Below are 72,089 nucleotides of genomic sequence, written 5' to 3'. Positions count from 1 at the left end.
ATATTATTATTGTTTGGTTGGCTGGATTATTTTGTGACTCCTTAGACTCCTATATATAGAAAGGAGGTTTTGTCATTTGAATCATCGAAGAATTGTTCATTTATGTAATTTAAAGGAGGTTGCCCCCTCGAAGAGGCTGAATTCTAAGGCGTTGATCTATCTTTTCTATATTTTCTTGAGCTGGTTTCATAACAAAAATATTCCCACCTTTGATGAAAAAATTAAGAAGGATAAAAAGGTAGAAGCCTAGCTGCATGGAATGAAGAAATACTTCAGAGTACATGAATACTCCGTAAACACAAAGGCAAGAGTATCAATTTTTAGCTTGAAGGGAAAAGCTAATATATGGTGGAAATACTTGAGAAATGTCAAGGGTATTAGAGATAAAGAGCTTCCATGGTGAAATTTTAATGATATTTCCATGAAAAGTTCTCGCTTGAGAGGTACTATGACTAAAAAATTAAAGAGTTCCACAAGAATAACCTAGGCTAGCTTACCATAGATGAATACAACAACAAATTCTTAGAATTGTTGAGGTATGTATCGTACATCAGAGATGATAAAGTGAATATTGAAAGGTGCCTCAGTGGGTTACCACAAGCTTACCGAGACTAACTATCATATATCATTATTCCCTATATCACTATCATTGCTACCTTAATCATTGTATTCCTATGCCTTAGTTATATCCCTTAATTTCTAATGGCATTTAACTTCATTACTTGTAATTCTATTCTCACTACCTCTGGTATCTTCTCCTGTTGCTTATAAGTTAACATTGTGTCTCTTAGAAAACCTTTCCTCTCCTCCTATACTCTTCCATGGAATATATATTTCTCTAGTGCACACTTTAATGTTGTTTCTCTTATTGTACTCATCCCGGGTCTTCTAACTTTACCATCATCACTCTTTGGATTTACTTTATCTTTCTTTTCTTTCTTGACTATATCCCTAATCTTAGCTCTTCTTGCATCTCTCTCTCTCTCTAATTTTATATTCTTTTAGATCCATAATTTACCTTTTTCGACTTTCCTCATCTCTTCCCCCTTCTTTTCTTATCCCCCTTTGCACAAGAGTTTTATGGTTACATCTTGTCAAGTTCCATACAAATAAAATTTTGTCATTAAACAACATCTTAATACAAAGAAGAATTTTTTAAACTTATCTTCCTCTAGGTATAGGTTTAAATTTTCTTTTTTTCACTATCAAAAGTTCCACTACACTCAATAGAAAATTCTACCACATATCCTTCTTTAACTTTTTCAAACTAGAAATTGATTTTCCTGGTTGATTAATTGTTTATGGTTTTCACCTTGGTGACTACTTCTTGATCCCAAACCATTGGCTCTTGACATGATTAATTGTTTTTTTTTCCTTTTATCCACTCATGCAACATACAAGGAAACTCAACAAAGTAATTTTTATGTATATATGAGGAAATGTTCCTTTTCTTCCATATTTGTAGATAAAATTGACATTTCCTAGTCTCTTGTTATGCAAACTCTTATTCCTTCTCTGATATCCAGTCTTGTATCTCCTTTATGGATGGACTCCACATCATTTCTTCATTCTTGCGTGCATAAACTAACTGTGCAATCTTAATAATAGAACCAATTTGTTGGCACAGGGTTTTGGAAATGAGGTTTGAAAGAATTGACCAACAAATACCCCATAAGAATTGGGATACTCAATATTCATCATATGAATAAGGTATCACAGAGAAACTTATGAGAATTATAGGAACATAGAAAATTAGGGACTCCATGAATTCATATCAGCATTCTAGATCTTCACCATTCACATTAAGCATTCACATCAATCATCCATAAACAATCCATAGTAAGTATTAATCAACAACACATAATATTTCAGAATGAGGAGTCAACAAATAATTCATTTTCTTCATTTAGAAAACTAGATCTAGATCCATACAACACATATAGTTAGCTATAAGCCATTCTTTAATAGTGAATGCTTCTTGAAATTCAAATAAGGGTTTATTACAAAATATAAGCCTATGCTTTAGTAAATTGTTCCAAAATCAAAATATATTTACTTATACTATTGATGGAAAGTCAACTTATTGTCTTAAATAAACCAAAAATATTACATTTAAAAATGGAAAATATAGTTGTCCGCTTGGGGTAGCTCAATTGGCAATGGCCATGGAAATGAATTCTCACCGAACTGAAAGTCTTGGGTTCAAATATTGTGCTACCCCCCTCGCCCCCGATCGGGGTGAGAAGTTGGACATGATGAAAATGTAGTCCTACTAAGCTTACAAAAAAATTAAAATGGAAAATATAGTTAAGAATAACTCCTTTTCCTCACTATATAAATATAGATTCAGATCAAGATGGGTGTAACATACACATAAAGAGAAGATGATGAAAATATGGCCAAATAAGATGAGATGATACCCTCCCTGAATTCAAACAATTCCCATAAACCTTTAGAAATTTGTTGACCTTCTTTGGATAACTTATTTTCCTCTTTGTTCAACTTTCTATAAATGTGAGAAAAATAAATAAAAAGGAATGAATCTTCTATCATCCTTAGTTGATTTCCCAATTTTCAAAGCTTTATGTCTTGAAGTTCAAAGAGTTTTGTCCAACTTTTGGGTTAATCCATAGAAAGATTGTGCTCTCGTTTAGTAACTAATCAAAGCTTTGTGCTCACTCCTAACTTTTTCATAGTTTTTTCACTTCTTGTTACCACACCTAAAGTTTTTATTGGCTTTAGATTCAAGAATAAATTTCGGTTTGTATTTTTATTGGCATTATCACCCCTATCCAATTACCAACTATATGCTTTGTGTACCTTGACTCAATTTATAAGTATAGTGACATGCTTAATTTCATTTTAATATTAGAAAAAATGATCTTTGGATGGGATACCAAAATGCCTAGTTTATGTAGCTAAAATAACTTGCTTCTAAAATGTATTTTTGTGGTGAAGTCCTTTGGAAAATCAAGTTCGGGGATGTAATATTCAAGGGGGCTAGATTTCTTAATGCAAATGCAATAGTTTTTTACGACACCCATTTTTTATTTATTTATTGTGGATTACTTGAAATTTGGTATCACATTTTTGTATTAAGCACACTAGTATACCAAAGGCATTTGGTAGGAACATGAAAGTGTTGTCATTGATGTATGTTTCAGTGTTGTAGATTATTGTTGTTGGTTGGAACTGATGTCAACTTGGTTGCTTGGGTTGCAAGTGAGTTGGTTATGGATGTGTATGTGTGGCTGCAAGTGGCTTGTGTATGGATGATGTGTAGATCGTCCTATGTCATGATCCTCATGATCATGTTGTTATTCAGTTAGATGATGGTGTGTTGCACTAGATTGGAGGCCTTCCCATGACAGTGATTTTATTGATCATTTTGATGCATATAGGTCTTGCTGGATGCTACAGGAGTTAGAGTCAAGTAGTCTTGTTGATTAGGTATCCACAGTCTCCATGTCTTGCATTAGGTCTCGCATGTTGACGATGTTATACTCTGGGCTTGCATAGGATCTACATGTGTAATTGGATGCTTGATATGGTTGTATATGTGTTGGTGGATGTATTACATGTTTTGGAGTTACATATTTATGGGATATATGTGTTAGAGAAGTTTGATGGATCAGATGTTTGGTGGGGTTATTGGTTGGCATCCTAGTCAACCTAGTTTGACTGATGATGATGTTGGTGATATTTTAGTGACTTGATGAAGTGTTGTAGAGGTGCCAAAGACTTCCAGAGGTCCTACAAATTCTTTCTAAGCTCTGAAAGAAGTTTGAGCCATTTTTTAGCAGAGTTGACTGATTTTTGACCATCCGTAGCCCCAGTCGCATACATGTTGAGTCACGGGAGAGACTAAAAAACTCCTGTCACATGGAGCCATGATTTGGGGAGTGATCAATGAGTTCCATTTGCATGGAGGATATGTTCTAGGAGCAGTTGAGGTTTTTCATGGGAATTTCTCTACATTCCTCGTGCTGCTCATCTAATTTTGATGTTGTGGCAATGTTCTTGGTCATAACTTTTCTACATATGGCCAGAAAAGGTAATGGATCCTCTAGATGCTGATCAAGGTTGAAGATATGAAAAGGCTAGTGGAGTTAGTGGTTGATTTGGTCAAGAATCCTATCTCAACCAAATCTGAAGCATGCGAAAATAATTGTTGAGTGATCCATAACCTATAAAATTGACAAAGTTAATCAACAAAGAAAATTGATAAATAGAGGAAGGTATTGAGTTCGTTTGGTTGGCTATTGTGAGAGTGTGAGAACATGCTATTGTAGGGTCATTGTGAGTGAGTAGAGATTGTTGAATATACTCACATTGTGTTGCAAAGAGTATATGTGTGAAAAATTCAGATTTTATGTGTTGTAGATTGGAGAAGAATTAGTAGCATGTGGTGTGTGAGAGTAGTGTTTTGGTGTGGGTAGAAGTGAAAAATTTCCCTCATTTGGGTCAATTTTTTGATTGAGATTTTATGTGCAGAATGATGGAGCTATTGGGTTGCTCATGTTGAGTGAATTGAGAACCCAGTTTGAAAATATATGAAACGTGGTTCGTATAGAGGAAGTGAAGGAGTAGAGGCTTCACAATAAATAATGATTTTGCGAATTCAGTATTAGGAAGAGTTTCTCCATCCAATAGGAGTTGGATAGTGCAATGGTAGTAGGGCAAGGATCGTTGGTTGTGAGAGCTTCCAGCGGATATATTTTTATAGGTTCGTGAGAGAAGCAAATTTCTGAATTGATAGATGCCAACATACTGTAGAGGAATCCAAGTCTTCTATCTTATGGGTGTAAGCTAATCCATGTAGGTTTTGTTCAACAGAATAATAAAATAATTGAGCAGTGCAACAATAGTAGGGTGGTGTTCTCTCGAAAGGGTTTCCACTAGAAATACTTGTGTTCTTATGTGTGCATGCTTGTGTTGATATTTCATATGGTTATTTCTCATGGTTATTTTGTTTTGAGTTTATTATTGCATATAGGTTTTGATGAGTTAATGTTGTGAATGTGCATGGATATTTGAGGTTGTGGAAAATATTTAAATTTGGTAAAAAGGCCATCACTGTTGATTCACTCCACCCCTCTCAGTAGTGAATACATTTCCAACAATTTTTATCAAAGCTACTTCTCTTCAGTGAAGCTTGGCCGCTTGAATAGTAGATCGTGGATCATGTCTAGAAGAAAGAAGAGAATGCCTCAAAAGGAAAATAATTTGAAGAAGGAAGAAAAACAATCCATTGCAATAGAAGCTGCCAATTATGAAATCTTAGCCAAATCAGATGTGTCATGAGGTAATATTTTAAAGGAATTTTTGAATTATGATTTTGATGATTCTATTGAGTCACTTAGTGAAGATAAGAAGGATATTTTTATTGTTAAGGCTGAATATGAATCGACAATGGTTGTGATCAAATAATTAGTTGCTCAAGTGGAAAAACTAACATCTCCATGTAGATATTGTTAGCGCTTGAATTTGGCCTCAGGCTGAAAAAGACAAAATCCAAGGCAACATCAAACCACTTAGCCTCGTAGCTAGCCCTACGGGGACAGGAGAGGGCTCTCTCCGGGTCTATCTCGGAAAAAGGTCTTCAAAGGTCGGAGATGACCAATAAAGAACACTGATTTTAGGCTAGTAAATGGATAGGGGAAGTTTGATTTTAAATTTTTAGAGTTTTGTTGGAAAACTGAGCACAGCAATTTTGGGTGCGGGGATGAGACACAGTTTTTGCAGAGGTCTTTTTGGGGAAAGGTAGGAGATTGTCTTGATGCCTTTGAATTAAGTGAATGGATAGGAATGAACAGTGATGAGCTAAAGAGAGCAAGAAACCTTCGAGAATTCTCCTTAGACAGATGAAAACATAGATATTAAGCAAACTTAAAGGCAGAGCATAGAAACCATGAATTCTACCTTAACACTTCATTTACTTAATGTGCAGAAAAGAGGAGTAGGAAAATGATACACATAACAAACTTACAAGTACATGAGAGAAACACACCATCAACACAAATAACCACAGGAATCCCAAATAGTGTTGCAAAACCCTGGTCTTTCCTTTGCCAAAATTGCAGAGATACAAAGAGTAATACAATATAAGCTTATCCCTCAAGAGTCCAACCTCTCCAACCATGAAAATGATTTAGAAAATACATAATATAGACCATTCCAACCCATTCCCTTGCCTCTAGGGGTCGAGCTCATCATCCTAGGAGCTGTTTCAACCAATTCTAAACTGAGCACTACAATCTAGGCAATCAAAACAACTTGCCTCTATAAGCTAGAAAACCAATTCATTCATTAATTTTTTGCCATTTTATGAATGAATCTTCTAGAATAGGTAAAAAAGGTGTCATTTCAACATGAAATTACATTAATTACATCAAAGAGGATGAAAAATCCCACCAAAAGTCAAAACTAGTCAATGCTGCGTTTTCCTGAGCTGAAGGTGCAAAACTGGCAAATTTTCCCAACGCGTAGCGCACCTTTCAGGCCACTTTTGAGGCACTTCCCAGCATCCAAATGAGGCACAAGTGGGCTTGTTGGAAAGGTATGGATGTCTACTCTCCAGCGCAAGTTGAATTTCTCAATTTGGTGACCATTTGATCCTTCAAAATTGCAATCTCCCAAGACTGCTTCCTGTGTGTCCAAAACGTGGCAGAAGGTCATTTTTTGCTTGTTTTTTGACCTTTTGTGGGCTCAAATCTCCATGAAACTTCTTGGCAGTGGCTGAGCAAGTGTATTTTGTCATGACAAATCCAAAAATGTTGAGTTTTTGTGAAATGGACCTCCCCAACTTAAGGGTAGCGCACGACGCGCTACGCGTTGAGGGCAAAAACCTGTTTTTTATATAAAAATTTCAAAATTGACAAAATTTTCCCCAATTTTTTTGAAATTTGGGCTGAAGGTGCCTCATCAAGTGACATGCTCAGCCAAAGAGGCTTCGGCCAAGATTCGGATTCTATCCTCCCTTTTCGACATTTTAGTGCCCTCCCAGTGCATGCAATTCTGTTGTAGAGTCATTGTCTTGGTCATATGATGTATTGGTGCCCGCCTCCATGGTATTGAAAGTCTATGCCAAGTGTATGTCAGATTTGTTGAAAATGAGGAATGAAGGCTTGATGTCTTTGTCTTCAAGTGCCAAATATGCCAAAGGGAAACGAGGAAGAATACAACCTTGGTAACACACTGTTTTCAAACCCTACAACACTTTTTATATTGGCAAAAGGAGTGCTTCAAACTTGGATATCCACGGCAAACTTTTCATGAACCCATTACATTTATCTTTCAAAAGCCAAGCACAAGTGGTGGATGTGAGCCTACCTGGAATTTGCTTGAGAGAAAAGAGGATTTGGTAGCTTGCTGGCAGTTTATTGGGCGAAAAACCCAACGCGTAGCGCGCCTTTCCCAACGCGTAGCGCCCCTCTGACGCGTAGCGCACGTGCAAAATAACACTGAGAAAAGCTTCCTGACGCGTAGCGCGCCCTCAGCAACATAGTGCATTTTGCAGGAGGCTTTTGGAGGCCTTCCCGGTGTCAAAATTGGGCGCAGGATAGCTCGTTGGAAAGGTATTTGAGTCTACCTTCAAACCCAACTATAATTTTTCAATTTGGAGTTCATTTTCCTTGTCAAAAATCAAATCTCCAAAGACTGGTCAAAATGTGCCAAATGAGGCTGCCTCAAGGTAGAGTGTTGTTGCAGTCAACTTTTGAATGCCTTACTCAACTCCAAATTGAGCTCATTATAGCTCATTGGAAAGATATTTGTGTCTAGTTATCATTTTACTCATCAAGAAAGTCATTTGGCCAACCACGCTAGGAGAAAACTTGATTTTCCCAAGGTCACGTCAGAGGTGCATTCGATTCTCCAGAGGCGATTGTATTTTTGACATTTCTCTAAAACCATGACATCTGTGTAAAAAGTGAGGGAGGTTTTTCTTCTTTGGCATGTTGTGGACAAAAACCTCTCTCCGTTTTCCAAATTCATCTTTTATTTCTCTGAAACATCTTTTGAGTGAAACTTATCCCGATGTGTGGAACAAGGGATTTTGTCGAAATGAAGCAAAATGAAGGGGATAAGAGGCTTCTAAATTCTTGGGGAAATATTTGGAAGTAGGGAGGGATGTTAGGAAGTAGGGGAAAGTGGAATCTTGGAGATTGAGTGAGGGGAAGGGGTCCAAAAGGGCAAAACATAGGCCCAACCTAGAAAATTGCCAAGTTGTAGGAAGAAACTAGGGTTTGTGAAAAAAGGAGGAATTTGGGGGATCTCAGAGATGGGAAGTGTTTGATAAGGTACATAAAGGATAAGGGAAGGTGTATGAACATTTGGATACAAGTTTTTCTAATGATTTAACCATCCAAGAGAAATTGCCTTCAAAACCCTAGGAGAGGGAAATGAACTTACCTAGGCGCAACTGAAGCATGAACAAGGTGTAAAATGACTCATTAGACACTGACATGATAATGAAAACCCTATGAATGATGATAGACTTAGCAGACTGATGACATGGACCAACATTTTGAAAAATTTAGAAGGAGTGAAAGCAAACCCTAGACCTAATGCCTAGTGACCAAATTTTGCTTGAAGACTCACTGAAATGACAAAATTTGACCTTGACACTCTGAGACCACTTTGTAAGAGCATATTTGATCACTGTAGGAAGGCTGGAAAGACTGAAACTAACAGATATCATAAGAAATTATTACAAATTTGTGATGAGAAGGAGAAAAATCTCAAGGTGGAGCTCACCACCTTGAGAACCCAACTGGATGATTAAAAAAGAAATGAAGAAGTAATGTGCAACAAGAAAAAGGTAAAGAAAGATAATGTTGAGGCACTCAAAAATATAGCAAATAAATTGAGAAAGAAATTGAAGAGAAAGACCAACATCTTGAAAAAATTAAGAACAACATAGCATAGAGAAAATCTAGTTGTAACCTTCAAAGTGGAGATGCAAGTTCGGCTGTAGGAAAGATTAACAAAATATATTCAAAGATGCCTACAATGAAATTTTTGAGCAGCCATGACAATGTTGGAGAAAATATGCAGCAATTTCATCAGCAGCAAAGAAGAGATTCAAAAGGAGGTTCTATGCCAAGAAAATCATTCACTTCTAGAGTTGATAATAGTAGAATTAAAAGGAGAAATCAGAATTCATTTGCTCCTTTGATGAACGAGATTGAGTTTTTTAATTGCCATCAGTTTCGAACAGATAGAAACCTTTTGTAGGAGAAAATTTGACACGTCCATGCCATAGTTTGGACAACAAAGAATGAGATCTTCCTTAAGGTATACAAATTTGTTTAATGTTTTATGTTATGCTTTTAACCTTTTTGGCCATAAGGGCATAGATAACAAGTCTAGTATGAGAAGTTGGAAATCTAGCATAGAACAAAAGAGTAGATCTCTTGGCTTCTTAACTTGGTCATGTAGAATGTTATATGTGTCACAACTTTGGACACATGGCCAAGAATTTCCTGATGCCTAAATTCATGAGACCATCAATACAAAAGAAAGGACCAAAAAGACATGCACAACAAAGGAACCGACCAGGAGCTTGTCGAGTACTGAAGAAGGTATGTTTTATTGATTATTTTGTCATCTTTTCTTTAGAACTCGTAACCTCTTTGCATCATGAACTAGGTAGATAATAAGAAATCATAACAAAATATATAGGATTTATATGCAACACAAAAACGCTAATAATTTCTATTTCTTATGCAGGAAAAGGGAAAAACGAAAGATTGCCCTTCCAAAGAAAAAGACAGGGCCAAGTTAACTGTTGTCCCTTTGGCGGGGAACCATATGAAAACAAGGCGATCTAAATTAAAACATATCAGCCAAGGAAAGGAAAAGGAGATATTGACTCGGCGCAAGAAAACAAACAGATAACTCGAAATTATCAGTTTGGCGAATCCCTCAGGATCCTTTGATCCTGAGGGATCGCTGCCTTAACTATTTTTGCATCCTTGATATCTCAGCTTTAGTTGTTATAAAAAGGGGCAACACTGCTAGCCCGGGCAACGATATGCTGTTATTTTTTCTATGTATTTGAAACTTTGATCATTGACTCTTGTTGAGAAGTGATTCGCTGTAACTCTGTTTTAATGCTTTAATATAAATCTAGTTGCTGTTCCGTCTTTGATCCTGGAGTAATTTCAAGCAGTGTGTCCCTGGAGGCTAAGGGCCCGGCCCTGGTGGAACACTTGCTCCTGTATCATTATCTTTAGTTCATGCATGGTTTTCATTATCAGCTTTGTTCGGTAATCTGATGTGTTTTGTTATTTTACATCACGACTCTGTTATATTTGATTCATGTTCGACTGAGTAATATCGTTCTCTGTGACAGGAATGTCGGATTGTTCATTCTGACTCTCTAACGCATTGTTGTTCCTTTAATCATTAATATAACATTGTCGGTCTTTATAGAATGCTATTGTTGTTCAATTACAGAGTACCCATGTTGTAACAGTCATAAATTGGTATTACTGTATTCATCTATAGATTACATTTAATTGCGATTGCTGATTCAACTGATATTGTTGTTCCATTACGAATTACAATCATTATTCTTTATAACTAAGATTGATATTTGTAGTATCGAAATTAGATTACTGTTTTTCTCAATACTAAGGTGTGCCGTGTGTGTTATTTATCTTAGTTTATTGTGCATTTACATTTGGTTCCAAGTGCTGTTCTATATTTCATTACTAATCAGTTGTCGTTCTATTTCCGTGTGCTGTCCGATTTATTCCTAGAGTAAAGATTGCTATCTGATTTCTGTAGGATACGATTGCTGCACTTATTCCTATAGATTAAAGTGTTGCTGTTTATAAGAATCAGTTGCTGTTACATTTTCTAGTTGTTGTTCCATTTCTTAGTTGCTGTTCCATTTCCTAGTTGTTGTTCCATTTCCTGTTATTTGCGTTCTCATTGCTTTGGTGTGTAGAACGATCTGAAACTGTAGTGGGCATTGACATTTGTTGTCTAGTTACCAGATTGATGATTTTTTCCTTGATTATCTTTAATTACATCAGTTTACAGAGGGATGAGTTACTGTTACTGGACCCTTGACTGATAAACCACTTAGTTTTCCGAATGCATGATTTAGGCTTTAAAGTGCTTTGCTGTAAGTAGATCTTGTTTTAAGCATCTGTTTACTCTTGTATTCTGAGCATTATACTACTAGCATTACTCTGGAAAATGACAGCCTCAAACTGAGTACACTCTTTGAAATACCAAATCGTTCCTGGATTGACAAGTTAATGTGAGGTAATTAGAGGTGAAAAAGACCATTTTTATGGCTCGACATTTTGGCACCGTTGTCGGGGAAGATTCTAGCCATTTGTCTCTTTTCAGAGTAGTGTAAGATCATGTTAGGAAAGGATTGGGTTTTAAAAACGGAAGGTAAGAACCTGCGTGTGGAGTATGTAATAGCCCTGCTCCCCTGCCCACTTTCCTGCAGATTTGTTGCTATTCTATTTGGGTAGAACCTAACAGTTGATTTGTGTGCATAACAAGCAAAAAAAGCCTGAAAAGAACCCTAAACCTCTACCCAAGCCTGATAAAGCTAAGGGGCCAATGACCCTTTGCTGATCAACCTTTATAGACGAAATCCTTAAGAAAGCAGAATCTCAGACTTCAGTTGGACCTAGAAAAGTTACTTCTAGATAGCCTACTAGTTCCCTTCAGGCCACAGGATCACCGTCTGTAGCCTTTGCTGATGTGCATAGTCAGATCGAAGAGCAATATTTTCAAGAAATTGAAAATTCTAGCCCAAAATCATTACAAGAAGGGAACCTTAGCAACCTCTGTGAAGGAAGAGGAGAAATCGGAGAGACTGAAGAACCAAGATCTCCCCTTAGGGTAATTCAGCCATTAAGCAGTCCAGATAAGGGAAGTGATGCAAAAATCATTTATAACGAAATTCAAGAACTTGAATCCCCCCAGACGTTAGGCACTCTCATTATCCCAGATAAAGGAAGTGTTGTCAAGACCATTCCCCCTCGACAACCTAGGAATACCCTCCTAGATATTCGAGAAGGTTATTGGCATATATTTGACCAAATGGCCCAAAACCAGCCAAACACCCAATCCTTTACACTGCAATACCCCATTGTGGATACTGCAGCTAATGCACCTATGAAAGTAATTCCTCTTCAGCACATCCCTACTTTCCATGGCCTTACATCAGAAGATCCAGATGCATTCCTGTTTGAATTTGATGTGTTGTGTAGAGGATATGACTATACCACCGATCCCCAGAAATTGAAATTATTTCCCTCTACATTAAAAGGGGCTGCTTTAAGACGGTTTATGGGATTGGGTGGTGGTGTTATAAATAATTGGGATCAAATGAAAGAATCTTTTCTAAAAAAATATCAGGACTATTGCAGGTCTAGAGAGTTAAAAGATGAAATATTTTAGATGTTAGCTAGACCAAATGAAACATTAGAAGAGTATGTTGAACGTTTCTAGTATAATCTTCAAAGATCTCCTTATGCATCATTACCCTTACCTGATAATGTGTTAAAAACAACATTAATTAGGGGAATGAAGGAACAATGGATTGAAACACTGAATGTTATGGGAAAAGGAGATATTTATCAGGAAAATTTTGCTTACATTATTAATTTATGTATCCGGAGCTCGAGAGGCAGCACAAGACTAAAGCCAACAAAACATGATCGGTTTGTAAGAGATAATAGAATTTCGGCAGAAGGAGTAACTCGTGCAGAAATTGGAAATTTATTAGAAAATTTTAAAACAGACATATTAGGGACAATGACAACACAACTTGATATTATGCAGGCCAAACAAAAGCAAGCAGAGGCAAAACAGAATTTGGAAATCTTCTGTCCCCGATGCAAAAAGAAACATAGCCATAAGGAGTGTCCATTAGATGCAGTCCAAGTTTGCGCCATCTATACAAAAGACCATTCTACAGAGAGCTTCCCATCACTTCCTGGATTGAAAGCAGTATACAAGGAAGCAAAAGAAGAACTAGAACCAGTGTATCTACTCAATCAGCGCCGTCAACGGCAGCCACGACAATCAGGTATGTTTTCAGACCCAGCTTCTTCTTTTCAGCCTCCACAATATCATGCTCAACAATATAATACAATGTGGAAAAATCAACCTCCCTTCCCGAATTGGTCACATCAATCATTTCCTTCATCATCTCCATGTCCAAATCAAGCAAACCAACCCAATTGGCCAAATTTTCCCTATACCCCATCATATTGGAAAAACAACGTATATCCAGCATAATGGACCCCTCCTACCTCACAGAGTCAAACCTGGTAGACAAACTGGCAAAGACCGATGAATCAACCAATAGGAACCATCTCGCTCCCTCAACCTACACTGCCAGCCTTACAACAAAACCCTCAGTCTAATTTAAGACTGCAAATCCCAACCCAACCCAACCCTAATCCAAATAACAGACCGGTCCAATCTATTCAAATAGTGGAAACACCAGAAATAGGAACCGATCTAAGGGAGTGTAATGACCTTCAATTAAGATCTAGCCATATCATCGAAACAAAGGGAGATAAAACAACTCAAGTTGAAAATTAGTTACCTACAGAACAACCGCTACAAGAAGAGGACGTGACCAGACAACAAATTCATGACCCAACAACCACATCCTCTCCCCCATTCCCAGAGCGGTTAATTATATCTCGACCTATACAACACCCTAATTTTAAGTCTTCAAATTATGTTAGATGGTAAGCAACATCCTTTTTGATTCCCCATTGATTTTTGAAAATGTTTACTAGTTTATCCCATGAATTAATGGAATTATCTTGAAGTTGTCTGAACTATATTCTAACCTTTCCTTCAAGTGATTGAATAAAATGTCTTTTGTAGACATCTTCATGCTCAATATTCATGTTATTAGCAAAATCTAGGAACACAACTAAGTGGTCTTCAACAAATGGCCCTGTCCCTCCATTAAATCTAGGCAAATGTTTTAAATAACCATAAGGAAAAGCATGAAGGTGGGATGGTGGTGGAAGGACTAAGGCTGCATAACGTGCTACCATAATTGGTTGAATACCATCTATTTGATGTTTTGATGGAGTTGTCTTCTTAGGAGAAACAACTTTACTAGAAGAAGGGGGTAATGAAGGTTTGGGTTTTTGGAAGAATTGAGGATTAATACCTAACTTCTGAATTTTAGGTAAAACCTTTTTAGTATCATGAAAAGTTATAGGATTAGTATAAATACTAAGTTCCTCTTCAGATTTAGTAGAAGTGGATGGATACATATCTACCAAATAAGCTTTAAAATCAAGTGGTTTAAACTCAAAAAAACAAAGTTTAGGATCTTCTTCATTGTCAGAAGGTTCCAAATGGGAATAAGGAATTTCAAAAGACTCAAGATGATGAACTAAAAGTACAGTTTGATATCTAATCCTCTATAAAAGATATGATAATTTAGTAGGTATTGGAGTTGACTGCAAAGGGTCATATTGTGAAGGTACTTAAGATAAAACAGAGGCAAAAGCAACAATAGAGGCTTCTAACCTACGTCTAATGGGTGCAATTATAACTAATCTCTCCGGATCTGATAAAGGAGAGAGAATCTCTGAATTTGACTGAGATCTGGTACGTCTGCGTGAAGCCAAATTTGATATATAGAGTCTTCAGGTGAATGATTTTAGACTTTTGACCTCTTATTCACCGTTAAGTGGCAAGTACAATTGTTTTCCCTGGGAAAAATTTCTATCTTCGTTCCTCGACAACAACGCCAATTTGATGTTGTCCTTTGTAGACAGTTCTAGGATGAGGAACTGTGCCAAAGCATCTAAAGTAAGGTTTTTAATTTTAAATGGATGACCAATGATTTAAACTTTAAAACAGATTTAAATCCAAAGTATTTCTGAGAAAAGAGAAGGGACAATTCTTCACTCTTAATAGAATTAAGCTTTAAAATGTTTTGGAAAGAAAAATTTAAGAAGATATATAAATGCTTAAACATTCATATTGAATATCCAATTTGTTATATATAGAATATGCATATAGAAGTTTTCTATAGCCAAACAATACATGTGCAAGAGATGACAGAAGGAAACAATTAAAATATACAGAGGAATTAACTAAGTCAAACAATTTCTGTTAATTAATCTCTTTTAGTAATGATAATTTTGCAGGGGATTTTAGAGAGATTGACATTCAATCTATTCTTACCCAGAATTCTATGTTACATTGAACATGAGCAGAGAAAATAAAAGATGGAAACATAATTGAATAGCCAGAAGAACTCACAGAGATACACAAGCTACTGAGAATGAATCCAAAATCCTTATATTAGCTTCAGAAATAGCTTAGAAAATTACAAGCATGTTATTGGTTGATCACAAGGGTTCAACCTTTTCTCCTTTCAATTACAAAATCCTTATAAAGTTTGACTCCAAATATCTCGACTTGAAGAAAAAATTATTACACAATAAAATATCATCCAAACTGATTTAGATATTTACAAAAATAGCACTGAAACATAACAAGTCTGAACTGATTTGAACACTCTACACAAATTTCGAGGGTTGTTGTTTGATGATTGTAGCTAGAAATACTCTTTTCTTTTCACTGCTCCTTTTGATATGCTGTCTGCTCCTTCTTATCTTCTCTCTCCTCCTACTTATCCGTTGTCTGCTCCTGAAATTTAGCATTCTGTTCTACTCGATGAGTTCACATAATTTATCCCATCTATTTTCATCAGGGATAGAAAAATTTAACAAATTTCTGTATGACTCACCAACTTCAGTATATTTTTCAAAAGTAGGCCTAATTAGAAACAAATTCTTAATTTCATGTTGAATGAGCGAATCATAACTTAAACCTTCGATGAAAGCTTTTCCAACTATAATTCCACCTATTTTTTCAAACTTAGCCTTGTCCACTACTATCTCATGTAACATGTGCTTATAATATTCAAGTGGAATCAATTTTCCACATATACCTTGTAAAACTGGGAGTCCTTTTCGATGAAAAACATTGAATTTTCTATGAATTTTCTTGGTTTGAGCTTCTAAGTTCTGACACTTATTTTCAAGATGTAGCATCAAATTTCTCTTTGTCAGAACTTTTCTTACTTCTATAGTTTGTACAATTAATGATTCTTTCTCATAAACTTATAATTGCTTGGTTAACTTAAAATTCTTTTGAATCTAAGCTAAATATGCATTATCAATTTTGATTTTGTTTTGTTCCAATTTTTGTAACATTGATAACAATATTTCATTCTCTTTATTTCTTATAGGTAAGTCTCCTAGGGCCTTTACTAATTTATCAGAAGAATTTGCAATGGGTGACTCTATTCTTTCCGTTGAAGTTCCTGCCTCTATTTTCTATGTAGATGTACCTATGGCTACTAGCTACTCCTTTTATATCAAGAGTATTTCCATGTTAGCTTCCATCTTTTGAATTTTGGCATTTTGTTCGACTATCAACTTGAACATATTTTCGTTTTCCTTTTCTAGTTGACCTACTTCGTTAGCTTGTGGATGCTTTGTAGTAGGAAGTTTAAGGTGCTTCCTCAATGGTTGAATGTCAACATTTTTAATATTTATCATCTCTTCTGTTGCTTTGATATCACTAAGATCATATCCCAGTTTGATCACCAAATCTTCAAGTGCTTTGATTCTGGCATCTTTAGCTAAGGATGACATCCTCTCTATTTTTAACTGTGTGTGAATGTTATTCAAGGAAGCTTGCAACTTAGAGATTTCCATGGCTGAAATTGTCAATGTAGAATATATCATTTCACCTGCTTTCTTATGAAGGTCAATTTGATCAATTGTATGAATTTTCTTAGTATCAAAAGAAAGTATGGATGTTTTATAATATTCTGCACTTTTAGGTATTGGAAACTTAGGTTCTAAGAAGGCTAATTGAAAATTTCCCTTTTCAGTATCAAGTGCAGACAAAAGTCTATGTTGGGTAGTCAAAGAATGTCTCCAAAATTTTGTATAAGTAGAGGCCATTAATGCTTCATTCTTCCTTTTTATTTCTCTATATCTAGCAAAAATATTTTGGTGTACTGTAGCTTGAGAGATAGATGACACAGGATAATCTGTTATGATCTCTTTAATTTGTGGAAAGGAAGTAGTAGGAAATCTTGACAACACTACTATAGTCTTCTCAATAAGTTGTATAATTCTTCTGATTTCAGATGAAATCCTTGGTATTACATCACTGCTAAGAAAACATGAGGACATACATATGCAAAAACTGGTTTACAAAGTCACTGAAGGAATACTCTTATGTGTTCTTCCTTACCAAGGAAGTCCAATGAATAACAGATTGAGGCTTTCCTTATGCATCCAACTTCTGCAATGGGAATTTAAACTAGAAAAATGAAATAAAATAAAATATACAAGAATTGATTGATGTCTGAATGAAGCTTCAACAAAAAACTTTATAAATTGATCATTAATAATATTTGACAGAAACTAATTGTAATTAAAAATCAATGAAGGCTTATTACCCACAGAGAAAACTGAAAAAAATTCTCGTGTCACTTCATTTGCCCACTGATCGGTAGGATAACCTAACAAAAATGTGACCATGGAAATAACCTGCATTGACATTTCTAGAAAAATTGTAGTGGAATAGGGTGGATTAGTTCTAGGAAATTCAAAATTTTTACTTAGGAATGACTCAAAAATACAAGCTCGCTAGGGAATTTAAGTTTATGGTAGATATCCATGAGGGAATCAATAGAAAAGGGGTGCATAGGAGCTTGGAAATGGATTTGTAGTGCTTTTCATATGGATTCAAGTGTGATGGCAAATAAAACTTCATTTTTTTGGGCAATTACAACCCTTTGACTTGGAAGATACCTGAGATGGCACTAGGTGACAAATTTTGGGAAGGGATGAGTTTGGTGAAAGACAAATTGGGGCAAGAAATACCCCTAGATATTAATTCATCACTAAAATCTTGAAATATTTGGTTTTCTCAGTTGTGGAGTTCATATAGATCGAACTCGCACTGGGTCTCTGAGATTTTATATTGGGTATCAACTAGAGGGAGCTCGTCTATGTTTGGTAATGTAGGGCTTTCTACGAATGCTTTAGATTTTCCTTTTTTAGAAGAAATTTTAAACAACAAATTACCAGTTAGGGTGGAGAATTACCAAGCTATTGATAATCACTAAAATTTTGGGTCGTGCTTGTGCTGCTGAAAGGAGGAATGGTGAAAAATGAGTATGCAGGGTAATGAGATTTTTTAAAAGAGGAGATTTAAATGTATTAGAAGTTTATAACCATTTTGGCGTGTCTAATTAATAAAAATAGATGTTGGTGGGAAGTGTTTAATTATTTAACGATCATATAGTTGTTTGGAAGGAGAGAATAATAGAAAGGAAAGTGGTAGTGTATAAGCAGGAGTGGGAGTGAAGGGGCGAAGGAAACATGGTTTGTGGGGGGTGGGGGTAGGCGGTTAATGGTATTGATGGGGGGGGGGGGGGGGGTCCTGAACTTCATGTGGGGATGCCATGTATGGTTAGGTGGTATTCAAGAATCATCTTTTGGGACCCCCCCCCCCCCCCCCCCCCCCCCCCCCCTCACCCCTTCGTCGTTGATCTTGTTGGGGATGATATCGTCCATTGATTGTTGCACACTATTTAAATGTTGTTGAGGGGCAGCCAAATCAAACACATTTTTTTACTTAAAACTACAAATAATTAAATTGTAAGGCGACATTTAAGATGGCATGCCTTTTGGTATTTTGCTTTATTTATTATTTTATTTATAATCCATTTTATTCAATTTTTTTCTCTCTTTTTTATTTTTTTCTTCTTTTTTGAACATAAAAGGAAAAGTATAACTTATTGCTAGAATAAAAATAAGTTACAACATACGATATTAGGTTTGAATCTAAAATATAAATTACAACAATATATATTTCACTTCTATTCAACCAATGACACAAGGTGGCCTAATAAAGTAAACACTAAACAATTGTACTTCAATGGGATAACGTTTCCAACCCTCAGGGCAAGGCCTCCCAACATAAAACATATTTTAAGATTGCTTGTTCAATAAATTTATTAAATATATAAATCTACCCAATTTGCTTCTATATATTTTTCAAAATTTGAATTATGGTTTGATTTTGATATCATCCCCTTCTCCAATGTATTACCTTCTTCTTCAACACATCATATGACTAGAGCTCCATTTTTTCCACCAATAAGTCTTTAGTATAGCCAACTAATCTAGTTATCAATGCCTTTATAACTCCAACTAATTTCCCAACAAGATATGATTTCCACTAAACAAAGACATTATTACAATGATTATTACAACAAATGAGGATTATCCTAGACCCAATATAGCTAAAACCTTAGCCACAAAGGTGTACCCCTAAATCCAATAACTGCTTTGGTACCATTGAATCTGAGTTTTAAAGAGAATATAAAATTGATACACTTATCTTCGTTAGAAATATTAATATAAAAAAATAACTTATTAACCAAATTATTCTAATTACATTCCTCTACGTGTAGTACTTGGAACCATAATGAACCATTAGGCATTGTTTATCAAAATATTTTCCATCTTGAGCTTTCATAGCTTAATACTTTTCTCATTAAGTATCTTGATCTCCATTTTCAAATTGCTTTCCATTCTTCTTCAACACAAGGATAGCCATCACAAATATCCCATTAAAACAAGTGTTATCACAAACCCAATATAATCAAACTTTTAGCCATAAAGGCATCCCCCTAAAGCTAATAACTGTTAGAAAATCAGAAAGGCAGAAATATTTTCTTATATTAACAATTACTTGTGATATTCTTATATTCTTATTATCTTTATTTATGTTCTTCTCATCAAACAATCATCAAATCAAAAGCATTAAGATCAATGACACAAGAAGTAGGCACTTAGTTAGGGCTAAAATCCCTATGAAGGGGAAAACCCAATCAAACTCTTGCACTAGTAGATTCACATCAAATTGAGACAATCCAAGACCTTATACCAGAGAAAACGACTTCCCTCATTCCAACAAGTCAGCCTTCGAAGATCATTAACCAAACTTCAACAGTCTCTTCTGGTCAAACAACTTCAACTGAACTATAACAAAATTTCGTCTCTACCGCGCATAAGAAATTTCAACCCTCCTGCAACAACCCAAAAACTCACTTGTGTGGCAGAAAAGAGAGAAATTCAACTTCTACTTGGTTGATAAAAGTATCCTTGTTCTTCCTTAGGGTTTTCTTCTTCTCCTTATGTATTTCACTCTTCCCTTTCTTGTCCATCTATTGCATATCAAAACTTCTTATCTTAGCTTCCAAACGAGGCTGAGCAACTACCAATATATAGTCCTTTTGAGTAGTTGAATTCTCCTGATCAGGTCGACTTGTATTCTTTGAGGCCGACTTGGTGGAGGAGTATTATTTGACTCTATTTACATCAAAATAAATTTCTTTCTTGATAAACAAAGCCCAAGAAGGGTCTATTACATGATGACAAGGAATATGACTCATGACATAAACCTTAGAAGCCTATAATGGAGGTTTTATACCTAGAAAAGAAATAAAAGAGCATGAAACCCATGATTCAAAATAATTTTCTTTTATAAGTAAATTTTTCCTTTCTTTCTGTTGACAAATACATTTAATTATGACTCAATACAATTATGAAGACCGACACTAGTTACATTCTTCAACACTCCCTCTTAACTAGGGAGGTATTCATAATTACATATATACATAGGTACACGGAATATCTCAAAATGATGTGCTCTATGAAGAGTCCCAACACACGCAATTCTACAAATTAGATACTTGACCCAGGTATCTAATCGGGTGGGCTAAGGTGTGTTCAAAGATTTAACCACTCAAGGTACCATCATTCTTTAGCTCTAACACCAACCCATGGATCTAGGTGTGTATCCAAAGTAAGAGATTCAAGACCAATGCCATTCTCCCTACTTCAGAATCTAGACATCATCATAGGCTATCTAGATGTCCTACCAAGCATCTTGTCACCCCAATATGCTTCATCTCTCCTTATCAACTAAATCAAATGTATCCACTAGTCCAAGCATTCTTCAAAAAAAATGTTAAACCTACTAAAGGAGAGATCCTGCAAAATCACAACACCAATTAGTAATAAAATCTCAACTATATACAAGTAAGCACAAACCTTCAGGGTCCTCAATAATTCTGATGTCGCTTAGGTTTCATCAAAATATTTCTTCATTAACTTCTTCAATAGTACCAAACAAAACCTTAGTACTTTTAACTCAATCAATTCTTTTGTTTGAAACTTTATCCATTTTTAGTACTTTAATTCATTCTTTCTACCAAGGTATTCACTATAATTGTCATGATTATTCCCTCCCTCTTAATTTGGGAGATATACACTTTCTTTATATCCAAGCTCCCTCTCAACTTAGTGAGATCAATAACTTCAGAGAGACTTCAACTTTTTAAATCTTAATTTCTTCAGGAACATCTTTCTTTCTTATGGCAACAAGGTCATCAATACATTATTCTTGCGGCTTCCTTTATCTATCATCATCATCATTATTATAAAATCATCTTTAATTATGAATATATTCAACATCTCTAAGATTATGTACCTATAAATCTTCAACAACAAGTACTACCAAGCACAAGTATATAGAAACATGAATTTAACTATATCAAAATCATGTCATTATAAAGGAAGCATCAAAACAATCAAGATTTAGACATCAAATACCTAAATTTAGTTAGCTTCATAGTCAACAAGGGTTACAATTTTTACATACTAGATTTAAACAATTTGCTAGGGTTTTGTTAAAGTTTTATATATCAACAACTAAATCAAGTCAACAATAATTACATCTAGGGATTCAATATTATGCCCTAGATTTTATGTCAAATTCTACTAGGGTTTTGTAAAATAACCTAGATTTCATTAATAAAAAACTAAATCATGAATATCAACAATGAAGATAGCATTCTAGCATTTCATATCTATGGTTTCATTAATATTTTCTTATATCAATCTCTTACTAAGATTTTATCCTAAACCCTAGATATAAACATCAAACTCAAAAATTAGATATACAACAAATTTGGATGAGGGTAGGGTTTCAATTATATAGAAGCACAAAGTTCCATTTATAAGGTTTTATATTGACTATTTCAAGGGTTTTTTCATAAAACCTAATTCACCAAACACTAAAAATTTAGGGTTTTATCATATAACCTAGAAATAAAAAATAAACCCTAAAATGTTGGGGTTCCATAGCTTCAAAAATACCTAAAAATCAAGAGATTAGGATTTCATCATAGGTTCAAACCCTAAGAGGACTAGGGTTTCATCATTATTGTTAACATACCCTAAACACCAAAAGGTTAGGGTTTTATAGCAACCCTAAGGTTAGGGTTTTTATCATAGCAAAATGACAAGAGATAGTATGATAAGTGCAGATTCAATCAAGTGATTTATCACCTTAACAAAACTATTTATGATTCAAAACCCTATACATAAGAGAGTTATTAATATAAAGAAAATTCCAAATGAGAATGATCATACCATTTTGTATGAATAAAAACTTGCAACAAATCTTGTACTCTAAGACATACGTTGAGTTGTTATTTTAAAAAACCTTGTAGGGTATCATTTTATTTGAAGAGCTTCTTTCATGATTCAAGTATTTCCTTTGAAGTTTCCTCCATAGCCTTAGTGTATTCTACAAGATTTCATATCAAAGAAAATACAAAGAAAGGATTATGGGTATGCAATATAAACAAATCTCGATAGGAGGAAGAAATCAAACATGAAAGCTGAAACATAGAACAATATACTTCTCTTTTGATAAAATGATGAAGATTCCCTCTTAGTCCAATCTTTCTGAGGGATACCTACAACTTATTAAAAGCAATTTAAGAATTTCTAACAAGACATATTAGATTTATGAACTCTAGGAATAAAAATATAAAAGAAAACTTTACAAAGCTTAAAACAATAATCTAGAAGGAATTACAAGGAAAGACTTAATAATATAAGTCTTTGACTTCAAATTCTTCAGTTTTGTTCTTCTTAGGTGGAGCTTCTTTAACAATTGTTGCATGTTCCCTTTCTCTTTTTTGTTCTTGTTCCTAGGATTTTCAGGACATTGATTCTTATAATGTCCCATCTTATGAAAATGATAATATTCTACTTTAGGTAGGTCAATATTCTTCTTTGGCCTTTTAAAATTCTTATTTCCTCCCTTTTTCTTGTAATGAGAAAAATATGCATTTGAAGTTTTGTTTTAATCTTCTTCCTTCTTATTACTTGTTAATGAGATGCAAAGTTCTTTCTTGATTGCATGCATTCCACATTTCTTCAAATGATGGTGTCTCTTTTTGAACTATTAATTCCTAATGCAAAGGATCTCCATGGTTTTGGTAGATCTAGTAGAGAAACAATCACAAGTGCTTTATCTGAAATGATTTCATCAATATCTTGGAGCTCATCTCTTATTTTGGAGATTCTCACAAAATATGAAGATACAATGTCATCTTTTGTCATGTTTATTGTTCCTAGTTCATTTTAAGACTAGCAATTTGTCCAATGTTCTTGATAGTGAATAGTTTGGAGAGAGTTGCATACATTCCTTTTGTCATTCCTATATTGGATATATAGGGGATTAGGTTGTATTTTACTCCATATGCAATTAGATGCATAGCTAAGATGTCTATGCCCTTATATTTTTCCTTTCCAGCATCATCTATAGGTTCCTTTAGCTTTCCTTGAACATCTTATTATACTTTGTGTTTTGCAAGGATGAGATCCATCCTCTTCTTCCATGCTTTATAGTTTGTGGCCTATTATGGCTTATTTTTTGTGTTCATTGAAGTTGCCATAGATTTTATAGATGTAGATTCTTCCCTTTAATAAGCCTTCTACTTATGATCTTGTCTTGAAACCTTTCATTGATCCGTCCTTTTTTTAATAGACCTTCAAGCTGCCTGCTTCTTTCCTCCTTCACCTTAGCTCTAATACCATGTTAGAAAATCAGAAAGAAAAAAAAAATCTTATATTATTATTAACTTTCTTTATGTTCTTCTCATCAAGAAATGATTAAATCAAAAGAATGAAGAAAATGCCACCAAAAGTAGGCACTCATCCAAGGATAAAACCCGTATGAAGGGGAAAGCCCAGTCAAACTCTTCCACTAGTAGATTCAAATCAAATTGAGAAATCCAAGACCTTATATCAGACCAAAAGACTTCCCTCACTCTACCAAGTCAGCCTTCCAAGATGATTAACCAAACTTAAGTAGTCTCTTTTAGTCAAACAACTTCAACCTAGCTACAACACAAAATTTCATCCCTCCAGCTTCCATAATTTCGGCCATACAGTAGATCTGAAATTTTGGCCCCCTTGCAGGAACCCAAAAACTTGCACATGTTGTGGAAAAGAGAGAAATTTAGCTTCTACTTGTGTGATAGAAGTCTCCTTCTTCTTCAATAGGTTTTTATTCTTCTACTTGGGTATTTGTCTCTTCTTTTTCTTCTCCATCTATTGCAGATATTCAAACTTTCTTGTCTTATCTTCCAAATGAGAGTGAGTAGCTACCCATATATAGTCCTTCTGAGTGGTCGAATTCTCTTAATGAGGCCGACTTGTCTTATTTGAGGCCAACTTGGTGGAGGAGGCTTATTTTTCTCTATTTACATCAAAATAAATTTCTTTCTTGATAAACAAAGCCCAGGAAGGGTCTAATACACGATGACAAGGATTAAGACTTATGACATAAACCCTAGAAGCCTACAATGGAGGCTTTAGACCTAGAAGATAAATAAAAGATCATGAAATCAATTCTTCAAAATAATTCTCTTTTATAAGTAAGTATTTATTTTCTTTCTTTTGACAAATACATTTCATTATGAATCAATACAATTATGAAGGCCGACACTAGTTACATTCTTCAACAATAAATTCTCTGATACCAAATTTAAGTTTTAAACTTTTTACAATAATGCAATGCACACAGTTATTCTTAATAAATAGAAAGAGAAACAATATGAATCACATATATTACATATATATTTTCCTTGGAAAGCCAAATCAAGAAACCAACAAACTATTATGAGTGACACCTTTAGTTTTTATCATCAATTAACTTCATTATTTACAATACAATATATAAGGTCTTGTGGCATCCAAAACCCCTAATCTATTGAATCAGATTAGATTACAACATTTATTCCTTAATTAGAATTATAAAACCATGGGTTGAAACATCATGTGCCACAAAACTGCCAAAATAAAATGTTGTGTGCTAGAAACCTCCAAAAATGGATGCAAAACCCAACCAAATTTGGGGGCTTCCACCTCCCCCAGTTGTAACATCCCTTGTTTTGGCGCCTACTTTTTGCAATGTTAAATGTGACTACAACAACAATGTGTGGTTAAATGGCTGGTTGAAGCTTTGAATTAATTTTTTTCTATTTATTATTTAAAATTATTAATATAACTAAATGAAGGGACAATTTATGGATCCTAAGTTTGAGGGAGATTGTTTTCCTTCTTGCAGATTTTGAAAAACCATGCCCAACTGAATTAAATGTTGCATCCTCTTACAATAGAGAGAAGGCATTACCTGATATATTTTTTAAATGTGATGCACTTGGGGATGAAATTAGTCGTTGAAATTAGTCATTTATTAGACCATATTGGAAGTGGTGGAAGGGCAGAACAATGCCCATTTTGCTTCTTCCTTCATAGATTGAAGAGACATCCCCAAGGCAACCCTTTAGGAAACAACATCAAATATCCAAGGTGAGGATCTCTCTAACACATGAAGAGGTGTACAGAAAGATAAAAATTACACACACAATGGAGGGACGTGGTACTTTCTCACTCTCTCACTTGCACTGGCTATCTTAGGCTTCCATATTTTCATTTGGCTAGTTTTTCTCCCCGTTTCGATATCCATTCTTGGAATTGATCATTAGACATGTGAGGGAATTGGTTCTCCTTTTCTTTCTGGTAGTGGTGCGTGGGAACCCTCATTTTTCCTAGAGGATAGAAGGCTTCATAATTGGTTCTGGACAATGTGGAGCTATGGAGCATAACATGGATGACTGAATAGCATTGGAGTTGAGATTGAGCTTGTTATTTGTGACGTTGAGCTTATGCTATGTGGCATTGAGCCTATACTTTGTGACCTTGAGCATATACTTTGTGACTTGGGGTGTTAATACGTGTGACTGTGTTTGAGACCAATAAAATCTTTGTCTAAACTTGTGTGGTTAGTGTGAATCTCAGTGAATGAATGAACCACTAAGTGCTTGTTGTCTGGCTGATGAACCATTTAGATTTTCTGTTTTGCTAATGAACCACTTAGTTTTTGTTGTTTGGATGATGAACCACTTAGTGCTTGATGTTTGGTTGATGAACCAATTAGTGCTTGTTGTTTGGATGATGAACCACTAAGTGGTTGATAAACCACCTAAATAGTTGGATCCAATTGCCTCAAACTGAGAAAAATATCTCTATGGGTTTGGGTGAAGCCATGTGATTTGGAAGTCATAGAGTAAGTGAGTCAGTTTGGTGCTTACTAATAGATAATAGTTGATGAACCACGTGGATAGTGGAATTCATCTCTTGAGTGTTTGGCCAAGCCATTGGTGTGAAATTTTCCTTGTACAAGAATTCCCTCAAGCTCTAGATGTAGCTTGGGCATGGTCAACTGTAAGAGAGGTTGCAGTGTAGTTGGACTATGGTTGGGTGGAGAGTGGAAGTCCCTCCTTCATTTTCCAACTATACTAACATATTCAGATAAGTATAATGGTTTATGGATTACATAAATATTTGTTGTTATTCACTGATGCATGGTTCTGTATGCTTCATAAACGAATGCTTAAAATCACTATATATTCATGGTTGATAACTTCTTTATATGTCTATGGTTATATGATTTTTTTTGCATTGTTAAATTTTTTGCTAAACTTAGGCTTTGCAAGATATTTTGTATATTGTGATTTCAATGAATCTATAGCTAGTACTAATGATTACATAATTAAGAAATGATGAGATAAATATGTGGTTTGTGCATATTCATATTAAAGATATGACTAAGATATGTAAATAGCTTAATATCATGAGATTCATGCCATTTAAAAACATGGTTTGTAGCCCTCTTATGTAATCATGTAAACTTGTATGTCTCGTTGAAAATGAATCATGGATCCCTACCTCACTGAAGAAGTTAACTAACCTACAATAGATAACAAAGTTGATTTTCCTTACATATTTCACCTTGTACAATGTTGAATATGGTGAAACTGGTGTTTGGAGCCATGTATTTATCTTATTTAGTTCTAGTGTAATTTGGGACTTGCTAATGCCCCCTTTATCTTCTTCTATACATGGCATAATACCTTCAAGAGTCAAGCTCAAGCCTTGGCCTTAATCTTCAAAAAAATCGTGTTAAGGAAATTTACCTTTTCCTAAAGAAATTCCTCAATTTCTTCATTATTTCGTCCTTTCCCATGCCTTGGTGCTTCTACAAGAAATCCAATGATACATGCATCTGATGGTGGCAAGGGCCATCACCTATGTGAGAAGGCCTTATACCGTCCATGCTAGATCTCCTTTATTCAATGTGACTCACATATAGTGAATCCGGGCATCCGATGGTCGTAAGAACAATCACCTATGTGCATAGGATAGATCCCATTCAGTATGGACCCCCCTATTTAATGTGGCCCACATCTACTAGTCTGAGCATACGGTGGTGCAAGGGCCATCATGTATGTGAGTAGGCAAGATACAATCTAGGCTAAATTAATTATAAGTGGAGTTAGATTTGGTGACTCGACAAGGAAAAGAGGGTGAACACCCTTATGAAGGCTGTATGAGCATTTTGTCAGATTACCTTGGCACATGACTTAGATCCAGATATCCAGGGGTTGGTAAGTTCTAATACATCAGTGAAATTATGGATTGAATGCGATCTAGATATAACAATGAAGTGCCATAAAACAACATGGGGGAGGACCTGGTGGGCCACGTGGTTGAGTTGACAGTGTAGTGCCATGATGACTTTACAGGGAATACATGAATTCCATGTAGGAAACCGTTAATGATGTGGACCCCCATTATGTTGATGTGGAAGTTCAATGTGGGTCAGTCAATGACCATGTGGATGCCACATGGTAACACCATGATGACATGGACCCCACACTACATTAACGTGGAAGTTCCATGTGGGATAGATAATGACCGAATGGATACCACATGGCATCACAATTTTGACATGGCCTAGTGTTATTGGATAAACTTTAGAAGGGCATAAATTTCAATCTGGGAGTCAGATTGAGATAAAATTTATATTGCTAGAAATATCTCAACGAGTTGAACGCGATGGTGGAATTATTTTTTTGAGATTTCAAGACTTTGAAAAAATAGTATTTTGTAATCCCATCTTCGTAACAGACCATGGAGTTGAGGTTAAAGAAATAGGTAACACCTCCCATAGCCTGATAAAGGAAAAGGGGGTGGGAGGGAGTGTTATAGAGTGGTATCAAAGCTTAGGTTCAACACTAGAACTAAAGAGGCTTACGAAAAAAATTAGTATAACAATTTAATTATTGCATATGTTAATTTCACTTAGGTTTTATAGATGATGTGGTTTGAAACCTTGATAGAATGATTACATTTATTTTTATTTTATGTGATTGACACTGGTTTTGATCTTGTGAACAACTTTACATCAACATGCATATGGATAAAAGGCCAAGGTAACGAATTCATATATTCACACCATATTTAAATAACAAGGGTGTGTGTATGTGATAGCATATAATAAGACACAAATTCCAGCCAAAAATAGAAGAATGGGAAGTAGAATGGAGAAATACACCATAGAGGTATCTCAACATAATATGGAAGAGGAATCAATTGGGAAGAGGTTGGAGGAGAATTCCCTTGATTGCATAGATACTCTAAGGAGATTGAAAGCTAAAGTGAGGAGTTATAAGGAAAAAAATGAAAATATAGTTAGAGACCAAGAAAAGAAAGTGGACGTGAATGCAATGATTTTACAGATATTATCATATTTGCAAAGGAAAAAGCAACATGAGCTTGGTGCTAGATATTTAGGAAAACAAAAATCCAAGAAAATTCCTTTGGAATTATGGAAACATGGATTGGAGGTTAATATGGTGGAAGGTATAAAGTCAAAGAAAATAGATAGACCGGAAAGTGAAGACACAGTGAGGGGAAAATACCCACTTAACACTCCAAAAAGAGAATCAAGTAGCCATGGCCAATTGTCTAGTGTTGCAACCAGAAGAAATCATTGACAAAGGGGGAGTGAGAAAAACTTAATGCTGAAGGAGTTTAAGAAGAAAAATTGTTGGGTCCCTATAATACTAGTGATTACCCCATTACTATTGTAGTTATACCCCTTATTAATATTGTTGTGCCCCTATTGCCCCCATATTGTTATTATTGTGCCCCATAGAATCCCTCTATTGTTATTTTTGTGGCTTTATATTATTATTGTTAGGTCGGCTGGATTATTTTGTGACTCCTTAGACTCCTATGTATAGAAATGAGGTTTTGTCATTTGAATCATCGAAGAATTGTTCATTTATGTAATTTAAAGGAGGTTCCCCCCTTGAATAGGCTTTATTCTAAGGCGTTGATATACATTTTCTATCTTTTATTGAGCTGGTTTCATAAAATTTGGTATCAGAGCTTTGGATTCTAGGGTTTCGCTGCTCCAAACAGGTCATCGTGGAATTTTCGCTATAACTTTTTTTCTGTGACATTTCAGAAGTCGCAAAAAAAACCCATTTGAGAATAAATCGTGCTTAACCTTAGGTTCGAATTTCAGAGATTTTTGCATGATATTTGTGGAGATATGATCTGAGGAAGTTGGTCTTTTTGCAGACTCTTGAATTACATTCAAAACAGGTGACCTGGGGAAAATCATCATAACTTTCTCTCTGGGGATCGGATTGAAATTTCATAAGAAGGTACAGAAAGAGGATAGACTGTAGTTTCTTGTATGCATTTTTCAGATCCATAGGTCGAAACAGTGACTCGTGGCACGTCGTACAAGTTCGCTCTACTGAACTAGTCTATAATCAAGTCACTGTGGGAGATTTCGCATAACTCTTCCTTGGAGAATCCAATTTGGGTCAGACTTGTGGCATTGGAAATAGGACGCAGAAGGCTACTACAGGTCATAATTTCAGAATTGGAGGATCTGGAATTACAGAGATACATCAGATTCAATATCAGGCTTCTACAAAGTGAAAAAAGGTGTGTAGTTTTTTTTTTAAATTTTTGTGTAAGCTGGGTTTGAAGGAATTCAAAGGGCATAGTAAAGAATTATTATCGGTAACTGATGCCCCGAGGAAAGAAAATGCAAACACCTAGTAAGGAACCTGAAAGCTCTAGCATGACTCATGAAGAAGAGGAAGAAATGCTACATGATATATCAAAATTACAAGAACAAGTGCAACAAATGTCACGCTCACAAAAGCTAACAGAAGCTAAGATAAATGGCATGGAATCTAAGATAAAGGGCGTGGAAGCTAAGATGGATGATTGGAAGATAGATTTGAAGACAGACATGGAAGAATTGAAGATAGATTTGAACACAAACTTGAAGACAGGCATGACAGATATGAAGACAGATTTGACAAATTTTCTACAAGAAATACTTACTAATGGTGAAAAGGTAGTAAAGGAAACTCATGATGCGAACAAAAGAAATGTTAATCATGATTCCATAGACTCTAATGTTGGATCGAAGACCCACCATATTCCAAAAATCGATATGAGGAAGTTTGATGGCAAGGATCCCGCAACATGGATATTACAGATGGAGCAATTTTTCGATCTCAATAATGTGCAAAACACACAAAAGGTACGTATGGCAACTTTATATTTGGAACCAAATCAGTTTGTATGGTATCAATGGCTTTGCTCTCGTAAACAATTTATCACTTGGGCAATTTTTACGGAAGAATTGATAGCACATTATGAGGATACAAAAAGCAACACTTTTTTTAGCCAATTGATAAGTCTCAAACAAAAGGGTTCAATAATGGAGCACATTGAGGAGTTCCAAAAATTGAACATAAGGGTAAAAGATATTCCAGAGGAGCATAGGATTGATGTGTTCATAGGGTCTTTAAAGGATAATATCCAACATGATGTTCGCCTTTGGGAACCTGATTCATTAGAGAAGGCATTCAGGTTAGCAAGAAAAATGGAAAGCAAAATTATGGCAACCAGGAAGCATACCACTCACAACTATAAAGACGGAAGTGTTGTTGCCCATAGTCTTCCACAACCTATAAGGTTGACACCACAACAATTGGAAAAAAAAGAGCAAAAGGGCTTTGTTACAGTTGTGATAGCAAATACACTAAAGGTCATAAGTGTGCTGAGAAGAAATTATTCTACATAGATTGTGAAGAGGAAGAAGAAAAGGAGCAAGAAAGGTCAAAAGAAGAGGATATACTCCAGGACCATATCTTGTAATGCATTGGCGGGAATTACCACTCCTCAAACCATCAAGATAGAAGGACAAATCAAGAAGAAAAAGGTAATAGTGTTGATTGATTCAGGAAGCACCCACAATTTTATTCATTGTAAGGTAGCAAAAGAATTGAATTGCTTCCTATATCCAGCACCAGAGTGTCAAGTGATGATTGCAAATGGAGGAACAATAAATTTCTCTGGAAAGTGCCATAATATCAAGCTATCCATGGGAGAATATGTATTGACTAGCCCAATGCTTTCCATTCCAATGGGAGGTGCTGATGTTGTACTAGGAGTCCAATGGCTACAATCCTTGGGTACAATAGCTTTTAATTTTCAAGAACTTTTCATCAAATTTTCTATGGAAGGAAAGGAAGTTGAATTAAGGGGTATTGCAGGGAAACCAGGAAAGATAATCAGCTCTAATGGTATGACAAAGCTTCTAAAAAAGGAGCAAAGAGGTGTAATTGCACAATTATGTTCGCTAGATGTTTCCACATTGGAATCATCTATTTCTCCAGATCTCCAAAAAGTCCTGGACAATCATTCCAAGGTATTTGAGACTCCCAAAGGTCTCCCACCTATGCGTGATCATGATCATGCTATTCATCTGATTCCAGGAAGTGTTCCTCCAAACATCAGGCCGTACAGATATCCCTATGTCCAAAAGAGTGAAATTGAACGTATGGTTGCAGAAATGCTAGAGGCTGGTATAATTCAACCGAGTCAAAGTTCTTTCTCTGCTCCAGTAGTATTGGTGCACAAGAAGGATGGATCATGGCGCATGTGTCCGGATTATAGGGAGCTCAACAAGCTCACTATTAAAGATAAGTTCCCCATTCCTGTCATTGATGAATTACTGGATGAATTGCATGGATCAATTTACTTCACCAAGTTGGATCTTCGTTCAGGATATCATCAAATCAGAATGAAGATTGAAGACATTCCGAAAACAACATTTAGAACTCATGAGGGTCATTATGAATTTTTGGTCATGCCTTTTGGCCTTACCAATGCACCTTCAACATTTCAAGGTTTGATGAATTCAATTTTCAAACCATTCCTTAGAAAATTTGTGTTAGTATTTTTTGATGATATACTAATCTACAACAAGTCTTGGAAGGATCATGTTGAACATGTTGACAGGGTGCTACAACTATTGGAGGAGAAACAATTATATGCAAAAAGATCCAAATGTTTCTTTGGAGTCCAGGAGGTGGAATATTTGGGTCATATTGTATCTCATGAAGGAGTTAAGGTAGACCCTAGCAAAATTAAAGCCATTAAGGAATGGAAAATCCCCACATCCATAAAGCATCTGCGAGGATTTCTTGGGTTGACAGGGTATTATCGCAAGTTTGTTAAGAATTATGGGAGAATAGCAGCACCTCTAACAACATTATTGAAGAAAGATGCATTTTCATGGACTCTGGAAGCAACAAAGGCCTTTGAACATCTTAAAGAGGCAATGTGCCAAGCACCGGTCTTAGCTACACCGGACTTCACAAAAACCTTTATTGTGGAATGTGATGCTTCAGGAAATGGAATTGGTGCTGTTCTAATGCAAGATGAAAGACCCATTGCTTTTGAAAGTCGTCCAATCAAGGGAAAGTTTTTAAGCAAAGCTATTTATGAGAAGGAAATGTTGGCAATACTCCATGCACTTAAGAAATGGCGACCCTACCTAATGGGAAGACACTTCAAGGTAAAAACAGATCATGATAGCCTTAAATACTTTTTAGAACAAAGATTATCCTCTGAAGAGCAACAAAAGTGGGTCACAAAGATGTTGGGTTATGACTTTGAAATCATCTACAAAAAAGGGAAGCAAAATGTGGTGGCAGATGCACTCTCAAGAAAGGATGAGGATGTGGAAGCATTGTTGTGTGCCATTTCTATTATCCAACCAGATTGGATAAACGAAGCAAGGGAGGAATGGAAGAATGACGAAGAAGTGTGGGCACTTATTCGAAAGCTACAACAAGATTCCAGTACGTCTGATACATTTAGCTGGAAAAATGATTCGTTATGGTACAAAGATCGCTTATACCTCTGTAAGAATTCCCAGCTAAAACAAAAGATTCTTATGGAATTGCACACTTCTCCCTTAGGAGGGCACTCAGGATTTTTAAAAACTTACCACAGGGTTAAGAAGGAATTTTTTTGGGATGGCCTTAAATCAGATATTCAAAAGTTTGTGGCGGAATGTTTGGTTTGCCAACAAAATAAAGTTGAAACAATTAAGACACCGGGTCTATTACAACCTTTATCCATTCCAAGCCAACGTTGGGAGGAGGTTTCAATGGATTTTATCACAGGTTTACCCAAGTCTGAGGGAAAGAGTGTCATCATGGTGGTAGTTGACAGACTTACCAAGTATGCACACTTTTGTGCATTATCACATCCATTTAAAGCCAGTACAGTTTCTACTGCATTTATGGAAACAATTCAAAAGCTACATGGAAACCCAAAGATTATTGTAAGTGACAGAGATCCCATTTTCACTGGAAATTTTTGGACAGAATTATTTTCTTGTCTTGGTACTCAGTTAGCTCATAGCTCATCTTATCATCCTCAATCTGATGGGCAAACTGAGATAGTAAACAAATGTTTGGAAGGATATCTTCGTTGCTTTGTATCTGATAAACAGACACAATGGGTCAAATGGTTGCCTCTGGCTGAATGGTGGTATAACACTTCCTTCCATACAGCAAAAAAATGACCCCATTTATGGCACTTTATGGGTATCAACCACCATCCATCACATCATATTTAAGAGAAAATTCTAAGGTTCAGGCAGTGGAACATCACATCGAACATCAACAACAAGTCCTCCAACTCTTAAAGGATAACCTCGTGTTGGCACAAAATAGAATGAAACAACAGGCAGATCAACATCGCAGTGAAAGAAGTTTTGATGTAGGTGATTGGGTATTCCTACGGCTACAACCATATAAGCAAATGTCCCTCAAGCAAGCTAAGAAGGATAATAAATTATCACCAAAGTATTATGGTCCGTACAAGGTGTTGCAAAAGATTGGTACTATGGCATACAAATTGGAGCTTCCTGCAGCTCTCGATTGCACCCAGTTTTCCATGTTTCATGTTTAAAGAAGGTTATAGGCGACAAGCTCCCAGTTCAAACAATATTGCCAGAACTTGATGAGGAAGGAAAAATTATATTGGAACCGGAAGCATTCATAGAAACAAGAACTCGACAGCTACGAAATCAATCAATTTCAGAGTATCTTATCAAGTGGAAGAACTTATCTGCTGAAGATTCCACATGGGAGGATGAGAATTTTATGCAGAAGTATCCAGAACTACTCAAGCATTGAGGACAACACTTTTTTGAAGGAGAGGGGCATGTTGGGTCCCTATAATACTAGTGATTACCCCATTACTATTGTAGTTATACCCCTTATTAATATTGTTGTGCCCCTATTGCCCCCATATTGTTATTACTGTGCCCCATAGAATCCCTCTATTGTTATTTTTGTGGCTTTATATTATTATTGTTTGGTTGGCTGGATTATTTTGTGACTCCTTAGACTCCTATATATAGAAAGGAGGTTTTGTCATTTGAATCATCGAAGAATTGTTCATTTATGTAATTTAAAGGAGGTTGCCCCCTCGAAGAGGCTGAATTCTAAGGCGTTGATCTATCTTTTCTATCTTTTCTTGAGCTGGTTTCATAACAAAAATATTCCCACCTTTGATGAAAAAATTAAGAAGGATAAAGAGGTAGAAGCCTAGCTGCATGGAATGAAGAAATACTTCAGAGTACATGAATACTCCGTAAACACAAAGGCAAGAGTATCAATTTTTAGCTTGAAGGGAAAAGCTAATATATGGTGGAAATACTTGAGAAATGTCAAGGGTATTAGAGATAAAGAGCTTCCATGGTGAAATTTTAATGATATTTCCATGAAAAGTTCTCGCTTGAGAGGTACTATGACTAAAAAATTAAAGAGTTCCACAAGAATAACCTAGGCTAGCTTACCATAGATGAATACAACAACAAATTCTTAGAATTGTTGAGGTATGTATCGTACATCAGAGATGATAAAGTGAATATTGAAAGGTGCCTCAGTGGGTTACCACAAGCTTATCGAGACTAACTATCATATATCATTATTCCCTATATCACTATCATTGCTAACTTAATCATTGTATTCCTATGCCTTAGTTATATCCCTTAATTTCTAATGGCATTTAACTTCATTACTTGTAATTCTATTCTCACTACCTCTGGTATCTTCTCCTGTTGCTTATAAGTTAACATTGTGTCTCTTAGAAAACCTTTCCTCTCCTCCTATACTCTTCCATGGAATATATATTTCTCTAGTGCACACTTTAATGTTGTTTCTCTTATTGTACTCATCCCGGGTCTTCTAACTTTACCATCATCACTCTTTGGATTTACTTTATCTTTCTTTTCTTTCTTGACTATATCCCTAATCTTAGCTCTTCTTGCATCTCTCTCTCTCTCTAATTTTATATTCTTTTAGATCCATAATTTACCTTTTTCGACTTTCCTCATCTCTTCCCCCTTCTTTTCTTATCCCCCTTTGCACAAGAGTTTTATGGTTACATCTTGTCAAGTTCCATACAAATAAAATTTTGTCATTAAACAACATCTTAATACAAAGAAGAATTTTTTAAACTTATCTTCCTCTAGGTATAGGTTTAAATTTTCTTTTTTTCACTATCAAAAGTTCCACTACATTCAATAGAAAATTCTACCACATATCCTTCTTTAACTTTTTCAAACTAGAAATTGATTTTCCTGGTTGATTAATTGTTTATGGTTTTCACCTTGGTGACTACTTCTTGATCCCAAACCATTGGCTCTTGACATGATTAATTGTTTTTTTTTCCTTTTATCCACTCATGCAACATACAAGGAAACTCAACAAAGTAATTTTTATGTATATATGAGGAAATGTTCCTTTTCTTCCATATTTGTAGATAAAATTGACATTTCCTAGTCTCTTGTTATGCAAACTCTTATTCCTTCTCTGATATCCAGTCTTGTATCTCCTTTATGGATGGACTCCACATCATTTCTTCATTCTTGCGTGCATAAACTAATTGTGCAATCTTAATAATAGAACCAATTTGTTGGCACAGGGTTTTGGAAATGAGGTTTGAAAGAATTGACCAACAAATACCCCATAAGAATTGGGATACTCAATATTCATCATATGAATAAGGTATCACAGAGAAACTTATGAGAATTATAGGAACATAGAAAATTAGGGACTCCATGAATTCATATCATCATTCTAGATCTTCACCATTCACATTAAGCATTCACATCAATCATCCATAAACAATCCATAGTAAGTATTAATCAACAACACATAATATTTCAGAATGAGGAGTCAACAAATAATTCATTTTCTTCATTTAGAAAACCAGATCTAGATCCATACAACACATATAGTTAGCTATAAGCCATTCTTTAATAGTGAATGCTTCTTGAAATTCAAATAAGGGTTTATTACAAAATATAAGCCTATGCTTTAGTAAATTGTTCCAAAATCAAAATATATTTACTTATACTATCGATGGAAAGTCAACTTATTGTCTTAAATAAACCAAAAATATTACATTTAAAAATGGAAAATATAGTTGTCCGCTTGGGGTAGCTCAATTGGCAATGGCCATGGAAATGAATTCTCACTGAACCGAAAGTCTTGGGTTCAAATATTGTGCTACCCCCCTCGCCCCCGATCGGGGTGAGAAGTTGGACATGATGAAGATGTAGTCCTACTAAGCTTACAAAAAAATTAAAATGGAAAATATAGTTAAGAATAACTCCTTTTCCTCACTATATAAATATAGATTCAGATCAAGATGGGTGTAACATACACATAAAGAGAAGATGATGAAAATATGGCCAAATAAGATGAGATGATACCCTCCCTGAATTCAAACAATTCCCATAAACCTTTAGAAATTTGTTGACCTTCTTTGGATAACTTATTTTCCTCTTTGTTCAACTTTCTATAAATGTGAGAAAAATAAATAAAAAGGAATGAATCTTCTATCATCCTTAGTTGATTTCCCAATTTTCAAAGCTTTATGTCTTGAAGTTCAAAGAGTGTTGTCCAACTTTTGGGTTAATCCATAGAAAGAATGTGCTCTCGTTTAGTAACTAATCAAAGCTTTGTGCTCACTCCTAACTTTTTCATAGTTTTTTCACTTCTTGTTACCACACCTAAAGTTTTTATTGGCTTTAGATTCAAGAATAAATTTCGGTTTGTATTTTTATTGGCATTATCACCCCTATCCAATTACCAACTATATGCTTTGTGTACCTTGACTCAATTTATAAGTATAGTGACATGCTTAATTTCATTTTAATATTAGAAAAAATGATCTTTGGATGGGATACCAAAATGCCTAGTTTATGTAGCTAAAATAACTTGCTTCTAAAATGTATTTTTGTGGTGAAGTCCTTTGGAAAATCAAGTTCGGGGATGTAATATTCAAGGGGGCTAGATTTCTTAATGCAAATGCAATAGTTTTTTACGACACCCATTTTTTATTTATTTATTGTGGATTACTTGAAATTTGGTATCACATTTTTGTATTAAGCACACTAGTATACCAAAGGCATTTGGTAGGAACATGAAAGTGTTGTCATTGATGTATGTTTCAGTGTTGTAGATTATTGTTGTTGGTTGGAACTGATGTCAACTTGGTTGCTTGGGTTGCAAGTGAGTTGGTTATGGATGTGTATGTGTGGCTGCAAGTGGCTTGTGTATGGATGATGTGTAGATCGTCCTATGTCATGATCCTCATGATCATGTTGTTATTCAGTTAGATGATGGTGTGTTGCACTAGATTGGAGGCCTTCCCATGACAGTGATTTTATTGATCATTTTGATGCATATAGGTCTTGCTGGCTGCTACAGGAGTTAGAGTCAAGTAGTCTTGTTGATTAGGTATCCACAGTCTCCATGTCTTGCATTAGGTCTCGCATGTTGATGATGTTATACTCTGGGCTTGCATAGGATCTACATGTGTAATTGGATGCTTGATATGGTTGTATATGTGTTGGTGGATGTATTACATGTTTTGGAGTTACATATTTATGGGATATATGTGTTAGAGAAGTTTGATGGATCAGATGTTTGGTGGGGTTATTGGTTGGCATCCTAGTCAACCTAGTTTGACTGATGATGATGTTGGTGATATTTTAGTGACTTGATGAAGTGTTGTAGAGGTGCCAAAGACTTCCAGAGGTCCTACAAATTCTTTCTAAGCTCTGAAAGAAGTTTGAGCCATTTTTTAGCAGAGTTGACTGATTTTTGACCATCTATAGCCCCAGTCGCATACATGTTGAGTCACGGGAGAGACTAAAAAACTCCTGTCACATGGAACCATGATTTGGGGAGTGATCAACGAGTTCCATTTGCATGGAGGATATGTTCTAGGAGCAGTTGAGGTTTTTCATGGGAATTTCTCTACATTCCTCGTGCTGCTCATCTAATTTTGATGTTGTGGCAATGTTCTTGGTCATAACTTTTCTACATATGGCCAGAAAAGGTAATGGATCCTCTAGATGCTGATCAAGGTTGAAGATATGAAAAGGCTAGTGGAGTTAGTGGTTGATTTGGTCAAGAATCCTATCTCAACCAAATCTGAAGCATGCGAAAATAATTGTTGAGTGATCCATAACCTATAAAATTGACAAAGTTAATCAACAAAGAAAATTGATAAATAGAGGAAGGTATTGAGTTCGTTTGGTTGGCTATTGTGAGAGTGTGAGAACATGCTATTGTAGGGTCATTGTGAGTGAGTAGAGATTGTTGAATATACTCACATTGTGTTGCAAAGAGTATATGTGTGAAAAATTCAGATTTTATGTGTTGTAGATTGGAGAAGAATTAGTAGCATGTGGTGTGTGAGAGTAGTGTTTTGGTGTGGGTAGAAGTGAAAAATTTCCCTCATTTGGGTCAATTTTTTGATTGAGATTTTATGTGCAGAATGATGGAGCTATTGGGTTGCTCATGTTGAGTGAATTGAGAACCCATTTTGAAAATATATGAAACGTGGTTCATATAGAGGAAGTGAAGGAGTAGAGGCTTCACAATAAATAATGATTTTGCGAATTCAGTATTAGGAAGAGTTTCTCCATCCAATAGGAGTTGGATAGTGCAATGGTAGTAGGGCAAGGATCGTTGGTTGTGAGAGCTTCAAGCGGATATATTTTTATAGGTTCGTGAGAGAAGAAAATTTCTGAATTGATAGATGCCAACATACTGTAGAGGAATCCAAGTCTTCTATCTTATGGGTGTAAGCTAATCCATGTAGGTTTTGTTCAACAGAATAATAAAATAATTGAGCAGTGCAACAATAGTAGGGTGGTGTTCTCTCGAAAGGGTTTCCACTAGAAATACTTGTGTTCTTATGTGTGCATGCTTGTGTTGATATTTCATATGGTTATTTCTCATGGTTATTTTGTTTTGAGTTTATTATTGCACATAGGTTTTGATGAGTTAATGTTGTGAATGTGCATGGATATTTGAGGTTGTGGAAAATATTTAAATTTGGTAAAAAGGCCATCACTGTTGATTCACTCCACCCCTCTCAGTAGTGAATACATTTCCAAATTTTTTTATCAAAGCTACTTCTCTTCAGTGAAGCTTGGCCGCTTGAATAGTAGATCGTGGATCATGTCTAGAAGAAAGAAGAGAATGCCTCAAAAGGAAAAGAATTTGAAGAAGGAAGAAAAACAATCCATTGCAATAGAAGCTGCCAATTATGAAATCTTAGCCAAATCATATGTGTCATGAGGTAATATTTTAAAGGAATTTTTGAATTATGATTTTGATGATTCTATTGAGTCACTTAGTGAAGATAAGAAGGATATTTTTATTGTTAAGGCTGAATATGAATCGACAATGGTTGTGATCGAATAATTAGTTGCTCAAGTGGAAAAACTAACATCTCCATGTAGATATTGTTAGCGCTTGAATTTGGCCTCAGGCTGAAAAAGACAAAATCCAAGGCAACATCAAACCACTTAGCCTCGTAGCTAGCCCTACGGGGACAGGAGAGGGCTCTCTCCGGGTCTATCTCGGCAAAAGGTCTTCAAAGGGCGGAGATGACCAATAAAGAACACTGATTTTAGGCTAGTAAATGGATAGGGAAAGTTTGATTTTAAATTTTTAGAGTTTTGTTTGAAAACTGAGCACAACAATTTTGGGTGCGGGGATGAGACACAGTTTTTGCAGAGGTCTTTTTGGGGAAAGGTAGGAGATTGTCTTGATGCCTTTTAATTAAGTGAATGGATAGGAATGACCGGTGAGGAGCTAAAGAGAGCAAGAAACCTTCGAGAATTCTCCTTAGACAGATGAAAACATAGATATTAAGCAAACTTAAAGGCAGAGCATAGAAACCATGAATTCTACCTTAACACTTCATTTACTTAATGTGCAGAAAAGAGGAGTAGGAAAATGATACACATAACAAACTTACAAGTACATGAGAGAAACACACCATCAACACAAATAACCACAGGAATCCCAAATAGTGCTGCAAAACCCTGGTCTTTCCTTTGCCAAAATTGCAGAGATACAAAGAGTAATACAGTATAAGCTTATCCCTCAAGAGTCCAACCTCTCCAACCATGAAAATGATTTAGAAAATACATAATATAGACCATTCCAACCCATTCCCTTGCCTCTAGGGGTCGAGCTCATCATCCTAGGAGCTGTTTCAACCAATTCTAAACTGAGCACTACAATCTAGGCAATCAAAACAACTTACCTCTATAAGCTAGAAAACCAATTCATTCATTAATTTTTTGCCATTTTATGAATGAATCTTCTAGAATAGGTAAAAAAAAGTGCCATTTCAACATGAAATTACATTAATTACATCAAAGAGGATGAAAAATCCCACCAAAAGTCAAAACTAGTCAATGCTGCGTTTTCCTGAGCTGAAGGTGCAAAACTGGCAAATTTTCCCAACGCGTAGCGCACCTTTCAGGCCACTTTTGAGGCACTTCCCGGCATCCAAATGAGGCACAAGTGGGCTTGTTGGAAAGGTATGGATGTCTACTCTCCAGGGCAAGTTGAATATCTCAATTTGGTGGCCATTTGATCCTCCAAAATTGCAATCTCCCAAGACTGCTTCCTGTGTGTCCAAAAAGTGGCAGAAGGTCATTTTTTGCTTGTTTTTTGACCTTTTGGGGGCTCAAATCTCCATGAAACTTCTTGGCAGTGGCTGAGCAAGTGTATTTTGTCATGAAAAATCCAAAAATGCTGAGTTTTTGTGAAATGGACCTCCCCAACTTAAGGGTAGCGCGCGGCGCGCTACGCGTTGAGGGCAAAAACCTGTTTTTTATATAAAAATTTCAAAATTGACAAAATTTTCCCCAAATTTTTTGAAATTTGGGCTGAAGGTGCCTCATCAAGTGACATGCTCAGCCAAAGAGGCTTCGGCCAAGATTCGGAGTCTATCCTCCCTTTTCGACATTTTAGTGCCCTCCCAGTGCATGCAATTCTGTTGTAGAGTCGTTGTCTTGGTCATATGATGTATTGGTGCCCGCCTCCATGGTATTGAAAGTCTATGCCAAGTGTATGTCAGATTTGTTGAAAATGAGGAATGAAGGCTTGATGTCTTTGTCTTCAAATGCCAAATATGCCAAAGGGAAACGAGGAAGAATACAACCTTGGTAACACACTGTTTTCAAACCCTACAACACTTTTTATATTGGCAAAAGGAGTGCTTCAAACTTGGATATCCACGGCAAACTTTTCATGAACCCATTACATTTATCTTTCAAAAGCCAAGCACAAGTGGTGGATGTGAGCCTACCTGGAATTTGCTTGAGAGAAAAGAGGATTTGGTAGCTTGCTGGCAGTTTATTGGGCGAAAAACCCAACGCGTAGCGCACCTTGCCCAACGTGTAGCGCCCCTCTGACATGTAGCGCACGTGCAAAATAACACTGAGAAAAGCTTCCTGACGCGTAGCGCGCCCTTAGCAACATAATGCATATTGCAAGAGGATTTTGGAGACCTTCCCCATGTTACAATTGGGCGCAGGATAGCTCGTTGGAAAGGTCTTTGAGTCTACCTTCAAACCCAACTATAATTTTTCAATTTGGAGTTCATTTTCCTTGTCAAAAATCAAATCTCCAAAGACTGGTCAAAATGTGCCAAATGAGGCTGCCTCAAGGTAGAGTGTTGTTGCAGTCAACTTTTGAATTCCTTACTCAACTCCAAATTGAGCTCATTATAGCTCATTGGAAAGCACTTTGGGTCTAGTTATCATTTTACTCATCAAGAAAGTCATTTGGCCAACCACGCTAGGAGAAAACTTGATTTTCCCAAGGTCACGTCAAAGGTGCATTCGATTCTCCAGAGGCGATTGTATTTTTGACATTTCTCTAAAACGATGACATATGTGTAAAAAGTGAGGGAGGTTTTTCTTCTTTGGCATGTTTTGGACAAAAACCTCTCTCAGTTTTCCAAAATTCATCTTTTATTTCTCTGAAACATCTTTTGAGTGAAACTTATCCCGATGTGTGGAACAAGGGATTTTGTCGAAATGAAGCAAAATGAAGGGGATAAGAGGCTTCTAAATTCTTGGGGAAATATTTGGAAGTAGGTAGGGATGTTAGGAAGTAGGGGAAAGTGGAATCTTGGAGATCGAGTGAGGGGAAGGGGTCCAAAAGGGCAAAACATAGGCCCAACCTAGAAAATTGCCAAGTTGTAGCAAGAAACTAGGGTTTGTGAAAAAAGGAGGAATTTGGGGGATCTCAGAGATGGGAAGTGTTTGATAAGGTACATAAAGGATAAGGGAAGGTGTATGAACATTTGGATACAAGTTTTTCTAATGATTTGACCATCCAAGAGAAATTGCCTTCAAAACCCTAGGAGAGGGAAATGAACTTACCTAGGCGCAACTGAAGCATGAACAAGGTGTAAAATGACTCATTAGACACTGACATGATAATGAAAACCCTATGAATGATGATAGACTCAGCAGACTGATGACATGGACCAACATTTGGAAAAATTTAGAAGGAGTGAAAGCAAACCCTAGACCTAATGCCTAGTGACCAAATTTTGCTTGAAGACTCACTGAAATGACAAAATTTGACCTTGACACTCTGAGACCACTTTGTAAGAGCATATTTGATCACTGGAGGAAGGCTGGAAAGACTGAAACTAACAGATATCATAAGAAATTATTACAAATTTGTGATGAGAAGGAGAAAAATCTCAAGGTGGAGCTCACCACCTTGAGAACCCAACTAGAGGATTAAAAAAGAAATGAAGTAATGTGCAACAAGAAAAAGGTAAAGAAAGATAATGTTGAGGCACTCAAAAATATAGCAGATAAATTGAGAAAGAAATTGAAGAGAAAGACCAACATCTTGAAAAAATTAAGAGCAACATAGCATAGAGAAAATCTAGTTGTAACCTTCAAAGTGGAGATGCAAGTTCGGCTGTAGGAAAGATTAACAAAATATATTCAAAGATGCCTACAATGAAATTTTTGAGCAGCCATGACAATGTTGGAGAAAATATGCAGCAATTTCATTAGCAGCAAAGAAGAGATTCAAAAGGAGGTTCTATGCCAAGAAAATCATTCACTTCTAGAGTTGATAATAGTAGAATTAAAAGGAGAAATCAGAATTCATTTGCTCCTTTGATGAACGAGATTGAGTTTTTTAATTGCCATCAGTTTCGAATAGATAGAATCCTTTTGTAGGAGAAAATTTGACACGTCCATGCCACAGTTTGGACAACAAAGAATGAGATCTTCCTTAAGGTATACAAATTTGTTTAATGTTTTATGTTATGCTTTTAACCTTTTTGGCCATAAGGGCATAGATAACAAGTCTAGTATGAGAAGTTGGAAATCTAGCATAGAACAAAAGAGTAGATCTCTTGGCTTCTTAACTTGGTCATGTAGAATGTTATATGTGTCACAACTTTGGACACATGGCCAAGAATTTCCTGATGCCTAAATTCATGAGACCATCAATACAAAAGAAAGGACCAAAAAGACATGCACAACAAAGGAACCGACCAGGAGCTTGTCGAGTACTGAAGAAGGTATGTTTTATTGATTATTTTGTCATCTTTTCTTTAGAACTCGTAACCTCTTTGCATCATGAACTAGGTAGATAATAAGAAATCATAACAAAATATATAGGATTTATATGCAACACAAAAACACTAATAATTTCTATTTCTTATGCAGGAAAAGGGAAAAACGAAAGATTGCCGTTCCAAAGAAAAAGACAGGGCCAAGTTAACTGTTGTCCCTTTGGCGGGGAACCATATGAAAACAAGGCGATCTAAATTAAAACATATCAGCCAAGGAAAGGAAAAGGAGATATCGACTCGGCGCAAGAAAACAAACAGATAACTGGGAATTAACAGTTTGGCGAATCCCTCAGGATCCTTTGATCCTGAGGGATCGCTGCCTTAACTATTTTTGCATCCTTGATATCTCCGCTTTAGTTGTTATAAAAAGGGGCAACACTGCTAGCCCGGGCAACGATATGCTGTTATTTTTTCTATGTATTTGAAACTTTGATCATTGACTCTTGTTGAGAAGTGATTCGCTGTAACTCTGTTTTAATGCTTTAATATAAATCTAGTTGCTGTTCCGTTTTTTATCCTGGAGTAATTTCAAGCAGTGTGTCCCTGGAGGCTAAGGGCCCGGCCCTGGTGGAACACTTGCTCCTGTATCATTATCTTTAGTTCATGCATGGTTTTCATTATCAGCTTTGTTCGGTAATCTGATGTGTTTTGTCATTTTACATCATGACTCTGTTATTTTTTATTCATGTTCGACTGAGTAATATCGTTCTCTGTGACAGGAATGTCGGATTGTTCATTCCGACTCTCTAACGCATTGTTGTTCCTTTAATCATTAATATAACATTTTCGGTCTTTATATAATGCTATTGTTGTTCAATTACAGAGTACCCATGTTGTAACAGTCATAAATTGGTATTACTGTATTCATCTATAGATTACATTTAATTGCGATTGCTGATTCAACTGATATTGTTGTTCCATTACGAATTACAATCATTATTCTTTATAACTAAGATTGATATTTGTAGTACCGAAATCAGATTACTGTTTTTCTCAATACTAAGGTGTGCCGTGTGTGTTATTTATCTTAGTTTATTGTGCATTTACATTTGGTTCCAAGTGCCGTTCTATATTTCGTTACTAATAAGTTGTCGTTCTATTTCCGTGTGCTGTCCGATTTATTCCTAGAGTAAAGATTGCTATCTGATTTCTGTAGGATACGATTGCTGCACTTATTCCTATAGATTAAAGTGTTGCTGTTTATAAGAATCAGTTGCTGTTACATTTTCTAGTTGTTGTTCCATTTCTTAGTTGCTGTTCCATTTCCTAGTTGTTGTTCCATTTCCTGTTATTTGCGTTCTCATTGCTTTGGTGTGTAGAACGATCTGAAACTGTAGTGGGCATTGACATTTGTTGTCTAGTTCCCAGATTGATGATTTGTTCCTTGATTATCTTTAATTACATCAGTTTACAGAGGGATGAGTTACTGTTACTGGACCCTTGACTGATAAACCACTTAGTTTTCCGAATGCATGATTTAGGCTTTAAAGTGCTTTGCTGTAAGTAGATCTTGTTTTAAGCATCTGTTTACTCTTGTTTTCTGAGCATTATACTACTAGCATTACTCTGGAAAATGACAGCCTCAAACTGAGTACACTCTTTGAAATACCAAATCGTTCCTGGATTGACAAGTTAATGTGAGGTAATTAGAGGTGAAAAAGACCATTTTTATGGCTCGACATTTTGGCACCGTTGCCGGGGAAGATTCTAGCCATTTGTCTCTTTTCAGAGTAGTGTAAGATCATGTTAGGAAAGGATTGGGTTTTAAAAACGGAAGGTAAGAACCTGCGTGTGGAGTATGTAATAGCCCTGCTCCCCTGCCCACTTTCCTGCAGATTTGTTGCTATTCTATTTGGGTAGAACCTAACAGTTGATTTGTGTGCATGACTAAGCAAAAAAAGCCTGAAAAGAACCCTAAACCTCTACCCAAGCCTGATAAAGCTAAGGGGCCAATGACCCTTTGCTGATCAACCTTTATAGACGAAATCCTTAAGAAAGCAGAATCTCAGACTTCAGTTGGACCTAGAAAAGTTACTTCTAGATAGCCTACTAGTTCCCTTCAGGCCACAGGATCACCGTCTGTAGCCTTTGTTGAGGTGCATAGTCAGATCAAAGAGCAATATTTTCAAGAAATTGAAAATTCTAGCCCAAAATCATTACAAGAAGGGAACCTTAGCAACCTCTGTGAAGGAAGAGGAGAAATCGGAGAGACTGAAGAACCAAGATCTCCCCTTAGGGTAATTCAGCCATTAAGCAGTCCAGATAAGGGAAGTGATGCAAAAATCATTTATAACGAAATTCAAGAACTTGAATCCCCCCAGACGTTAGGCACTCTCATTATCCCAGATAAAGGAAGTGTTGTCAAGACCATTCCCATTAGAGCCATTCCCCCTCGACAACCTAGGAATACCCTCCTAGATATTCGAGAAGGTTATTGGCATATATTTGACCAAATGGCCCAAAACCAGCCAAACACCCAATCCTTTACACTGCAATACCCCATTGTGGATACTGCAGCTAATGCACCTATGAAAGCAATTCCTCTTCAGCACATCCCTACTTTCCATGGCCTTACATCAGAAGATCCAGATGCATTCCTGTTTGAATTTGATGTGTTGTGTAGAGGATATGACTATACCACCGATCCCCAGAAATTGAAATTATTTCCCTCTACATTAAAAGGGGCTGCTTTAAGATGGTTTATGGGATTGGGTGGTGGTGTTATAAATAACTGGGATCAAATGAAAGAATCTTTTTTAAAAAAATATCAGGACTATTGCAGGTCCAGAGAGTTAAAAGATGAAATATTTTAGATGTTAGCTAGACCAAATGAAACATTAGAAGAGTATGTTGAACGTTTCTAGTATAATCTTCAAAGATCTCCTTATGCATCATTACCCTTACCTGATAATGTGTTAAAAACAACATTAATTAGGGGAATGAAGGAACAATGGATTGAAACACTGAATGTTATGGGAAAAGGAGATATTTATCAAGAAAATTTTGCTTACATTATTAATTTATGTATCCGGAGCTCGAGAGGCAGCACAAGACTAAAGCCAACAAAACATGATCGGTTTGTAAGAGATAATAGAATTTCGGCAGAAGGAGTAACTCGTGCAGAAATTGGAAATTTATTAGAAAATTTTAAAACAGACATATTAGGGACAATGACAACACAACTTGATATTATGCAGGCCAAACAAAAGCAAGCAGAGGCAAAACAGAATTTGGAAATCTTCTGTCCCCGATGCAAAAAGAAACATATCCATAAGGAGTGTCCATTAGATGCAGTCCAAGTTTGCGCCATCTATACAAAAGACCATTCTACAGAGAGCTTCCCATCACTTCCTGGATTGAAAGCAGTATACAAGGAAGCAAAAGAAGAACTAGAACCAGTGTATCTACTCAATCAGCGCCGTCAACGGCAGCCACGACAATCAGGTATGTTTTCAGACCCAGCTTCTTCTTTTCAGCCTCCACAATATCATGCTCAACAATATAATACAATGTGGAAAAATCAACCTCCCTTCCCGAATTGGTCACATCAATCATTTCCTCCATCATCTCCATGTCCAAATCAAGCAAACCAATCCAATTGGCCAAATTTTCCCTATACCCCATCATATTGGCAAAACAACGTATATCCAGCATAATGGACCCCTCCTACCTCACAGAGTCAAACTTGGTAGACAAACTGGCAAAGACCGATGAATCAACCAATAGGAACCATCTCGCTCCCTCAACCTACACTGCCAGCCTTACAACAAAAGCCTCAGTCTAATTTAAGACCGCAAATCCCAACCCAACCCAACCCTAATCCAAATAACAGACCGATCCAATCTATTCAAATAGTGGAAACACCAGAAATAGGAACCGATCTAAGGGAGTGTAATGACCTTCAATTAAGATCTAGCCATATCATCGAAACAAAGGGAGATAAAAATACTCAAGTTGAAAATTAGTTACCTACAGAACAACCGCTACAAGAAGAGGACGTGACCAGACAACAAATTCATGACCCAACAACCACATCCTCTCCCCCATTCCCAGAGCGGTTAATTATATCTCGACCTATACAACACCCTAATTTTGATATTCTAGGAGAACTAAAAAATCTGTACATAAAAATCCCATTCCTCCAAGCCATTCAAAACATCCCCATATATGCAAGGACTATCAAAGAATTATGTATAAAGAAACCAAGGATGAATATAACAAATAACCCAAAAGTCCAAGTTGTTGGCACTCTATCTGACTTATTATCAAGAAAAAAAACACTTGTTAAATACGAAGACCCATGAAATCCAATAGTAACCATACAAATCTATGGTCAAACCTTCTCAAATGCCTTAGTTGATCTAGGAGCTGCAATTAATATCTTAACAACCACCACTTGCCAAAAATTGGGCATTACATTAGTAGAACTGACCTCTACTTTACTAGAACTGGCTGACTGATTTGTGGTTAGGCCAGAAGGCACACTACATGATGTCATGGTATCCGTTGACTCCTGGGAGTATCCGGCCGATTTTCTGATAATAAACCCCAAAAACCGACTTGATGGACATCCATTGATTTTAGGCAGACCTTGGCTTGCAACTGCCAATGCTTATATTGGCTGCTGACAAGGCAATATGACCATAACTAGAGGGGCAGATATCAAGAACCTAGCTTTATATCCTCTAGCGCAACCAAGTGTCACAATAATAAAAACTAACAAGAATCTTGTATCATACCTCACCGAAAATATTAGATCTCCATTAACCATAGAAGAGGCCCTTGATTTCAAAGACCAAACAGAAGATGATGCCATTAATAATTTTATTAGCCAAGCTGAACCCAGATCCCACATACAATGTCACATGATAGAAGCAGCATTTGATAATGAATTAGAAGAAGATCCTCTTAAAGATACACACGATCAAACAATACCTACTACCTCTGTTTCAAATAGTAAAATTGTAGAAATTGAGCCAGGAAAGACTTTAAACATTAATGCCAACCTGACTTCTGAGCAAGAAAAGAAGCTCATCCAACTATTGAGGAAATATAAAGGAGCATTTGCATGGGACTACCCTGATATGAAAGGAATTGATCCCCAGTTATGTACACACCACATTTACATAGAAAGGGATGCGAGACCTGTTCGCCAACCACAAAGGAGACTTAATCCTCATCTAAAAGATGTTGTAAAAGCTGAACTTCAAAAACTTTTAGATGTCAACTTCATCTACCCTATCTCCAATAGTAAATGGGTCTCTCCACTTGTTGTGGTACCAAAGAAGAATGGAAAGTGGAGGATTTGTGTAGATTATAGAGAGCTAAATAAAGCAACACAAAAATACCACTTTCCCCTTCCATTCATTGACCAAGTATTAGACACTTTGGCAGGGAAGAAATTCTTTTCTTTCTTAGACGACTTCAATGGATACAATCAAATTCAGATTGCCTCTGAAGACCAAGACAAAACCACTTTTACTTGTCCTTGGGGAACATTTGCTTATAGAGTTCTGCTTTTTGGCTTATGCAATGCTCCTGCCACATTTCAAAGGGCTGTCCTCAGCATCTTTTCAGACTTAATAAATGAAGGGCTCGAAGTATACATGGATGAATTTACACCATACAGAGATGATTTTGACCCAGCATTAGACACACTGGAAAAATTCCTGCAGTGCTGCATTGCCACCAGGCTTTGTTTGAGCCATGAAAAATGTTATATGATGATGACTGAAGGACTTATTCTAGGCCATTATATCTCAGCAGCTGGCATACAGGTAGACCCAACCAAAATTCAAATAATTTTGCTAATTCCCACTCCTACCACTCAAACAAAGGTACGCAGTTTTCTTGGATTTTCTGGTTATTATAGAAGGTTTATAGAACATTTTTCGCATATTGCTACACCTCTATATGCATTGACAGGTAATGTTGACTTTCTTTAGACAGAAAAATGTGATCATGATTTTCAGGATCTAAAGAAGCTTGTGTCCACAGCCCCAGTTCTTCGAGGACCAAATTGGGACCTGCCATTCCAAATTTCATCAAATTCCTCAGATACAACTATTGGAGCAGTCCTTGGGCAGGAAGAAGATAAAAAACCATATGCAATTTATTATATTAGCAAGAATTTATCCCCTGCTAAATTGAATTATACTATTACTGAAAAGGAATTTCTAGCTGTAATACATGCTGTCAATAAGTTCAGGCATTACATTACTGGATATCCTGTTATCTTGTATACAGATCACTCTACCATAAAATATTTAGCAAATAAACCAATCACAAATGGTAGAATAACTAGATGGCTGATTTTATTGCAGGAATTTGATATTACAATCAAGGACAGACCTGGAAAAGAAAATCATGTAGCTGAATTTCTCTCGCGAATGCAAAAACCAGTGGACGTAGCAGCAGTTGAAGATCAATTTCCAGATGAGCATTTGTTTGCTGTCACTGTTAAAACACCCTGGTATGCTGATGTCTTAGCAGTAGGTAAATTACCAAAACATCTAACCCCCAATGAACAAAAGCAGATTGTCCAGCGAAGTGCTTGATTTTATTGGATTGGAGGCTACCTGTTCCATACAGGGGTAGATATGCACATCGGGAGATGTGTCTGCAAGGATGAAATTTTTGACATTCTGAAAGCTTGTCATGACGGACCATGTGGCGGACATTTTGCCGATCGCAGAATTAGACGTCAAGGTCCTGCAAGCAGGGTATTATTGGCCCACGATCTTCAAAGATGCAAAAAAGTTCGTTCAAGCCTATGACAGTTGCCAGAGAGCAGGACACCCTGGTCAGTTCGATGAAATGCCCCTGAACCCACAACTAATTATTGAACCATTCGAAGGATAGGCCTTCGATTTCATTGGATCAATTAACCCATCCTCGAACCAGAAAACATATATTTTAGTAGCAACAGAATATGTCACCAAATGGGTTGAAGCAGAGGCATTGCCAAGAGCTACAGAGGATTCTGTCATATAGTTCCTATTCCATATATTCGTGCAATATGGGCTTCCAAGAGATATAATTATAGACAGTGGACCACAGTTTGCTGGTAAAAAGATTGCTACAACACTAAAAAACTATCATATCCAGCACAAAATCACCACTCCATACCACCCACAGGCAAATGGTCAAGTAGAAAGCAACAACAAAATAATAGAAGCAATCTTAACAAAAACCATTGCGTCACATAGACATGATTGGGTTGCAAGACTACCAGAAGCCTTGTGGGCTTATAAAACAACATGGAGAAGCACTACTAGCTATTCACCTTACCAATTGGTGTTTGGAAAGCAACCCATCTTTCCTATAGAATTCAAAATCCAAACACTGCGAACATCACAAGAAGTCGGCTTAGATCTAAACGAGGCACAGATTAATAGATTACATTAGATCAATGAGTTGGATAAAATCAGGCTCTCTGCCCTCCAACACATTGTATTGATCCAATAGTAGCAAGCTAAATGGCATGATGCTCTCATTAAAATTAAAGTCTTCCATGAGGGAGATTGGGTGCTATTATACGATTCCAGGTCTTAAGATTTTCCCGGGGCACTTCAGACTTGCTGGCTGGGGCCATATGAAATCCATAAGGTACATGATAATGGCACCCTTACTCTAGTCACTATTGATGGATCTGGACATACCTTTAAAGTAAATGGCCACCGAGTTCGATTATACTGCAAACCACTTACTCGAGAATCCTTCTACTAGCAACTCCGCGAAGATTCCAATATGCAAATTTTACAGGAGGAAGAGAAATCTTCCTCACCTGTGATTCATTAAGTGATTCACCTGTTTTTACACTTTGTACATAATTTCTTTGTTTTGTTAAATCAAACTTTGTACATATTATTGTATTTGCACTTTGTTGTTCCTTTTCGAAGCAGCAACAATTCCATCATTTTTGTTGTTCCTTTTTTTTTTCAAAAGAACAACACTTGCATTTTTTTCTGCTGTTCCTTTTTTAGAGGAAACGACATTGTCATTTTTTGCTATTCCTTTTCTAAAGGGACAACATTTGTGTGCACTTTTTTTGTTTCTATTGTTCCTTTTGCAAAGGGACAACATTTTTGTTTTGCTGTTCCTTTTTCAAAGGAACAACACCTTTTGTTTCAGCCGTTCCTTTTTCACTTTCATTTTGCTGTTCCTTTTGCAAAGGAACGACACTTTTGATTTTTTCTGTTCCTTTTCCAAAGGAATGACATTTGAGTTTTCTGCTATTCCTTTTCCAAAGGAACAACACTTTTCATTTTTGTTGTTCCTTTTTCAAAGGAACGACATTTGCGTTTTTGTTGTTGCTTTTTGCGGTGGTCTCTGGAGAGAAGACCATGTTGTGGCATCAAAGGCTTGGACATATTGGAGAGAAGGGCCTCTGAATACTTCATGGTAAAGGTATGAGTAATAGCTCTCTAGATTTTGATTTCTGTAAAAATTTTGTATATGGGAAGCAAAATCGAGTGAGTTTCCCCTCTGGTGGTAAAAGGGCGAAACAGATATTAGAACTTGTGCACAGTGATGTGTTTGGACTTGTGAAGGTTCCATCATTGGGTAAGTCTGTGTACTATGTATCATTTATAGATGACTTCACAAGGAATACATGGATATATTTCCTTAAGAAGAAATATGAAGTCTTAGACATGTTTAAAGAATTTAAGGCTCTGGTGGAAAACCAAACAGAGAAGAAGATAAAGGTGTTGAGGATAGATAATAGTGGAGAACTTTGCAGTAAGGAATTTGAAGAATTCTGTAAGAAGTGTGGTATAGCACGGTAAAAGACTACTCCATATACACCTCAAAAAAATGGAGTTGCAGAAAGAATGAACAAGACATTGATGGAAAGGGAAATAAGCATGCTCAGTGGTGTCGGGTTAGGATAGGAATTCTGGGTAGAGGCGGTGGAGACTGCATGTTACCTGGTCAACAGCTCACCTTTGTCAGCATTGGAGGATGAGACTCCACAAGAGGTATGGAATGGTAAGAGACCCTCTCTTTCACATCTTAGGGTATTTGGATGTGATGCATATGTACATGTTCCAAAGGAGAAAAGAGCCAAGTTGGATAGTAAATCTGAAAAGTGCATCTTTATTGGGTATAAATATGGTTTAAAGGGTTATAAGCTTTGGAACTCAGTAACAAGGAAGGTTGTGTATAGCTGAGATGTGGTGTTTAGAGAGGTGAAAGATGTTATTAAACATGAAGTCCAACCAAAGGAACCTGAGAAGATAGAGTTTGAGCTTAAGGAGGAAGAATCAGACTCTATAGCAGAGGAGGAATCAGAAGATGAAGAGCCACAAACTCTGGGTGTGAGAAGATCAGTTCGAGAAAGAAGGCAGCCAAAAAGGTATAGTCCATTTGCTTTTTGTTCAAATTTTTTTATTATCTATTATTGACGATGATCCCAAAACTGTGAAGGAAGCAGTAGATTCAGAGGATGGAAAACTCTAGAAAGAGACCATGGTTGATGAAATGGTATCTTTGTAAAAAAATGAGGCTTGGGATCTGGTGGAGTTTCCAGCTGGAAGGAAACCCATTGGCAGCAAATGGGTGTTCAAGAAGAAGACAAATGCAGAAGGAAAGGTGGAGAAATACAAAGCTCGGTTGGTAGCAGAAGGTTATTCCCGGGTGTCAAGAATTGATTTTGGTGATATTTTTTCTCCTATTGCCAAGGTAGCTTCTATTAGATTTCTATTATCTGTTGTCGTTGCTTTTGATTATGAGGTAGAACAGATGGATGTGAAGACAACATTTCTTCATGGGGATCTGGAAGAGGAGATCTACATGAAGCAACCTAAAGGTTTTGCGGTGAAGGGTAAGAAAGAACTGGTATGCAAGTTAAAGAAGTCTTTGTATGGGATAAAACAGTCACCAAAGATGTGGTATCAGAATATGGGGAATTGGCTTCACCAGAAGCAAAGAAAATCACTGTGTGTATTTTAAATTAATTTGTGACCATGTTATTTATCTGGTCTTGTATATGGATGATATGTTGCTGGTTGGAAATGAGAAATTATCTAGGATTTGAAGACCCAATTGTCCTCCAAATTTGACATGAAAGATCTTGGTGCTGCAAACTATATTTTGGACATGGAAATTAAAAGAGATCGGGCAAAGAGAAAGCTATAGTTAAACCAGAGGAAGTATGTCGAGACAATACTGCAGAGGTTTAATATGCAGGATAGTAAATTGGTGAAGGTTCCTATTCCTGTAGGTGTAAACTTATCTGCTGAACAGTGTCCCAAGACACAAGAAGAGGAAGAGGACATGTCCCGCGTTCCATATGTAAGTGCAGTCGGTAGTCTGATGTATGCAATGGCCTGTACTAGACTAGACATTGCACATGCAGTGGGAGTATTGAGCATGTTTATGTCAAAACCAGGGAAGGAGCACTGGACAGCAGTGAAGCGGGTTTTTAGGTATTTGCGTGGCACTAGTGATTATGGTTTGTGCTACCAAGGAAGACTAGGATTGGACAGAGTGTTGGATATTCGTGGCTTTGTTGATGCAGACTGGGCTGGAGATCTAGATCAGAGAAGATCTACAAGTGGGTATGTGTTTAACCTATTTGGAGGAGCAGTTAGTTGGATGAGTAAGAAATAATCTGTAGTGGCACTATCAACTACAGAGGTAGAATACATGGTAGCCACTCATGCAAGCAAGGAAGCAGTTTGGTCGCAGAGATTGTTTTCAAGCATGGGATTAGTACAGGGAGCTATAAGGATAGACTGTGACAGCCAAAGTGCAATTTTCTTGGCAAAGAACCCTGCATATCATTCAAAGAAAAAGCACATTGATGTTCAGTATCACTTTGTGAGGGATATGATAGAAGACAAAAAGGTGTTGTTGGTAAAGGTGGACACTTTGAAGAATACTGCAGATGCATTGACAAAACTTGTGAGCTTTGAGAAGTTATCTTGGTGTAGAGAAACAATGGGCGTTGCAGGGCTAGATAAATGACTAATTTCTCTTGTAGCCCCCTATGGAAAGAAAACAACAAGTGGGAGAATGTTGGGTTATGTTATATTCTTTCCACGACTAGCCCACGTAGTTAACTGGGGGGTTAGAAGGGGGGTGGAGCCCCCCCTTTGTTGTGTCAATTTCATAGTAGGGGGGTCACAGGGGTTTTGAGGGGTGCAGGTAACCCCACTCCATGGGGTTCGGGGCAACGCCCTGGAAAATTTTGGTTTTAGACCCTATGTTAGGTTGGGTGGACCCACCTATGGTTTTGTGCATGATTTTCACACATGGTTTTGGACGCGATGGTTTTCGGTCCATGGTATTGGATGCTTCGACATGTATAAATATGTAATGTAACATTGAAAGGAACATAAGGAAAAATCAAGCTGGTAGTCCCGGTTTTGGGATCCAGGGGAAAATCTCTGTGTATATGTGTTTTATGAGTTATGCTCTCGCATTGTTTATTTGTTGTGTTTTAGAATTTGTAATTTCTGTACGGGGTTAAAACCTCTATCCGCTCCCCCTCTAACCCCTTGGCTAATTACATGGGCTAGTCGTGGAAAGAATATAATGCAACCCAACATTCTACCACTTGTTGTTTTCTTTCCACAGGGGCCCACAGGAGAGCTTAGTCATTTATCCAACCTTGCAACGCCTATTGTTTCTCTAGACCAAGATAACTTCTCAGAGCTCACATATTTTGTCAATGCATCTGCAGTATTCTTCAAAGTGTCCACCTTTACCACCAACACCTTTTTGTCTTCTATCATATCCCTCATAAAGTGATACTGAACATCATTGTGTTTTCTCTTTGAATGGTAAGCAGGGTTATTTGCTAAGAAGATTTCACTTTGGCTGTCACAGTCTATCCTTATAACTCTTTGCACTAACCCCATACTTGAACATAATATCTGCAACCAAACTGCTTCCTTTCTTGCATGAGTAGCTGCCATGTATTTTTCCTCTGTACTTGATAGTGCCACTACAAATTGTTTCTTACTCATCCAACTGACTGCACCTCCAAATAGGTTAAACACATACGCACTTATAGATCTTCATAAAAAAAACCATGAATATCCAAAACTCTGTCCAATCTTGGTCTTCCTTTGTAGCACAAACCATAATCACTACTGACATGCAAATACCTGAAAAGTCACTTCACTACTCTCCAATGCTCCTTCCCTAGTTTTGACATAAACTTACTCAATACTCTTACTGCATGTGCAATGTTTGGTCCAGTACAAACCATCGCATACATTAGACTACCGGCTGCACTTGCATATGGAACATGAGACATGTCCTCTTCCTCTTCTTGTGTCTTGGGACATTATTCGGCAGATAACTTTACACCTACAGGAATAGGAACCTTCACCAGTTTACTATCCTGCATATTAAACCTCTGCAGTATTGTCTTGACATGCTTCCTCTAGTTTAACCAGAGCTTCCTCTTTGCCCGATCCCTTTTAATTTCCATGCCAAACATATAGTTTGTGGCACCAAGATATTTCATGTCAAATTTGGAGGACAATTGGGTCTTCAAATCCTGGATAATTTCTTTGTCATTTCCAACCAGCAACATATCATCCACATACAAGACAATGTAAATAACACAGTCAACAATTAATTTAAAATACACATAGTGATTTGCTTTGCTTTTGGTGAAGCCAAGTCCCCATATAAATGTATCAAATTTCTGATACCACATCCTTGGTGATTGTTTTAACCGATACAAAGACATCTTTAACTTGCATACTAGTTATTTCTTACCCTTCACTACAAAACCTTCAGGTTACTTCATGTAGATCTCCTCTTCCAAATCCCCGTGAAGAAATGTTGTCTTCACATTCATCTGTTCTACCTCAAAATCAAAAGAAGCAACAACAAATAAAAGTAATCTAATAGAAGCTACCTTGGCAACAGGAGAAAAATTATCACCAAAATCAATTCCCAGTACCTAGGAATAACCTTTTTCTACCAACTGAGCTTTGTATTTCTCCACCTTTCCTTCTGCATTTGTCTTTTTCTTGAACACCCATTTGTTGCCAACGGGTTTCCTTCTAGTCGAAAACTCCACTAGGTCCCAAGCCTCATTTTTGTGCAAAGATGCCATTTCATCAACCATCACCTCTTTCCAGAGTTTTCCATCGTCTGAATCTACTGCTTCCTTCATATTTCTGGGATCATCATCAGTAATAGATAAAGAAAAATTTGAACATAAAGCAGATGGACTATACCTTTCTGGCTGCTTCTTTCTCAAACTGATCTCACACCCGAAGTTTGTGGCTCTTCATCTTCTGATTCCTCTTCTGCTGTAGAGTCTGACTCTTCCTCCTTAAGCTCAAACTCTATCTTCTCAAGTTCCTTTAGTTGGAATTCATGTTTAATAACATCTTTCACCTCTCTGAACACCACATCTTGGCTGTACACAACCTTCCTTATTACTGGGTTCCAAAACTTATAACCCTTTAAACCATCCTTATACCCAATAAAGATGCACTTTTCAGATTTACTATCCAACTTGGTTCTTTTCTCCTTTGGAACATGTACATATGCATCACATCCAAATATCCTCAGATGTGAAAGAGAGGGTTTCTTACTAGTCCATACCTCTTGTGGAGTCTTATCCTCCAACGCTGATTAAGGTGATTTTTTGACCAGGTAACATGTTGTCTCCACCACCTCTACCTAGAATTCCTGTCCTAACCCGGCACCACTGAGCATGCTTCTTGCCCTTTCCATCAATGCCTTGTTCATTCTTTCTGCAACTCCATTTTTCTCAGGTTTATATGGAGTAGTCTTTTGCCATGCTATACCACACTCCTTACAAAATTCTTCAAATTCCTTACTGCAAAACTCTCCACCGTTATTTGTCCTCAAAACATTTATCTTCTCCTCTGTCTGGTTTTCCACTAGAGCCTTCAATTCTTTAAACCCGTCAAAGACTTCAGATTCCTTCTTAAAGAAATATATCCATTTATTCCTTGAGAAGTCATCTATAAATGATACATAGTACACAGACTTACCCAGTGATGGAACCTTCACAGGTCCAAACACATCACTGTGCACAAGCTCTAATATCTATTTCACCCTCTTACCACTAGAGTGGAAACTCACCCGATTCTGCTTCCCATATACACAATTTTCACAGAAATCAAAATCTAGAGAGCTCTTACTCATACCTTCTACCATACCTTTACTATGAAGTATTTGAAGGCCCTTCTCTCCAATATGTCCAAGCCTTTGATGCCACAACATGGTCTCCTCTCCAGAGACCACTAGATTTTCTGCTCCTCTTTCAGGAACCACAAAACTGCTGCACCCATCAACAACAGTGCTACCTTGCATCTTGTACAAAGTTCCAAGCTGAACTCCCTGCATCAATACCAGTGCTCCCCGAACCATCTTTCAGGTATCCTTCTCGAACATTTTTTTTCACCTGCGTCATCCAGCTTGCCTACAGAAATCAGATTTATGGCCAATGTAGGAATATGCAGAACACCCGGAAGCGTTCTAACCCTTCCACCTTGCAACTTCAACTTTACTTTTCTGCGACCAATGATTCTAGCCTTCCTATCATCCCCTAAGAAGACATCACCACCATCATATTTCTCATACTTGTAGAACCACTCTCTATGGGGAGTGAAGTGAAAGGATGCACCTGAGTCAATCAACCATGCCTCATGATCTACATGTGTATTTGAAGAAGCCAAGTACACATCCCCACCTTCATTTGAGATGGTTTTCACCTCTGTAGAAGGAGAATCATCAGATGCCTTTCCTTTGTCAAAATCTTTAGATTTAGAGTGCCTTTTGTAGTGCCCTTCCTTTTCGCATTCCAGCAAACCACCTTTACATGTTTTCCTGGAGATTTAGATCTCCCTCTAGATTTGGATATCCCAGTAGATGACTTATTTTTTTTTCTGTTCTAGGACTGTCCTCGTACAAACAAGGCATCACGATTCTGGCTCTCCATATTTTTCCATCTCATCTCATTTGTCAGCAAGGATGAGACTATTTCATCAAACTGCAAGGCAGTTGCATTGCTACCTATTGCAATAACTAGACTATCCCACAAATCTGGTAGAGAACACAACAAATTGATGCACTTATCTTCATCTGAAATTTTAATATCAACAGATAATATTTGACTTACCATAGTATTAAATGCGTTCAGATGCTCTGTCACTGAGTCTCCATCTTTCATCCTCAGGTTATACAACTTTTTCTGTAGGAACAGTTTATTCACCAGAGACTTAGATTGGTACAAAGTCCCTAAATTTTCCCACAAAGCCTTAGCCGTAGCTTCCCTTGATACATTCAGAAATACTGAATCTGAGACAGAAAATAGTATTGTGCTCTTTGCCTTCCGGTCCAACTTCTTCCATTCTTCATCGGATGCACCTGTTGGTTTAGTACATGGATCTATCGCGATCCACTGACCTTTATCCACCAACAGATCCTCCATCTTGAGTTTCCACAACTCAAAACCCCGACCATTAAATTTCTTGATCTCTATCTTTACACTGCTAACCATCTTCTTTCACCACTAGAATCGATCCCGCAGATCTCCCACTGAACAGGGTCTATCACAGGCTCGAGTGAAACCCCTCAGCAACAAAGGCGTCCCCTTGAAGCCAAAAAAACTCTCATACCAAATGTAGGTTTTAACCCCGTACATAAATTACCTGCATATGAATTCTAAAACAAAGAAAATAAACAATGTGAGAGCATAACACATAAAACACATATACACAGAGATTTTCAACTGGATCCCAAAACAGGGACTACCAGATTGATTATTCATTATGTTCCTTTCAATGTTACAATACATATTTATACATACCGAAGCATCCAATACCATGGACTGAAAACCATCGCGTCCAAAATCATGGACCGAAAACCATCACATCCAAAACCATGTGTGAAAACCATAGGTAGGTCCACCCAACCTAATATAGGGTCCAAACAAAATTTCCCCGAGGCACTGCCTAGACCCTGTAGAGGGGGGCTACCTGCCCACCTCAAACACCCCAGATAGGGGGTTCTGCCACCCCCCATGTGACCTCCCCACTACACAATCAACACAATGAAGGGGGGGCTCCAGCCTTCTCTAACCCCCCGGCTAACTGTGTGGGCTAGTCATGGAAAGAATATAACACAACCCAAGAATTACTTCTAAGACTCGCTATGAATCAACTATTTATAGCTTTTCTAATACAATACCATGGCCCTTGACTCATGGGTGAGTCTTCCAAACCGACCAAAAAAAGGGGTTAAGACCCCTTTGACTCATATCTATTTGTGTGCTCCACATCTACATTTCATGGAGACTTTACATCTTTTACAAAATTCTTTACAAAAATGACTAAGTTAATTCAATTCTACCCCTGAGGACCCCATCCCAACAGGACCCAAACACAAATATCGTGACTCGCCCTTGAGTCACTCGACTGGTTGTTCCACTTTCTAGAGGAGATCGCTAAATGCCTTGGTAAATGTCTGAAGCTCTACGGTACTCTGTGTTGCTGCTTTCTGTACTTCCTGAACCAGATTCTCTAAGGTTGGCCCTTCTACAAAAAGTTTCATAGTCGGAGTCTTCTGCATGGCCTTCAGCTTCTCATGAATGTTCTGTGAAAGTTGGCTGGCTTCCTCTGTCCAAGGCTGAAGTTGGTCTCTGAGCGAGGACTATTTTTTCTGCAACTCTCGGATGTCTATCAACTTTGCCTTGCCTTCCTGCAAGCGTGCAAAGTGTTGGACGGGTGCCAATGTCTGCGCCGTCATATTTATCTCATCGTATTGTTACTTCTCTTCCCTAATCTTTCTGTTCAACTGTTGCAACATAGGATCCTCCTTCAATGTATCCCAGAAGCCCATTTCCTGAGTGAAGAGCTGGTTGCAACCATGAATTGCGACATTTAGTTGACCCATGGACTCTTTTATAGCTACACCCTTTTGTTCTCGAACTTCTGGCGGTGTGGATGGTTGAAGCTTGAGCTTGAATTCAGATATATGCATCTAGAATTCAAAAGTGACTTGCCCAACCTCATCTTTGGCATTGCGCATCACAACAACTAACTTCTTGACTTTCATTTCGGCCTATGCATCGTCTGGAATGTGCAATTCTGGAACTATTTGACAGGCCTACTCAATTATTATATCTAGGTGTGTACTTCGTGCTTTCATCTCCTCTTTCTCCTTCAATGCCTATGTCTTCTCCTCATACATCTGTGCATTTTTGACTTTGCATTCACTGAGGACCACAAGGGCGCACTACTCCCTAATCTACAACTCATTTGAGACCCCCTGATGCAATGCGTGGAGGGTTAGGAGTGGCAGCATGACCACATTGATTCCAAGATCCTTGATCCTTTCGAGTGTGGCACGATCATCCTGGTTTTTTGTTCGCAAGGATCCTTCTGGTAAAGGAATGACCCTTAAGTCCATGGTCCATTCCACTTCTGGAACACTCACGCTCACTTGAGTCTGGATCTCTTGCACCATGTTTTCCTACCCCACGCACCCCTGAATCCTACTGGCCTGGATCTGCAGCTCGCGCAAATCCTTCTAGACACTTCTTAGTGTCTGCCTGTACTGTTGTTCGAAGTGTGACCATAAATCGGATGTGGTATCTATAACTTTGTCACTGATTTCATCTAAATCATGTTCTATGAGCACAAGAGGGTCCACCTGTAATTGCTTATTTGATTTCCGCTTCTTTCACGGACCTGGAACTAGCTGCTTAGTGTGCTTCTAGAATTTAAAGGGGGTGGACACTTCTTCACCCCCATTGCCACCTTGTGCAGATGGCTTATGTTCATCAGTGCGCAGGGAGGCTAATTTGTTGCTTGCTTCAATGTCTTGTGTTTCCCTTTTGGCCTGCTCTTTAGCAGCGTTCTCCTTCGTAGCCCGCTCTTTCTTCATGGCTGCCTTAGCAATAATTTCTTTTTTCTTCTTCTGGGCAGCCTTCTCCCACACAACTGCCTTTTCTTCTTCTTTCTTCTTTTTTGCAGCATAGGTCTGCGCAGAGGAGCTTTCTCCTACTTTTCTCATCTTGACATCCAACTGGGTAGGCTTGCATCACTCTGTGGTCTATCCACCCACGACCTCCTGTACATCCATGTTGGCCACCAAGTAAGGCAACTTGTGCCATACCTCTTGAGGGTCTTTCCATGCATGAATCCAAACATTGTGAAAGTCTTATTTAAAATTTGCGAAGGGCCTCAATTACTCAAATAAGGTGGGAGATAACCTGGGCCTTTGGCGTACAACCATGTAGATGTCCATCTCCATAAAAACCCAAAAATACTTGGATTATGTACTTCGTGCCACATCTTTTGTTTGAAATAGATCTTAGGGGGGAGGCCCCCAAGATCTGAAAAATTGAAATGGATCTTGGGGGGAAGGCCCCCAAGATCTGAAAAATTTAATTTCCAGAAGAAATAGAGAATTCCCAATAAACAAAACCACAAAGAAACTTTTTATTAAAATGGAGAATAATTGTAAAAGCTACATTGTGGAAAACAATTTGTCCTTTTACAAAATGTGACTTGTTACTTATAGTATTTTTTAGTTACAATACCACGAGCCAATTGCATGGGTGAATGAATACCATGGGTGGATGTTACAATACCATGGGCAAATACTATGCGTGAACGAATACCATGTGTGGGTGTCACTTACAATACCATGGGTGGATGCCACTTACAATACCGTGGGTAAATTCCATGGGTTGATGCCATTTTCTATTCGGATCATTCCTCCCTCCTTAAGAAGCAATGGTCCCCATTGCATGAAGTTCCTTCTTGGGAAACCTTTGTTGAATATGAAGAAACATTGAAGAGAAGGGTTTTATGTGGTTAACCCATAACCATGATGAATGAAGATCCGAGGATAGAGATACTCTGTAATTATTGTGACGAACTATGATACTGATAGTGTGCGACCTAGAAAATGGACTTCGATGAAGTGTGGGTTTGTGGATGACCCATAACCATGATGAATGAAGATTCGAGGATAGAGATACCCTATAATGCTTTTGACAAACTGTGATGCTCATAGTATGCGACCTAGAAAATAGACTATTTTTAGCTGCACCCACTTGGAATTCATTTCAGGATGCCATCAAGGAGTAGTAATACCTTGTCAAAAGATATGAGGACAAATACATAAAGTGGACCACATTGTGGCAGGGAAGGGACCAGGATGTGCCAGAGTTCTCAAACATTTTTCATACCCTTCGCACACAGTTGGGTATCAAGGATTCTGAGCTACATTTGGTACTCAAATACCGCAACTGCCTACATAGGTACATCCAGGATGAGATGGAGTTCCTGAACATCTCCTCACTTGGCACAGTGTACCGATACGCTGTCAAAATCGAGAAAAAGTTTAAACAAAAGAAGCGAGACTTTGGATCTACAAATCTGAAGAACAAAGGACAAAGCCAAGGCGGGGTGACCCAAGACAACTCGTCGAAGCCGAAAGAAAATAACAACACCACTAAGTAAAAGAAGGACACAGGAAATTGGTGTGAGTTCGATAATAGCCCCACTCACAACACAAGTGTTAGACCAAGCAGTCGCTGGTGGCTGAGTTAAAGGCTTCCGAATCAGATGCATGTTCCAATCCTGAGTCAGAACCCAATAAGGGGAATGACAAAGGGAAGTAGATCACTGACGGGGATCCCAACACCAATGTTGCCACCACCAAGATCTAGAAGAATGAGCCCAAGGATCCAGAGGAGGGGGAGCACCCTTTCCACTCACAGATGTGGGTGAAGGGTTCGCTGCTGCAATTCATTATTGACAGTGGCAGCCAAAAGAACCTCATTTCAGTAGAGGTCGTGAAGCGGTTGGGCTTACCGACTACACCACACTTGGAGCCGTACAGTATCAGGTGGCTTCACGAAGGATGACATCTCCGAGTCCGCCAATAGTGCAACCTTCCCTACAACATCAAACCCTTCACAGACGAGGTATTATGCGATGTTGCACCTCTGGAGGTTTTTGATGTATTATTAGGCCAGCCATACTTGTGGAGGTGACATGCTATGTATGAGTCAAGGCCTCACGCTGTTATTATTACTTTGGGTAATTCATTATATATGATATCAGAGGTAGCCCCACCTACCACCACCTCTTTAATCACTGCTAAGAAATGTAGTAAGCTCATCTCCTAGACTAGGAAATTCATTTTATGTCTAGTTCACTCCCAAAGTAAGGGGAAGGTCGTTGCCACATCCATGACCTAGGGTTCCTCCACACATCAGTAGCAAAAAAGGGATACGGTCATCTTCTTCTCACCCACAGGGGTACCGTTGCACTGTCAGGTCAAGTATTCATTTGATTTGACTTATGGAGCACCTCTACACAATGGGCTGATCTATCACCACTCCATTTTTGAAAATGCCAAGTACAAGCAGTGACATGATCAGCATCAGGTACACACAAGTTTTAGGTGGGCGACAAAGTTTGGTTACAGCTGCAGAAAGAACGCCTTACAAGAGCCCATCAAAAGCTCAGACCACTCCGACATGGTCCTTACAACATTACCAAGGATGTGGGAAACAATACTTTGGAGAAAAAAATTCCTCCATTCCTTTGCTTGCACTGAGTGTTCAATGTGGAATGCCCTCGACCATGCTTCCCACCATTACTAGACACATCAGAGATTGTAGAACAACTCACCAGGGACCAAGTTCAGCAGATGGAGGAACTCAACGCAATGGGGACCATTTCTTCCTAAGGGGGGAGGAATGATCTAGGTGGATGTTGGTGGCCATCCACCTATCCCATTTGGACCCCCACAATTGTCTCTTTCAATTTTTCATTTTCCTTAATTGTAGCACAATTTACTATTTTTAATAGTTTTTTTGGGTCCTGAACTTCCGGAGCCGTTTTGAGGCCCTATACAACATCTTTTGAGAAATCTGGGAGAAACATGGGTCTATGGACCGATGTTTCTCTTCCCAAAGTTGTATTCCTCGAATAGAAATTTGTAATGAGCTATTGTGTGCGTCAAACGAAGATCGTATGCCAAAGTTATGACCCTGGGAAGTTGATATACCAATTTACCCGAAACGAGGACCATAGTTTGGCGTTTCATCTCCTAGGGTTAGGTTTTTGGATGTTTAGGGTTTTCTATTGTTTCTTAACAATAAATAGGCCTTCGAGCCTCATTGTAACATGGTTCAGAGGCATGTAGCTGCCACATCTCTTCTCAGAGATAAGCCACCATCACCCTAGATGGTTTATTTCCATTTCTATTTGTAAGCATATTTCAGTATTTTACATTAATGAAATGAAGTATTATTTCCACTGCATCTCTGTATTTATGGTTATTTCTATAATTTGTTGCATTCCTATTTAAATCCGGATCAGTTAATGATCCGAATAGAAAATGGCATCAACCCATGGTATTCATCCACCCATGGAATTTACTCATGGTATTGTAAGTGGCATCCACCCATGGTATTGTAAGTGACACCGACCCATGGTATTCATTACCCATAGTATTTTCCCATGGTATTGTAACATCCAACCATGGTATTCATTCACCCATGGAATTGACCCATGGTATTGTGACATCCACCCATGGTATTCATTCACCCATGGAATTGACTCGTGGTATTGTAACTGAAAATACTATAAGTAACAAGTCACATTTTGTAAAAGGACAGATTGTTTGCCACAATGTAGCTTTAACAGTTATTCTCTGTTTTAATAAAAAGTTTCTTTGTGGTTTTGTTTATTGGGAATTATCCTCTTTTTCTTCTCGAAATTCAATTTTTCATATCTTGGGGGCCTCTCCCCTAAGATCTATTTCAATATTTCAGATCTTGGGGGCCTCCCCCCAAGATCCGGATCATATGGGAGGGTCTCATTCAGGGGAGGAAAATGAATATCCTCCATAAGCCTCCATGCCACCAAAAATATGAGTAATAAGAGCCAAGTATAATGGAATGACTAGCTCTTCTATTGCGCCTCACAAGAGTTAGCCAAAAATTCCTTACAAAGATATTGGGCCCAGCTATGCTGGACCCCGTTCACACACTGTGCGGCTAACAATATGACCAACGCAGGCACTTCATCCGCGTGACCTTTCTGCTTTATCTTTCCTACGAGGATCTGCACAAAAACCTGTACCAAATGGTTTGTTATGGAGCAGATTGAACATCCACGCTTTCCCTTTACCATCCCATACTCTGCCTTTATGCAGTCTGCAAGATTTTTTCTAGGGATTTTCCGAAAAACTCTTTTGTCGGGTCCACTCCTTTATATGGTAACTTAGTAATCTTGTGGATTAACATAGCTGTGATGGGGATAGGTTCACCTAGCCATAAACACCAATCATGCACTAAAGTCAGCAACTCCTACACACATTGCATATTGATATTGGATCGGTGAAAATGGGGTATGAAAAGCATGTGTAAGAGCCCCGCCAGCTGAACTCCGCGAACCCATTTCATTGGTTCTAACTTTGTGACCCCTGTATCTTCATAGTATATGCGGTTCATAGACTGATTTGTCGCTAACTATGGAAATTTCTCCTGGTTAGCGAGGTCCTAGTCTTCCATATTTAACGTTGGTTTTCGCGTTAAGAGTGTACCCTCAAATTGAACTTCAGCAGGGAGAAATGGCGTAGGAATTGAATATTTGCTGGAATCAAGGTCTTTGGTCACCTTCTTCTATCCTCTTCGCGGAGGTACATATGTCGAAACCATAGTGATTGGTTCCACATCCTCGACATCCAACTCCTCAATCCCTTGTCGGAGTTCCTCTTCATCTAGGTCTAGGGGCACAAAAGGTTGCTTTTGCTTATCCATTTTTCCCTTTTGTCGCACCTCCTGCGGATGTTTTTAGGGTGAGTGGCGCACTGGCTCAACGACTGGCTTATTTTTCTTTGCCTTAGAAGCAAACTGTTTAGGCTTAGGTGACTTTGGTAGCATAGGTACTACTGTCATAGATTCTACGCCCACAGCCTTAGAACTCATAGTTTCAGATATCTTCTTGACAGAAACTTGGCGCAACGTATCAAAATACTGAACTAGCCTGGGATGCTTGAACAAACTCTCCCACTCTTCTCGGTGCATGCAAGAAATTATTAGGCAACAAAGTGTTTCTTTGCAGACCAACAGGGCATATTTATAACGATGTTTGGATTCAAATCTGACCATTCCCTCCATAACTTTGTCATAAATGCTCCTTTGGCAACATATTTTCAAAGATTTTCACCCTAATTGTCATCTGCCTTCTCCTCATAATAGGATTTTCTTAGTCCAATTAGCTACAGTAATTCCAAAAACTATTTGTGGTTTGGGTTGCGCAGTGCCCTCCTCCGTGGCACAACATCTTGAGCGCAACTTTCTTTGGTGCATCTTCATCAATCTTCGTGTAGCCTACTTGTTGCCTTGTCCTCCAAATCGGGTAGTGTAGTTTATAGTCTCGTGCTCCCTTGTAATTGCCTGGAGTGTTAAGACTATCCTGTTGGCATATAGTCATTGCATAGGATCCCCCATATACAGCTTCAACCTACTCCCATTCACTATTCCTGGGAATGGTTCCCCATTCAGCTTCACAAGTTGAACTGTGCCACTGTCTATAATTTTCTTGACAATATATGGTCCTAACCAATGCATCTAGAATTTACCTGGAAATTTAGTGAACTTACTATAATATAACAACACAAGATCATTTATCTTGAGCATGTGAAGCTTGATATGGCGATCATGTCATGATTTTTCATGGTCCTTCTATACTTGTTGGTGGAATCCTACCAAAAATTGGTCTTCTTCTAACTCCATTAGTTGCGCGATCCATTCCTCCAAAGCCTCACGATCCGCAATATCTGTCAAAGCCACTATGCATAGGCTAGGCACAATGTACTCCATATACATCACCGCTTCAACCCCATAGACCAATCTGAATGACGTTTGTCATGTTAGCTTCTTACAGGTTGTCCTATAGGCCCACAACACTGCAGGTATGCACACATCCCATTCATTCTGTTGTGCGTTACATATCTTTTTCAATGCGTTCTCCAAAATTTTGTTAAAATCTTCAACTGTCCCATTTTCCTGTGGGTGATATGGTGTACTCTTCTGATGATATACATGAAACTCCTCCAACATCGTGCTGATCATTTCATTCAAAAAATGTGTACCCCTATCGCTCATAAAAACTTTCAAGCATCCAAACGTGGTTAAGACATGCTTAAAGAAGAATTTTGCTGCCATAGCCCCAATAAAATATTTTAATGGAGGTGCTTCCACCCATCTAGTTAAATATTCCATCATAGTGATAATGTAGCATGCGCCCATTTTCTTTCCAGGTGGCTGAATTGGCCCAATAAAATTGATCGCCCATTTCTCAAATGCCTGTAAAGATCCTTGAGGATGTAGTGGTAGTTCATCCCTTCGTGATGGTCTACTAGTCCTTTGACATGCATCGCGCCCCTTACAATATGCTTTGGAGTCCTTGTGCAATGTGGGCCACCATAATCCTGCACACAAAATCTTCTGCATGGTTTCTTTTCCTGCATAATGGCCTCCCTCAGCTCCCCCATGAGATTCAACGAGAATACTATCACATTCAAATTCCGGCACATACCTTCACAATATTTCATCTGCCCCATATTATACAAATGCCCCACAATGACCGAAAAATCGACTGTGCGAACTACTAATTCTTTATTTTGTTGATTTGTATATCCTTCAGGTGCCATTCCTATAGTTAAGAAGTGAATAATGTCAGCAAAATGGTCATCAGCTATGCATACCACAAAGAGCTGCGCATCTGGAAACCCTTCCTCCAAATTACTAGGTTCTTCGCCTGTTTCAATTCTCGACAGATGGTCAGGTCCAACATTCAACCTCCCCAGCTTCACAATTACTTCAAAATCGTACTCCTGAAATAATAACAACCACCTGCAAATATTCTCCCCCAACATAGGCTTGTTGACCAGGTACTTTAAGGTAGAATGATCTGTATACATCTTGAAATGTCCCCCTAATAGATAATGTCTGAATTTTTGCAACACGTAGACCATGGATAACCCCTCGTGCTCTATCGTTGAATATTTTTTCTTAGCCTTTGAAAACTTCCTACTTGTGAAGGCTATAGGATGGTCCAGTTCTCTTTTTCTTTCCTATGTTAGTACTGCACCCAACGCAATGCAAGAAGCATCCACATGTACATGAAACTAATTTTTCCAATTGGGAAATACTCGTATTGGCGTAGTCGCCATATTTTCCTTTAACACATCCAAGTTGCACTGACATTCTTCATCCCAATAGAATGTCGCATCCTTCTTTAACAACTTTTCCATGGTGCAGTAATTTGAGCATAAGATTTAATGAATGTTCTATATTATCCCGTGTGTCCCAACATCGCGCACAACTACATGACATTTCTAGGGGCTTCCAAGTTTACGATCACAATGATATTTGTAGGGTTCACCATCAAAACTTGCTTACATACTACATGGCCAACAAGATCCCAAAAGGAACACAAAATATACATTTTTTCAAATTTAGCGCAATATCGTATCTTCGACATGTATCCAACATAAGGCACAAACTTGCTACATGGCGTTTTACCAATGAAAACACAGTCCAGTCATCAAAGTATACTTCCAGAAAATTATGAATGAATTCTTTGAACACTATCATAACTATGCAAGAAAATATTGCAGGTGTGTTCTTTAATCCAAAAGGGATAACAGTGTACTGAAAGCAACCCCACTTCATCACGAAGATGGTTTTGCTTCTATCCTCTAGGGCGATCTTAATTTGATGATAACCAAAAAACTCGTCAGTAAAAGAATAGGCCTCCTGCCCTTTGACATTTTCTAACACTTCATTTGTAAATGAAGTTGGAAATAGATCATGAACACACACATCATTAAGGTTTCATAGAACTATGCAGATCCTTATTTCACCCTTTTGTTCCTTGTCTTGGATTACCATCGGGCTCACCCAATCAGAATCTTCAATAGGTTCTATAATGCCCACATCCAACATTTTATCCATCTCTTGGTGAACCTTCTCCTTATAATGAGGATTAAGGCGATAATACCTTTGCCTGACAGGCTTCACGTCCAGCTTCAATGTCATTCTCATAACGCCCAAATCAGAAAGTATGCCCTTTAAATATGAAAACTTAGTGGGGAAGAGATCCTAGAATTCACAAAGTAATTCAACAACTTTGTCTACTATAGAGTCGTCCCAATAGTATCCAATCCTCGCAAACTTTGGTTCTTCTTCAGTGCCAATGTTTACTTGTCTTGTTTTCAAAGGTGCAAAGATGTCTGGGTTCTCTACTTGGGGTCCTTCTACTTCATGATTCCCTTTTGTCTCCGAAATAATTAATATTCCTTGGGTCTTATTCCTCCTCTTGAGTGGTCACATTATAGCATACTAATGCATGTCTCAACTGGGTATTCCAGTCTAGTTGGGTCCATTCCATCGGTTCCTTCGGTGTCCTGAAGATAACTACTTTAATTTCTTGAAGCACTTCAACGATGCTTGTAAACCCGTCCTCGAAGTTGAAAGTTAGTAAGAATCCTTCCTACAATAAATCCCATTCCACAGTGTCGTGGCAGAGGTCTTTTTCAAGATACCAGTTCATGGTAATTGTATCCAAGGTGTGGAAAAATATATGTACCCATTCTGGTTGTTGTTCCATCCCCCACGCCTTAGTCCACTTTTTTAGGTGATCATGCGGATAATCCTTCCCATTATACTTCTTAGTCATTCTTGTATTAGCATGCCCAAATCGTAACTTCATCATTCTCCTATAATCTCGCCATCCAGCAAAACTATCCTTATGCGTACCGCACCATCGTCTAGGTGTAGTGTGCAACACCAATTCCAATGCTTGGAATCGGTGGTCTTCAGGGACTTCAAACTCAAATTTATCTAAAAACATATCTACGTTAGTCAAACAATCATAATAAGGTAGCTTTCTTAACTCCGACGAAACGCAGCATAGTGACTTCATCATCATATTGAACCATAGCGTAGATACTTCATGTAAGAAGTTTTCCCAATGCTATAATTCCTCATCTGAGTCAGAAGTGCAAGAACTCTCCCGGTCCCATGTGATCTGTCCATCCACCATCAAATTGATCCAATCCTAATCTTTCATTGTTATCTTGTAGATTTGATGCAGCTCATCGTCACTTTCTACGTAACCGCGGACTGGTTCAGTATAGCGTGCCCCTTAGAAACTTCCTTTCAAATGACATTGTCCTCTTCTTCAAATTAATGAATCCATTCATATCAATATCCCAGTCGATTCCCAGGAGTGCAGGTAGGGATTACTGTCATTAATAGTTTCTATATCTTCAAAGTCCTCTAATGCACTCGCACCTTCAATATCAACTGTTACTCCATATAATCGTCCCATGGGGATGATTTTCTACCGATTTTCGATTCTAAGCTAAATCGGATACCAT

Source organism: Pinus tabuliformis, chromosome 4_2, assembly GCF_031772625.1.
Source record: "Pinus tabuliformis cultivar Carrire ecotype Pingquan chromosome 4_2, CPIR1, whole genome shotgun sequence".
Lineage (NCBI taxonomy): Eukaryota > Viridiplantae > Streptophyta > Pinopsida > Pinales > Pinaceae > Pinus > Pinus tabuliformis.
Note: the sequence above shows the minus strand (reverse complement) of the source record.